The sequence below is a fragment of the Sipha flava genome, unplaced genomic scaffold, assembly GCF_003268045.1.
Source record: "Sipha flava isolate LNK unplaced genomic scaffold, YSA_version1 0_pilon_pilon, whole genome shotgun sequence".
Classification (NCBI taxonomy): domain Eukaryota; kingdom Metazoa; phylum Arthropoda; class Insecta; order Hemiptera; family Aphididae; genus Sipha; species Sipha flava.
The window spans coordinates 4,746,565-4,818,653 of NW_020271713.1; the positions used below are offsets into that span (position 1 = coordinate 4,746,565).

The window sequence follows — 72,089 nt, forward strand, 5'->3', positions numbered from 1 at the left end:
AATGCAAACGAATAAAAGTTATGTTAAAAGCATATAATTTAAAATTCTGAAATCTACTTATATCCCATTCTGAAATACTAGATAAAAAATTAGTCAATGTGTGTCGTAGTAAAATTTTATTAATATTGCAATATGTAAGTGTAAAGATATCAAAAATTGTATTTGTCCAAGAATAAAAAAAAATACCTGTGAGAAAATATAACTTTTTAATCGACCAACGTACATCGAGAAAAACAGTAATAGGATCAATGGAAATCAACACGAAAAATCAAATGAGAAATACTTTGAAAAGAAAGTTGACGAGACAAAAATTGCAAAGAGTAATTCTTAAACAGAAAGTACAAATAAAGCTCAATACTTAAATTTCGTCTACATCAAGTGAATATAAAAGTAAAGGTGATAATTTATTTCAAAAACAATCACAAAATCCCGCAAGACAGTTAATGAAAATTAATCTACCATTGAATTCGACTATGCTTTATTATTGTATTAAAAACATGCGATAAATATAGTTTCAGACAGAGCGGGGCAGCCATTGTCATGGCGGTATTATATAATAAAAATTGTACTACTTTGGAAGTTATTGACAAAAAAAAGCTTCGTTAAAAATACATGTTGCACTACTTTGGACTTCATAACAATGACAAAGGATACAATCAAAGTGGTGAAACATAGGGAAAGGAAAATTTAATAATTAGTAGCCAACTTTATTTGATGTGATTTATTCTAACTTATGTTATCGTATTTACCAGCTAAAGTAAGAAAATTCATGGTACGTAACCTACGCAAATCCATTTAATGATCGACCGCCGAATGCGCTGTTTGCAGAAAACAATAAGCGATAAAATTGGTTATAATTATTTATAATTTAAAGCGATCAGATAAGATGGCCGTTATGCATTTGCGCATCGTCTGTTTGTCTGTGCCAAAATATCGTACGTCATAAGCGCATTAACATAACGAACAATAGAAGGGTGTAAAATAAAATATAGACATACGTTTTTGTTAAATAAGCATTTACAAATTATTCTGTAGTTAAAAATTTAAGATTTAAATAATTTATTGTAAATTTGATTATTTGATTATAAATGAATTTAAAAAAATTGTGTTCTATCAATTCAGCAAATTATAGTTATAGATAAATAAAAAATATATACATAATATATAGTTCGAGTTAAATTAATTGATAATAAATATAAATAAATACATAAATACATTAAGCACTAAAATTATTATTAAAAAACAGTACTTGGCTTATTGTTATGTCCAATTATTTTTACAAAACGAAGCCTATTTATTTCGCCGGTGGTAGGTATACTTAAGCCAATATACGCATTTTTTAGTTCTACTATAATATTGATGCGCAAATGATGTGTAATATTTTATCCGGTAAATGCGCAAATGATGTATAACCCAACAATTGAACAATGCGCAAATGTCTTACGAGAAAGGTCAAAATTAACCATAGTAACGCCCAAACGAAAACCGACGGATAAGATACAGTTTTTAGAGCAATAGAACATTATCGTGCGGTAGTGAATTAACGGAAACCAAAAAATGAAGCATGCATTAACGGAAAAGATCCCTATTATTAGTTATTTTCCCGACTAATAGACCGTAATCGCGATTTGTGGAACCGTGATTGACATGGTGAAATCCAAGTTAGATTTAATCACGTTTAACTTATTCATCATGATCACTGTAATCACGATTTATGCATAATTGGTGAAATCAACCATAAGTGACGATTCATTTTGTACGATGGTTGTGATTGTCGCTGTGTAAACGAATCAATCATAATTTATTATAGTAACTAATGAATCACTGCAGTGTAATGCTGTAGCATAGAGCGGCGGTCATATTGTAGTCACTGTTTATTACAGACCTATACCGGATGTAGGGGGGGAGGGGCATGAGCATGTGATATGCGGTGTACCGTAGGAGTAAACGATTAATAAACGAATACATTTTTGTAACAATTGTACCCGAATAATCGGAAAATCAGCAAAAAGTTATGTCAATAAGAAAAATGAAAAAAAAAAAAAAATACAATAAAATAATTTTCTCGGTTTTTACCGCACATAGAATACGGTAAACCAATATAATGTATACTACATATCATGTAGTACGGTGGCGGACGGCCTTAGACAATAGTTTGCATGCGAGAACGGGTGGCCACCGGGGTCGGACGGACATCGCGGGTACTGCGCACGTCCGGCCGACGGGTCTCCGGTGACGATTTCCCTGTTCGTCCGTACACTCGATAAATTTTAACATCCGCTGTTGCGCGAACTGTTTTTTAATCAGGGTTACGACCACAGAAATAAGTAAAATAAATGAATATATTTTTATGCACATCTGTGGTTGGATCGTGCGGAAGCGTTCGGTTTTCATCGATGGTAGAGTAGATAACCGTGGTTCCGCTGCTCGATAATCGCGTTTCACGCGACACAGCCGCTGCGCGCTAGCATTCGCGCCTCGGACGCGAACGCGACGGGACGTCCGGAACAATACTTATCTACGTTTTGGGTACACGATCGGTAAGAAGTGACGTTGGTCAGTCCTAACCTCGAAAATGTTATCGCGACGCACTATATTATCCGTTCCATCATTAGCTCTTAACAGCGTACATATCTCACGGCCGTATCTCGTTGGTTCCACATCCCATCTGTTCGGACCTTATCGCTCTCTATGCACTTGTCGTGTGCGCTCCTCTCGTATCCGTGTCCTTCACTCATCGATCATCTTTTTCAGCGCTCTTGTTGAGAACTCGAGCTGTTTGTTATCGCTAGTCGAGTTCTAAACACCACTACTCATGTAATTCAACATCGGATTGCTCAAGCGCGCGGACCAGCGTTTCGTTAAAGTCTATGTTAACTTCTCCCGAATTTCCTTCTGGTTCCGGACTCGAGTTGTCACCAGTGATCAGATCGCGCTGCGCGTGAATGGTACATTCCGTAAAATATATACTTAATACTCCCTATACACACGTATCGCGTCACTCATAAGGATTCTCATCGTTCTTCGGTAAGTATATTAATTGTATCCAGTGATAATTTCAAAAATACCCCCGGAGAGGGGGTTTATAACCAACCTAGGTCGTAGATATACATCTATATATTATATAAATAACTTAGCTTAGATATTTTCCATACTCCTTATTAAGTCTGAAGTAAACACTTCATGCACCAGATTAGTTTGCTTACGGTTTTTTAGATTTGTTTAAATTATTCATAAATGTATCTTTTATACTATCATAAGAGTTACTTATTTTCATTTACTTAAACTAATTTATTGAATGTATTGGTATAGGTAATCTGAATCTATTAAGTAATTGTTAGGTGAATTTGATTAGATATTTAGATAAATCAACAGTACCCTAGTAGTGCTTAAACCTAAAAATGCAGGTAGGGCATTCTTATAAAATCATAAAATACCTCTACTCCGTGACTAGATTTAGAGCATAATAATATTTTCCTTGTAAGAAAAATTTTTAATAAAGTCTTGTATAGTCTGTTGTGCCAGAATAACTTATGTGTGTTATGTTTTTCTATTATCTCGGATCAATGTCTCACCATCTTATTTCTACCGGTTCGGTATGTGTGAGTGATTAAATTTAATTATCTATTCATCATTCTCTTATTCTGATTTATAAAATTTAATTTTTGTGTATTACAATAAAAGAACAATGAATTTCAATAATAAAAATCACTAATTAATTAAAATATAAACAAATTAATTGATTAGTTCCATTAATTATCAATGTAAGACATTAAAAATCTTGCTAAACATTTTTTTAATGATCTGACTGCACAAATAAATAATTTTTTGACCAATAACATCTTTTATATACTTTATATACCAATAACTCTTTTGAATAACAAAGTTTCCAATCTTAAGAATAAAATAAAATACATCAAAAAGAATACCACTTCATCTTAAATATCAGAGTTTGATTTAGTTGATGAACTACTTTTTTAATCTATTATCAAATTGTTTGTGGTCCAACACTTAATTCAAATTATTAAATATGAAAATTTTATAAAAGGCCATGTCTTCAAATGTCTTTTTTTCTGATATTATTTAAATATGCTTAAATTTAATAATATTTTTAACTCAAAAAATGATTCTTGATTATGTAATCCTAAACATTAATTCCATGAACTTATCTGTAAACAATTTTCCTGTTGTAAATGTTGATCAATACCATCCACTTCTAGAAATAAATTATAATGTTGTATTTAATAATGTATATAATCTTCATTATAATGAAATTGTATACAATTGGAACAGAGCAAAGTATCATACAATTAATTTGGAGATTAGTCAGATTAACTGGTTCAATTTATTTAAACATAATATTATTGATACTAGTATTTTTAAATTTTATTCAATAATTATCTTTACTGTTCAAAATTATTTCATTACTTTGTGGCATGCCTTCAGTTTAGCAGCTTTGATGTTAAGAAATATGATATGATGTTTCAAATAATAACTTACATTAAGTTAAACTCTAATTAGTGTAAAATATTCTAAGTCCAAAACATTTAATTTATTAAGAAAAAAGGGATTATTCTAACTACTTGTCAAATGTTCTAAACTCTATCAAATATAATACTAAATATTTTTGGTTATTTTATAGTAATAAAACCTAATCATTATTTGTCAAATCTAATAAATTATAATAATCAAGAAGCTGAAGGTGGCTACCTATTGTAAATTTATTTGGAAAATATTTTGCTAGTGTTTCTATTTTACCAATACCAATTACATCTTTTAAGTCAAATTATATTAAATTTCCTAATACTATTTGTGATTTCCTATACCTATTATTTAAAAATTATGAAAAATGCCTATGCATTACCACATTAAATACCTTTGTTACATACTGCAAAAGAAATTATTACATTTTTAAATTTATTTATTTCATAATTTATTATCATACAAAAATATATTTATATATATATTCAAGTTAGATAACAGGTGTTATTATTAAAAATTACTTTATTACTATATTAAAAAAATTTTGCAATCTGTATCTATTAATAGCTATTAGCTTTTTAATACTTAATAATTTAATAAAGTTAGTAACCAGATTTATAAATAATTATATACATACAAAAAAAAAAAAAGAGCCAAGTATTAATTAATTTGGAGACAAGTCAGATTAACTGGTTCAATTTATTTAAACATAATAATATTGATACTAATATTTCTAAATTTTATTCTATAATTATCTTTACTGTTCAAAATTATTTCATTACTTTGTTGCGTGCCTTCAGTTCAGCAGCTTTAATGTTAAGAAGTATGATACAATATTTCAAATAATAACTCAAATTAAGTTAAACTCTCATTAGTGTAAAATATTTTAAGTCCAAAACATTTAATTTATTAAGAAAAAAGGGATTATTCTAACTACCTATCAAATGTTCTAAACTCTATCAAATATAATCCTAAATATTTTTGGTTATTTTATAGTAATATAAAAACCAATTTTGTTTATTAAACCTATTTTGAAATAAGTATTCGATATGTTTAAAAATGGTATGGTTGAAGTATACATTTTATTTTTAACTTATTTAAAAACTTGCCAATTTAAATAAGTTATTTATCACATTTTATATAATTATATTTTTAATATATTTGGTGAAATGTTTGTGTATTCTTTTGAAGGTTTATATATTAGTATTAATAGGATGACCATGTTTATGAAAAAAAAAAAAAAAACGGGACAAATATGTTTTCTAAAAAAAAGACCACATTTTTTTAACTTCAATATTATATGCAATAAAAATAATTTTTAATTAGTTTAATATTTTAATAAAACATTAATTTGCATTTTTTTTTTACTGTGAGCATATGCGTGCGCAGACTTTATTCGCAGGTTATGTAATAAGAAATATAGGGCCCCTCACAAATAAATTTTCTAATCTGCCCTTAATTTATTTGCATTTTCTTTTAACGCATATAAGATTCAAGTCACAATCTAAGTTTTTGCATATATACTACTTAGCTTCTTTACTTCCCTTAGAATCTAAAATCACACATAGTTTTACAGTAGAATATTAAAAAATACACTGTAGAAATAAGTAGTTTGAAATTTGATTTATATTTATTAAAAAAAAATTTATTATTTATTTAAGATCAAGTATGTACTATATTGAATGCTTTTGAATAATTTTAACATATTTATAATGTTGTTATTTTATGGAGAGTACTTAAAATCTAAAGTTCAAGTCTTCTTTTTATCGGCACACATGCTTTGAATTCATCTATTACATCTTCAATATTGATTTCTGATGCCATCTTTTGTTCGATAAATATTAACATCAGTGAATCAAGATGTTCTTGTAACATAGTGTTTCTAAGTTTAGACTTCACAATAGACAATTTGGAAAAGTCCCTCTCACACGAGCAGCTTGTCACAGGTATTGTTGCAAATTGTGTTAAAGCTTTATTGAAATTTGAAAATATTGTTTTCCGGTCGTTTTCTGATAACCAATTCAGCTATACTAAAATTGTTTTATTTGATGACCCTCTAATAGAAGTTCTATCAGACATATTTGTAATGAGCTTAATTTCAGACTCAAATGTAGTATTCAAATTAAATTTTTCCTTCAACATTGAAATATCATTACTATCAAGCTTTAATTGATTTAAATTTCCTGTGGCGGTAATTAAATTTAAAGTTTCTTAACTTAATAATAAATATGGGCCCCTCGCATGAAGCCGCAGACTATGCAGCGGCATACCCTGCATACCCCATGCGCACGCCTATGACTGTGAGATTGAAAAAAATTACTTAAAATATTCTTTATTTTTGTTGAGTTGATGTCAATTGTTTATAATTATCTTCATCACATCCTTTGACATTATATTTTTTTGATGAACTGATTGCATTTAATAGTTTTAGTTGTGTTAACAATCATAAAAATCATTACAGGAATATTTTTTAAAATTATTTTTAAGAATTATTATTGCTTTGACAATTGGTACGATAAAACGATTTTTTTTCGTCCATTCATAAAATATTTGTGATTGAAAATATTCTTTCTATTACTGCATTAGTTAATTTGCAAATGTACAGTGAACATATATTTCCTTTTAGGCATTTAAAAAAAACAATAAAAGTGATAACACTAACGACTCGCTATAATTTAAATAAAAAGAACTGATACACAGTGGCTATATAAGATCGTTGCAATATACACACGTTACTGCACGACCATGTTCGATTTTTCGATTAATATACCTAATATACCTATTATACCGAATATCGTTAATTATAAATATTACTTTATATTGGTAAACTATTCGTATTTAATATCGATTTCGTTAGAAGTCTCTCATGAGTTCGTAGTACATATATATACACTATATGACATATCTTATTTATTTTTTTCTTTTACTCTCGGTTTACAATTTTTATGGAAGTTACGGGATTAAAACGGGACCCTATTTTAAAAACGGGACAAAAAGCGTCTCGTTCAAAGTTTGTCGAGATAACGGGACATAATGATAAAAAAGGGACAATCCCGTCTTAAACGGAACGTATGATCACCCTAAGTATTAAATATTTTTTATACTTAAAATGTATTTTATTTTTAAACATTTCTACCATTAAATATAATTTATTCTCTTGCTATGGATTTTTTATTTTTGGAAACTTATTTATTTTTAATTTGGTAAATTTTGGAAAATTTCATTTGACTATTTACATTTTAATTTTTATTTATTTTTTACTGTGGACTTCTGTGAAAAAATAGATTTTACTATTTAGGTCTTCTATTCATAAAGAGTCCTTATAAGGACCACTATTAGTTCTTTTCAGAACTACGTATTAAAACAGATAATAATGAACACCTTTAACAATATTTGATATACAATGAATTGGTTTTTTAATGATTTGTTTTTTTTTTTTTACTATGTCTGTGTACATGATTTCGGCCAGAATGTTCAACAGTTATTTGAGTAGAAAATTTATAAAAAATTACTAAAAACCAACAAAATGTACGGTGTAACGATATTTATAATTTACGATTTTCAGTCAAATAGAATATTTGTTTTTATTGTAACTGAAAAAATAATAATCGTAAAAACTTGACATTTTCAGTGGATGCTTATTAAATCATCGTTTGCCATAGATGGTATAATTTTCAAAAGATTTCGACTTTTCTTTTTTTTTTGACCATTTATAGATATTTTAAAAGTATATAAATAAAAATAAAATAAATTATTTTATTTATTTTTATTTTATTTTATTAATATATACGGGTGAGGCCCTTTTTTTAAATTATTATATAGAATAGATATAATATTATACAGCAGTAAAATGAGTATAAAATAAATTTTACAGTAAGTAAGTACAGAACAGTAATTAAATTTCGTGAACAGACATGAGAAAGGAGAGATCCGTATTAGCGCGAGACATTAACCGTCTAATAGGCATATGTAGTTGGTGGTCGAATGAGGAATAGAGAAGGAGATAGCAAGCCTAGATATGTACAGAGGAACCTTAAATTGAAGTAGAGATGAGGATAACTGAATCAACTTTATTACTCAACAGACCTTTAATGAAGTTAATATCCGCTATTCTTTTACGTTCGGTCTACTATGTTAAATTAAGTAAGCCTGTATCTAACTGGGATGTAAACATGTGGTTCACATAGGATCTGCAATATATAATAAATATAATAATATAATTATGTATAATATATATATATTTGATATACAATGTTTACTATTTTCAATTATTATGCAAATTAACAAATAAAGAATTGAACAGTTTTGTAAACTTGACGAGGCACGTTACATAGGTGAACATTTGGTTGAGTTTTTGGGGTGGCTAAAATAATTTAATGTAAAATAACCCGCAGGGGCTTTGCCCCCCACACCTCCTTCCCATACACAAGTAAAACTTATTACCATTCAAAATATAGATACGTTTAAACTGTATTAAAAAAACACTAAATAACGTATATATTTAAAAATAATTAATATTTTATTTTAATGACAAATAACTATTTGTATTAGCAAAGATACTCAAAATATCATCGCTTTTTATATTTTTCGATGTATCTTTTTCAATATATAGTATTGAAAGATTACTGAACCTATCTTGAACCAACCATGTCCTTAACCAAGTTTTTATTCTTTTCATTGCACTGAAACTTCTTTCGCAAGTAGCCAAACTATGTAATTGGTATTGTTAATGCTATTGTAAATATTTTTTTATTATTTTTTATTTTATGATTTTCAAAAAAAATGAACAGATAATTATAAATAAATTATAAAAACAACGAATAAAATTTCTAACAAAGTTTCAATTTGGGGGGGGGGGCTATTAAAATATTTGGGGGGTCTAAGCCCCCTAAGCGCCCTCCTAATATCTGCCTATGGCACGTTATCATTCCTCAGCCACACAACGTAGTTACTAGATGTAAAATATTAAGTGAAAAGATACGACACGTTAGCGTAGTGATCGTGCTCCGACATTCGGCACGTAGGACCACGGATTTCAGAACGTTATACTTTTCATCCGAGATTGACTCGCCTAAGGCCTGATGCGCAGTGGCGTAGCATGGGTATGGCGAACTGTGCCTACGCCAAGGACGCGAATTGCAAAGGGGCGCAAAATTGTGCAAAAGTCGTATTTTTATCCTACAGTTAAATCGAAAATTTTCCATTATACTTTTTGAAATACGTAGATGTTGTCTATTTCTACACACTACTTATAAATTTAATGATGAAATTATGAAAATAGTGCATTTAAATAAAAAATTTCATATGAAAAAATTAACGATGAATTTGCCAGTCATGAAGCGAGAAAAGCAAATTTTCAAAGTTTAAAATTAACACTGTAATAATAACTTTTAAGTACAAATTGTATACTTAAAAATATTAGTAAAATTAAAGGCTAAAAAAAATATATATATATTTTAAGTTAAAAGCGTAATAATGAAACTACGAATATATTACATGTCATCAATAATAAAACAATTTTCTTCTTTATTTTTTTGGCCCTAGAGGGGTTTGAACCCCCCCACCCCCACCCCGTATGTACGCCACTGATATTGGCCATGCACACGAACGCAAAGTGACGCTGCGGCTCCGTGCGGCAACTTTGTGATTGATTGTGCCAAAGGCATCGCCGCGGTACTGTGCTTACACTTCTGAAGTCTCATAACGTATTATTGTATAAATAATATTGTGTAGTGCACACGAGCGTCATTTCACCACGAAACATTAGAAAACATCGTGGTCGAAAAATCTTAAAAAAAGTTGTGACGTGGAGCTATTTATCAGGAAAATTTTTTTTTTAAATATTTACTTTTTGTATACTAGATACGAAAATAATTTTTTTTTCATTGTATTTCTATTTCTAAAACACGAATACGGTACTTAGGTACGAGTGATGATTGGAGAGCGGTTCACCGCACGTTTAAAACCCGTACGTGTATATCAGGCCTAATAACAACCCCCTTCTCCCATCACTAACATGGAACCATGTCAAATGGCTCCACGAATGAGGATCACCGTTCTTCTACCATAGCCATTGCCGCAACCATGTGCACCTAGAGGGGGGGGGGGCAAGACGAGGCAATGCCCCTTAGAAAAAATTAATTGAACAGTTAATAATAAGGTTTGCAATTGAACAACTGCGAAGACTTCAGTTTTTATTTAATAACGACTAAAATGTGTATAACTCGTATACATATCTTATATCTTTGTTTGCTAAGAATACATTTTTTAATATAGTTTCTGGTGTTTGATTTAATTATGCCCCCTGATGAATTTCCTGCGGGCACCCATGGTCGCAATACACTAATTTGGATCCGTATGTAAATAAAATTAATTTGCTTTCTTCATCACATCTATCTGGACGCTGCAAGGAACCCGTTCCTTTAGTCAATTGTAACCAAACTATTTTTTTTAGAGTTGGATGAGTACTCGACTTTGTAAAATTGTTCGAGTCAAGTTTGAGTTCCCGGGCATTCCCCCGAAATGTAGTGAATGGGGACCTATGATTTAAGTCTAAGAGTAAGGGGTCTGTATTTTAATTGATGTTGCTCATATTAAGTGTAATTTATTCTAAAATATTTGGTAAAAAATAATAGAAAAAATGAAACTAAATTTTTAAAATGTTTGTAAAAAAACTTCTTATGATAATAAAACAGCTACAATTGACTTTTCAAAAGTACAAGTCATAAATAATTGAAGCTAAAAAAAATATACGAGATTCAAGGAAAACGTATTTATTGGGACAAATTATCACAATATTAAATAAAAAATAAAACTTATATTTATTTTATTATTTATACATTATAATTTAATAAATATACTTACATATTTTGTTAAGATAAAGTATTGTAGAACATCGGTTCTTAACTTTTGTGTAGTGGCGACCCAAGATATTTACCAAATTTTTCCTGCGACCTTTTCATAAATAATATTCAATGGCGGAATAAAAAATAACTATTTGGTACTCTTGATTGAATAACATTTTTTACTCATATTACTTGTATTCATAACAAGTCATAATATTAATTACATTATATTTAAAAATAAACAGTTCTTTTAATAATATTGTATGGTTTTTTAAATAATTTTTAATTTAATGACTTCCTTGGTCTTGATGTTGCTTTACCAATGAAACAATTTAGAGTTCTTCTATGGAGTTAGTAAGTGAAATACGCATCGTGGGTTTGATAGCAAGCTTGTTTCTTGATTTGGTTTTGACTGTAGTAAATATCTTTATGACAACATGTAAAAATATCAGTTAATGGCCTTTTCATACTCAAATTTAACTCATTTAATAACGAAAAAATATCTGATAGATGCGCAACTTTTGTCAACCAAATTATAACTTGAAAATGGATGGATAACAGTGAATTTTTTTCTCTTAAAAATACTTCTATTTCAGTTCTTAATTCAAAAAAATCACGTTAAAATTTTTCTCCATGATAACCAACGTACATAAGGTTTCATTTATTATTTATAAGACTTAAAAATAAAAAATTATACTAACGTTTTAAATTTTTATCCGACCAATTTAAAATTATTGGCGACCCAAAATTGGATCGCGACCCTATGGTTAAGAATCGCTGTTGTAGAAAGTATTGTAGGTAACCAGGCACCTCCTGAAATATAGGTCTGCGCAAGCTTATAACTTCAACAAATTCTCAACTTAAATTGAGTACTTGACTTAATTAAGTACTCGAGTTCATTTTATTACTTTATTAAAAGTTAAATTTTAAAACTATAAATAACTGGATTCTAAATAGTTTCGATAGAAAACATCAGGAAAATGTATGGTTTATGGTTTTAATTATATCAATAGATTGTTAATGCCTTGATATTTTATTTACGAAATTGTTTTGGTAATTATGACTTTTTTCTCGAGTACTCAACATTTTTCAACAACTTGAATTTTAAACTTAACTCGTCTCAACTCGACATCGAAATACAATACTCGTTTAATTTATTATATTATATTAATTTATAAATTCTTTAATGTCGGTTATAGCCGCTTAATGCTAAAATAATGTTTACAAAACAAAATCGATCAATTGTTAATCTCTATAAACTCTATTGATCGTATGGTAAACTCTCCCGCATCAATATTATGTTTACCTGAAGGAAATATGTAAACTCTCTAGGTCTACATTATGGTCACCTATAGAAAACGTGTAAACTCTTCCGAGTTGTTTTAAATATTATTGCTACACTATGAATTGGCTACAGTAAAATTGACATAGCCCTTTCTTTTAAAAATTGTCCAATTATACCCGCGAGAGTTTATATGTTTCCGTCTGGTAGTACTAGAGTACGAGTAGACATGGGAGAGTTTACATGTTCCTGTCAGATAATACTGGAGTAGACCCAGGAGAATTTACGATCGCCGATTACGGCACTGATCACAGCCAATGACCAAATGGCAAATAGCGGTCAATCATAGCAACTTCAGAAAGTTGTTTGTTGATGATTTCCTGTGAGTGGTGTTACTCGTGACATTCTGGAAGGAAAGTTGACTACGTCATTGCTCACTCTGACAACCACTGACTCAAGTTATCCTAATTGTGTGGCCCGGGAGAGGTATGACAATTTGCGTCTTCTCTCATTCCTTAGCCGTAAAACGTAGTTAATTACCAATGATATAGGTGTAAAATCGTGAGTAAATAGATAAAAAGAGTTAAGATCTTCTCACACTAAATACGTCGGCAACCGTTGTGATGACGTACTCTTAATAAATTCTACATATTTAAATACAAGTTCGCACACTGGATACGACGCGTTAAAAATCGGATACGTTCGTACGATGCGTCGACGTATGATATAAAATTGTTATCAGATGCATTGACTTACTAGAATCGAAACATTTATTGCTATTTGAAATTAATTTTATCTCCGCAATATAATAAAAACATATTATATTCAATAACATAATCATTAAGTACCTATTAAACTATACACCAAAATAATTTTATTTTTGAAATATATAAAAAACAGTATTCTCTATCCCAATAAACATAACCTATACTACACCCGCATTTAGATCGCATACACAGGCGCTGGTTAACAAACTGGTTAACAAACCAGGTCATGACCCTCTCCCCAGAAAAACATCAAGATTAGGTCCTTCGTGTTTATTTAAAAATTAAAATATGCATAAATTGCGTTTTTAATTATTTTTTTCAATTAAATTTTTTCTTGTAATAAAAATGTTATTCAACATATTATATTTATATACATTTAAACTACATCACCACTTGTTCATAAAATCATAATTTACATCCAACCTCTAAGAATATTAAAAGTCATTATATACTCACTGATAGACTATAATATTGTTGACGTATAAATATAAATATAATAGTAAATCTGCGGAAATGTTTGAGTTTTCGACCTTCGACGGAAAGATAACTTTAGGTTCTAATAACTTGTTAAAAAATATTATACATGCAATCATTCTCTACTCTCAGGCGCCTTAAGACATGGCTTCTTTCAAACATGGGAGAGGAACGCTTCATCGGTCTCGCTTTGCTCAATATTCACAAGAATATACCCATAAATGTTGATAGTATTATTTAAAAATTTGGAAAAATAAAACAAAGAAGATTAAACTTTGTTATTTAATTTTAATAATTTACTTTAATTATTTTGCAATTGTGTATTATCTTTTTGTCCTTTCGAAAAAATTACCTTCCCCCTCCCCAATTTGAGTTCTAGATCCGTACTTGAACGCAGTTAGTGTGAGGCCCATGTACGTTGAGTCGAACGCATACTTTTGACTTACGTCATCGTAACGAACGCCGGCATATTTAGTGTGGGAAGGCCTTTAGTCCAATAATTATGCTTCGAAATTCGGTACATAGAACCACGGGTTCAACAAAGCCCGTACCGTTGCATCATTTTTCACTCGAGATTTTCACTTCTATAACTCCTCCATATTATGCGGAGTCGTATCAAAATAAAAATAAATACTACCATTAAAAATACAATGCCAAAGTTGATTGTTGTTTCCAGCCACTAACAAAAATTATTAACTAAGTTTTATATTATGTTTATTATTATATTTGTTATCTATTATTATGAATTATATCTAATAGTATTTAATTTTCACTGTAAAATTATTTACAAATTGTTATTGAAAAAAAATGATATAATACAAAATGATAATATAAAGTTGAATTTAATTTAGAATTTATATTTTCAGAGTGGTCCATTGTAGTAAAATCGATCTGGCTATTTGCAATTTTTATACTAAAGTGAATGCTCCTAGTCAGTCATGTATCAAATCTACTATCTCGATTTTTTATAAACGGTCCTGGTTTTATTATATAACTTTATTATGGAATGGGCATCTAGGTAAAGGGAAAAAGTAATTGAAAACTTAATTATTTAATTAGTTGCATTTCTTAACTTTTTATCATCCAATTTTTAGACCAGGCTTTGGTGAAAGTATCTTGATATTATTGTACATGGAATAATATTTTTATACTATGTATATAATAATTATTATAAAAGTTAGGTTATTAGAAATGGAGTCTGTACGGATTCACGAACAATTATTAATCTTTTTTTTTAATTTTCTGCGAAGTTCAATTAAATTAAATAAAAAAAATTTAAAAATCCGAGATGTATAAATCAATTTTTTCTAAAAATATTTCTATTGATGATTTAATTTTTTACAAGATAATACATTTTATTTTTTTTTTCTTGTTATGCAAACTGAAATTTATGGGGGGGATAGATTTTTAATTAAAATGTTGTAAATTAATTGTTATTAGTTGTTGTCATCATTTACATTATTGATAACTGTAATGCCTGAAAAAAAAATTTTAATTTTATAATATATATATAAATATATCAAAATTTAGCAACGTATTATAAATAATGGTGAACTTACTTATAAAATTAAAAATAATGATAATATTTATCATTTTATGACGGTTTAATCAGTGATTACGCTGTGATTATTAGTAATTATTAATTACTATTATCAATAATGTACACAGCAAAATAGAAATATATTAATACTTACCTTTAATTTTTTAGAAAATAATTCTACTTTTAATTATTTTATGTTGTTAACTTTTTATACTTACTAAAAACCTTTGTATAACTAACTAGTATAATAAAAAAATTTTACAGATAAATCATGGGAAAAGTAAAAAATAAGAAGTGTAAGAATATTAATATTGTTGAGGTAACAATAATAGATAATGATGATGATTCACCTCCTCCAAATAATCAATTAAATAACATGAATACTGTTGGTTGCAACACAGTTAATCCAAGTTCTGAAATTCAAGAAATAATAGATATTACTGATGAATATGATTGTGTATTGAATCAAGCATCATCTTCTGAAACAAAAAGTTTAAACATTGAAAATGATTACACTATAGATATTACTAAAAACTTTGAACAAAGAAATAATACGATATTAAGTCAAACCATTTGTGGTCATAAAAATCCAATTGAACTTATCATTTTGGATAGTGATGATGAAGAAAACACACAAGAAAAACAGTCTGTTAAAAATTCTAATAATCACAATTCTATAAAAGAATCTTGTGGGGTTTCTGATTATTCAAAAAAGGCTATACAAAAACACCGCAATAAAAATGTATGCTACCATAAACAATTATTAAATGTTGTGAATGCACCATTTAACTTTAATGAACTTAGTGTGAATCATCAAAATAACTTGCAACATTCAAAGAACAACGAACATATTAAAATTATGAATGTTCCTTCAAAACCTCCTCAACCATCTACTAATTTTCCATGTACAACATTGATGAAGACTACTAGACAGTTACGACCAATCTATATTGATGGTTTAAATATTGGACATGCGTGAGTCTTACCTAAATTACCTGAATTTCTAAATTATATTTATAAAACTAAATTAAAAATAATTTAAACCAGCAATTCCCAAACTGTGTTTCGCAACCCTTAAAGCTCCACAATTGTTCCTCCAGGGCTCTGTTTGTTATACCATAGAAAATGTAATAATATAACAATTATTGATCATTATTTAAAAAAAACTAGCAAATATATTTTTACAAGACTTAGTCAACTCAAATATAATTCACTAATTTATATACAAACAATATTAAAATCCTGATAGGAGAATTTAATTTTGTAATTTTAAATAATACGTATTCCCATTTCAATGAATTTCTGGTCAGATATTTTATATTAAATGTATTTTGTCTTGTTTTGAGTTCAGGAGCGGAACTAGTGGGTGGAAAACGGGAATTCATCCCCTGGGATAAAATTTAAAGGGTGTAATTTTTATAATTATTAACAACTAATTTGATGTTTTTAACTTTGTTAAATACTGTTATTAGGTTAAAACTCAATAAATATGATTGTATATTAATTATTAAAAAAAAATTCTCGAGAAGAGTATTATTGATTATTGGTCTATGATAGGGCGTAATTAAAAATTTTCCTGGGTGTAAAATTTCGTAGTTCCACCTCTGTTTGAGTTTCCTCCTATATAAATACATATCTTATGTAATATGCTTCGTAGAACACAGACAAATAAAACTTAAGATTAAATATTTCTTGGGGCTCCATGAGAAAATACTACTTAAAAAAAAAGCCTCATTGCTGAAAAAGTTTAGGAATTGCTGATTTAAGCTACAAAGAATTGATTTTTACTTCAAATAATTAAAATTTAATTGATGATATAAAACTATATTTAATTGGTGATCAATTTTTCTCTTCAAACGATTATCAGTTTATAAAACACAATATAACATTCTATGCTCAACGTTTGTCAATGTAAAATGTCTATTAAAAAAGTATTTTAAAAATTATTTTTTTTTTTTAATTCTTGTTGTATGAATAAAGTTTCATTAAAAATCAAATATTATTTCTAATTTTTTTTATTTAGTATAAATATATGATGAATCATATATATAAGTAAATAAAGTTCTGTATATATTTTGTATATAAATATTAAAATTAAATATGATTATATAATAACAAAATTATCAATTATTATTAATTTGACATTCTACAATCAAATCATAACTTTTAAAATTTGAATATATTTTATAAAATAAATTTTTTTAATTCAAATTATTAAAATAAATATTTCAATATATTTTCATATAAGGCCCACTAAAAATAGTTATTTTTGCTCTCTAAGCTATTATGATAATTATTTAAATAATAAAACTGTATCTTATGTTTTAGTTATGGCCATGGAACTTTTTCAGCAAAAGGCATTGAATTATGTATAGAATATTTTGCTGCTAGAGGGCATACTGATATTTTAGTATTTATTCCGCAACATCGACAGGGACCACCTGGTTCTTTATCAAAATTTGTCTTAAGCAAGTTATTTAAAAAAGGGCATATTTGTTATACACCGAGCAGAAAAATCAACGATCGAAGGATGACTTGTTATGATGATCGGTGATTATTTATATTTTTAAACTATTTTTCCTATTGCCATGTGGCTATTTCATCAATTTTGTTTATAAGTCTTAGAAATTCATATTCAAGTTGATTATACTGGCTTAAAAAAAATTAATAAAGCTAATTAAAGTGTACAGTATAATATATTACACTCCTTAAATGTATATTTATAGGTAAAAAATGTACATTGTTTAATCAAAATTCTTCTAAATATTTCGTATAATATAAACAAATTACTGTAAAACATCCTATTTCTTCAAAATTTATTTTCTAATGCTTATAAATTTTTTTTTTTTTTTTTTTTGTTATTCCCCAGTTAACTTAGTTTTGGTTAACTACATATGTCAACTAATGAAGAATCTTTTATTCATTTTTCAATCTTTATATTTAAAAATCAAAAGTTTAATTAATTCATAACTATAATAATTATACAATTTCTGTGATTTTAGTTAATTCTATCAAAATTTAAAATTCAGTTGCTTATAAAAAATTGTTGACAAAAGATTTTTTTTAAATTTTTACACAGTAAGAACAATGTATGAATATCTTAATTTTACATATTCTAAATTGTACATAAAAAATAATACTATATAAATTTAATTTTATAAACTAAAAAAAAATAATTATTTAAAATATCTTTAAATGCGCAAATTAAATTCAAAATTGTATTACTTCTTGAGAACAATGATAAATGCATTCAATGAACATTACTAAATTTTAATCTCTATCATTATTATTTTTTAAATTACTTTGTGACATTTCATTTGGTTAAACATGGTATGTCGTGAATTTTTTTAGTTATTTTTTTGTAATTGATTGTCATTACTTTCTAATTATATAGTATACAGAATTACTGGAATAATCTCCCGAATAAACTAACTGTACTTCATTTAAAAATTCCAAAAAATAATAAACCAGACAGTAACTCGTTCTTATCGAGCAACACGAACCTTCTTCCAATTAACCATCCGAATCCATATAAAATAAGTTATTGAAACATGCCGATATCATGATCGGAAATACCTTTCGGAATTGGCGCGTAATCATATTCAGTAAAAGATGAAAATAGAAGTCTGTGCTTTCATATTCTGCGTAAACTAGTATTAGCTTAGTTTATTAGCTTTTAGAATGGATTATAAGCATTTGTTATAAGAAACTATTTGTCCCTATTTTTGATTGGAGCAATTCTTCTGGTTAATATTATTTAGAACAGGGTTGCTAAACTTTTTTCTATTGTGGCACATTATTATTTATTATAACCAGGGTTCGTACGTTCATGCCCTAAAAAATGCCTAAATAAGCATGCATTTATGCACTTAAAATTGGCAAAAAGTGCTTTGAAAAATGCCTTAAAAAGTTAAAAGTATGCATTTATATGCACTAAATATCTAAAATTATGCACTTAAAAAAAATCATAAATAATTTTTGAAATAACATGAATTATCTATTCATTTTTTTATAGCTATATTTTATTTTTTATGTTATAATAAAAAAAAAATAATAGATTTCTGATACAATTTTAAAACTATCATTAAGACTTCATGAACTGCGTATTATGTACGTCTTTGTTAATAATTCATTTTAAATCTGAAACTTTTGAAATAAATTTATTCATTAAATGTACAAGTATTAAAAAGATAAGAAAAGAAAAGATAATACAATTTCTATTTTTAATTTTATATAAATTTTCCATTTAGATTTTTGATAAACTCTAATAGAATCTTGTATAATATGCCCAATAAAATAAAAATATGCATAAATATGCCAAATATACAAAAACATGTCAAATATGCAAAAACATGCAAAATAAGATTTTACATATTTAACCGTGGGACCTTGAGATGGATTTCTATGTTATCTAGCATTAAATACAACTTTACAAGATTGATATGCAAATCCATGAACTTACAAGCCATGATTATAACTTATAACTTATAAGTCATTGAATACTTTCGATAATACCTTGTCTATTTATCAAAATAAATATTTTAAGACCGGAAAATATATAAATGAATAATTAATAATAGTTTATAGATACTGAATGGAATGAAAATTGTATTGGTTTTATCATGCGTTTTTTTTTTTTTTTTTTTTTGTCTGCATACACAATTTCGATGATACTGATCATTACCAAATAAAAGATAGGAAATGGGTTCTAGTTGTGTTAATTTTTTTATTTCTTAACAGTTTTTTGAATAATTACTAAAAACTGAGGAAAAGTTATAAACAAATTATAAAACGGTTAATTTTACAGCATACAAGCATGTGTAATAACATTTATTTATAATAAAACAAATTAACAAAACAACAATATTATATTATGTTTAATATGTCATATATGAATCGACGACCAGTATGGAACGCCGCACAGATGGAAACCGGTATACCTTAAACGTTATTATATATATAGTATAATTACTGTATAATATATTTAATATAATATATTTTATTATATATTACCTGATATAGCATGCAGCATTCACCTTTTCTGATTACATATTATCGCCTTTAACTACGGCCTACAAGCTATAGGTGACTATGATTATTGATAAAATTAGTTTTGCCCAGGGCAAAAAGTAGCACCGACCCTGGACTTGACATTTTCATTGAATGATTTTATAAACTTATAATATCACTGTTTGCTATAGATATTTTAATTTTTAATTGATTTTTTTTATGTTTTTTTATAGAAAAATTTCATATTTTCTAAACTTATTACAAAAAATATCGATAAACTAATGTTGATTTGACCAGGTACTTAATATTAAGTTCCTCATCCACATCTATTACTGATTAATGAACAAAAATTATGCAATAGTGCACATATTTAAAGCTTTAAAAACCAATACAGCTATACTATTCACTCATCCCTGTATCTTACATAACCATGGAGTTTTGCTCTATTTTTAATTATTTGTTATATTTCAGAATTATTCTAAACCAGGCTGTTAAATTCGGAGCAGTCGTTGTTTCAAATGATAACTTTAGAGATTTATATTCAGAAAATATAGCATTTAGAGAAATTATTGAAACCAGGTAAACTATTCGATTTATTTTATTAATTTTCTATTCTAATAAATAAAATAATTTTACAAATTTAAAAAGTTCAGTCACGAGAGTCGGATAATCTTTATAGACAGTTATTCTTAAATTTGAAATCAATGTACTGTTGGTTTCAAAAAATTATTCCAAGTGAAAGAAATCAGGTAGATTAGCTTTTTTATCTAAAAAATATTTTGTATAACTTTAAAAGTTATATTAGGTTCATAATTCTATAATTAGGTGGTTGAATTACAAACCCACCTTTGTAAAAAAAAATATTAATAAGTATAATTTAGTTAAAAACTTAAATTTAACAATCTAATGTTTATAAAAAGAACTTGCTCCTAAATATTTGCATTATATTCTCATTGAAGTAAGAAAATCTTATAAGGATCTTGTATTTAATTTTCAAGTATTAAATTGATTAAATCTGATAGTTTCAATGGCAAATTGATAAAAAATACTTTTTGAGGAAAAAACACTGCAAACTATGTAACCTTTAACTTTATTTATTTAATTTGATAGTAACAGTAAAACTATTACGCTATTACTTATATAATTATAATATAAAGTACCTATCTTGTTTTTGTTTCAAGTATATACGGTTCTTATTATTTCTTATTATTTAAAAAGAAATAAAATATTTATATTTTGTTGTAAACTGGTTTCCAATTAATTTAGTCGTCTATTTAAAAATGTTGGTTAGTCTTTCTCAATTATTTAGAAAATCATAAATATATTCAGAAAAAATTCTCTCAATGATTGAGTAAGCTTTTTATATAGTTGAAATCGTGTAGATATCCAGAAAAAAAGAAGAAAAAACCATATCAAAATAAAACCTTTACTTTTATTTATGAATACAAAGTCAATGTTTTCATAATCTTGTGTATTTCCATTTTCAATTTTACTTTTAAATTCTATTTTAAGAGAAAGCATAATATTTTTTTAACTATAATTTATTTAATATTATTTATTGAATCATTTTCCATAGAGATAACATCTTGAGCATGTTTTAAAAAAATATGTATAAATAATAATATAGAAAAAATATTAATTATATTATAATTTTGGTACAATAAGTTTATACTATTAATTATTTAATAACTATGCAATTTTGAAAGATATTACCAAATAATATACATATATATTTATTTATGTGAGTCTAAGTGTGTTTTTTTAATTCATTTTTTTTCTTATATTTTTAGGCATGTAATGGTCACATTTGCCAGAGATGAAATTATTGTTCCTGATGATCAATATAATGGAGGACCGTGTACTCTTAATCTTTCAGACATTTTATGTTTTCCTGCTTAAATTTAGATCTATTATAAAAAGATAATTTCACATAAAAAGATTTATAATTAAATACTTTGTATATTATGAATTAAAAAATATAAATAAGACCAATCTTTAAATAATAATATTTTATAAATAATATTTGTTTAACATAATATAAAAATAATTTATTTTTGAAAAAAGTAAAAGAAATTGAGTTATTTGTTTGTAATTTATTATACAATAAATATAAACACTAGAATATAATGATAATTGTAATATATTAATGATTTTTTATAATAATTATAAGTTTTTTTTTATTTTTACATTTTTAGATACACATTTTATATAACATATTATAGTTGATATAAGAATTATATTTTTCATTTTAACAGTGGAATTAATATTGATTTCTCTGTATTGAATATTTGTTGAACAATTATGATGTTTAATTATAAAAGATTCTGGTCAATCAGAAATTGAGCTATTTTTATTACCAGATAAGATGATGGTTAAAATTATATAAATACCCATAATCTTTAAACTTAAATTGTAATAATTTATTTAAAATTCTTAGGCAACAAAATGGCCAACTTCATCTATATATCTAATTTTTATATAAATTTAATTTTTGCTAATATTATTTACTACACTGAGTTACTAGAGAAAAATGTTATGTTAAGTTTTCAAGCATTCAGTATTTTTAATTAAATATTTAATTAATTTTTAATTTAAAAATATTTTGTAATTTTTATTGATTTTTATCTGCTTATAAAAAAAAAAATGTCAATGGACTTAGGATATTTTTACATTGAAGACCAACAAGTATAATATCTTATATAATACTATTAAGCATTAAAACCAAAACTAATATTTAAAATCCAATAAATTACATATAATATTTAATAGTTATGAATATAACTAATAATTATAAGTAAATATTCATGAATACCTAAAATATTTACTTATGATATAATAAGTTAGTTATAATAAGTTATACAATATTTAAAAAGGACTAGGACTTAGTTATAATACAATGGCTTCAAATCCTCCATGCCGTATATTATATTGGCCTTTTTATTTGCTTAAAAAGTCTAACAACACAAAATATCTAATTTGCCATTTACCATTTAATTTACCATTTACCATCTAACCATTTACTAGATCTATTTAGTTAAATTAATATAGTAAATGGTAATTGCAGTAATTAAACATTTGCCCTTGTCTATATAAGCATAAGTATAAAAGCATCCCGAAGGGCCAGTCGTTGTCGTTTAGCCATAAGCCGTTATGTGTAAACAATTTTGAAAATACTGGGTACTAGATAATTATTTATTGCCACAATATTTGGCAATTTCCAATTGGTATAAACTATAAATAGACATAAAAAGAACATTACATTATTGAATGAACTTAATCATTGTTTCAGCAATTCCAGCAATGAAATCATTTTTACTTGTAATATTTTCTTATCTTCCAGTCCTGATTATTTTAATTTAAAAATTCCCTATTTATTGTCTTTCTTTAATCAATAAAGTCATTATAAAATTAATAATTTAATACTTCAAATTGAATTCTCATCTGCAAAAAACTTATATTAATTAACTTAAATTATTCTAATAAAGGACAAGACGATGGAATTCATGATCTTTTTCATTTCTAAAATTTTAAATGAACTTCCTATAGTTTTTACTGAAACTCTTAAAATTATAAATATTCTTTTAACTTTGCATCTAACAACTGTTTCCAATAAACGTTTTTTTCTACCCTTAAATGAATTAAAACCTATCTACGCTTGACAATGGGAAATGATCGGCTGAGTAATTTATTGGTTATAGGTATTGAAAGAGATATTGCTGCAAAAATCAATTTAGATGATGCAATAGATGTATTTTTAAAAATGAGAAATAGAAGATATACACTTAAAATTTAGATTAATTTAGGATTAAGTTAGATTAACCTTGTTTAGGTGATGTTTATAAAGGGGACTGTCCCCCCTAACATCCTTTGATTATATGAATGTGAAAATTATTGTAAATGTTGGAAGAATGCGAAAGCAGTTCCTGCGGCACCGTCGGTTAAAAAAGGTAATGTTTATAAAATACAAAATTATATTTTGCAAAAATTTAAGTTGTATAATGATGTAATAAATAAAATATGCACCTTAATTATAAGTTAAAACGTGTGAGCGAAACTCTTTATTTCCCCCGGTAGTAAGGGCCGGTCAAAAATGTTTCTCACCCCTATCAAAAACTGAAATCGCGCCACTGCTGTTATATAGGACATTTCACATGGTGAGTCCTATTATGGATCCCTGTGGATCGCCTGCGATTATGCTATATAATTAGACTCGTTTACCAATTTAAATTTTTCAAATCGGATCACTAGAAATACCTTAATTTTTGTCAGTTTCTAAGGTTTTTTTGAAGAAAAATTAATAGGGTTTGCAGGGGTTTTAAGTAACTGATTTCTATGTGCAGGTTAACTTTTTGGGATTTTGGTTATTAATAAGACGACGGAAAATAGAAGACATAGAATCAATTTTCAATAGTGGTTTTTCCAAATAAGGTCTGTGTAATAAAATCTTTGGTTAAGGGATCACTACACAATTATGAATAAATTATCATTAAATTTTTTATTAATTAAAGAAATGATTGTTTAGGAACAAATTTCGTAAAATACTTTTTTGTGGTAGTATATTCAGTTTTCTGCATTGTACATACTGCATAATAATTACGTTTCGCCAACTGAAAACATGGCAGCAACGGATAATCGATGCTTCCAATTAATAAGGGGAATTCGCTAGCTAGTATTAAGTAGAAGTCAGTGAATCAACTACATATTCAGAAGTATAATTTATATTAATAATAGCCGGAAAATACTAATAGTTATTGTTTCCACGTGTACACCATACATCCATACATGCACACAGGAACGGCGCGAGGAGGTGGGCAATAGGGACAGTTGCCCAGGGCCCCGCGCCTTGAATTATAATTAAGGCCCCGCAGTTCTGATTTAACTGAACTTAAAATATTTTATTAATATAAATTATAAGACCCAATATTTATTTTGCCCAGGGCCTCGCAAACTCTAGCACCATCACTGCATGTACATAATCATTTTTCATTAATTAATAGTCTATTCTAAAACCATTTTTAAATTATATCATTTTTAAGGAAACAGTGTTATGCCATAGACAAAAAGTAAATTTTATAATATAATTTTTAGAAGTTTAATGTTGGCAACACATTTTATGCCACCATATTTTGCCCCGTATTCTTATTATTTTTCGGGTGACTGCTCAATAGAGTAATATTATTCTATGGACTACCTCTCACATAATACAATCGAAATAATATAATGTTATATCTAACATAATTTTTTGCATGATTTCAAAAATTAGGTATGATGTCACATTTTAATAAGTAGTATTTTAGTCTATGTTGCGCAATTATTGCGCTGATCATTTTCCACTTATCGCTGGTTCGTCTATTACCATGACTTTGGTACTTTTTTGGTGATAACCAATATCTCGTTTTTATCAACTTTTTTAGTAAAAATATTTACATATTAAATTCATATTAATCCTAATTTTTCATGTTATTAATCTATTCTGTGTTAATATTGTTCTTTAATAAATATTATTATTTTAAATAAATAAATTTTCTACAATTTACAATATGAAATGATTAATAACTTGTAAGTTTATGTAATCATATTTAACAATAATTTAACGAGTTATCAGAGTATGTGCACAATCATAGTGTATATATATTTATTTATAAACAACCAATAAAAAACGGTCATAAGTCTAGTACCATATTGCATTATTGAAGTGATTGGTAGCGGAAAAGTATTATATGAGTATCACAAAAATGCATCACATCTAGTTTATTATATCATAATTTTATGGAACGAGTATTATTCAACCAGTTGTATTTTTTATTAATAATTACTAGTGGTATATATTTTACAAATTAACAAATCTACGAAGTAAGGACAAAATATTTAAGATCAAATTACTTAGAATAATACTGTTGTACAACAGTGCGTTTTTAAGGAATTTTCACTAGGGACAAATCATTTTTTTCTCAAATATACAAAGTATAATATATTATGATGGTAATATTTCACGTTTACTCCCCATATTTATTAAAAATAAATCTGGTTAAATGCTGGTTAATGCTGGTAGAAAAAGTAAATATTGATAGTATAACCATATATTGTATTACCCATACATAAACTTATCTACCATACATTCCAAATTATTTTTTAAAAAAATTTTCTTTTGACAATTAATTGAGTTTCGTACAGTCTTTCATAATAGTATAAACTAGGTAACAAATTATTTTCACTGGACTAAATTTGTGTCACCTAGTTTAAAAAAATGCACTGTTATATAAGTAACTTAAACCTAAGATTCCAAAAGTTTAATGCTAGAATGTATACTAAGCATAATTACACAAGTCTAGTTTTAATTTAATTTCTTTCCACTGAATACTGTAATGCAGTGATTAATGCATAATTGCATAAAATATAAATGAATCAAACAATAAAAAATCTATTTGTACTTAGTACTTATTTTATAGCAATATAATTTTCTTTAATTTTTCTACTAGCATAATTAGATATATTATCAATGTAAGCATTAAATGTATATATTCCTAAGTTGTACAAGTTAGTAGAACTCAAAACATCATACTTAACTCATTAACAGATAGTGAGAAATATTAATCATTATATAAAGTATGTCTAAATAAATCAATGTCTTAGTACTGTTAAAGCAGTATTTGTTTTAGTACTTTTATAGCAGTAGTGTCCCATCAAATCAAATATTTGATGTATGTACAACAAAAATGTTATAATACTGCTGTAGCTGTAATAATTATATTTTATTAATATATATATATATATATATATATACCATATCTGAAATTTGGAAATTAATATCTATTTATAACATAAACGTTATAAAAAAATGTATATCAACCTAACTTTGTCAGTGCCCAATTCGCTTTATGCTATATGGGGACAGTACAACTTAGTCTTCCATATGGTACTATTGAAAAAACCACTGCTATAACAGTAATCTCTCTATTTAGTCAGTTTTCAGAGTAAAATGTATTCAAAAGTGTCCCCTGGCATCTCTTAATAACAATACTGTTTTAACAGTTAATGTGTTAATATAATTATTATCAATACCATAGATAATAAATACATAAATAATTTAATTGTATTGAAATTTTACATGGAAATATTAATTGTCAGTCTTTTCCTACCAACTAGATCTTGTATTGTGTTTTAACCAACAAAACTTTATGGTAATGATGAATATAATATCAACAGAATAATCATAATAAATAAAATATACGGTTAAAGAAATTTGAATTAATATTTAAACTACTATTCTCAGAATATTATTATATATCGTTATAAGAAACCAATGAAAATAATGTACACTATAATTTATACATCTAAAATAATAGAGAAGTTTGTTATTTAATTGTCATCTACTACATGAATATAAGGAAGAAGAGTATTTTGTTGAAATAATACATATTATTTACAAATATCATCACTAATAAATAAAATTATATTTCACCTCCAAATCTTCAATACATTTCTTTAACACAAATTTATCAAAAATTAAAAAAAAAATGTTATTTTATATAAGAAACTAATAGAATTAGTTAATAATATTTATGATAATAGCAAAGTCATTTTACAAGTTTACATTTTTATTTTAAATTTAAGCTAGAAATAATTATTTTAGTCACAATTTATAAACTATACATTTCTTTTTGGTTGTACAGAAAATCAATAAAAATTGAATTAAAAATTAATATTTTTTTCTTTTATAAAATCAATCCAATGAAATTAATTATTTCATTTTGTTAATTTACTTAGTTTAAAATAATTCATATTTTACTTAATATAAGAGCAATTAAGCATAAATAAATAGCAGGTATTTGAATAAAATCAGAGGTGCAGATATCTGTTTAATATGGTATTGCATAAAAATTTAATCTGCAATGAATGCTAAGTGAATTGAGTTATATAACTAAAATTTTGAAACTGTCTTGTCTTATATCCAAAATATAAATTGTTAAAATCTATGCATCCTAGTACTAGAGTACCCCTGTCCATCACAGGACCGCCCACCTAAATTAGGTATTGCACTCGCAATATCAACTCATAGGAATCAGCGCCACTGAAGTTCAGTGACCTTCCACTCGAAGTTTATTATTTTTGTTCAGTCACTGAACTAAAAATAATAAACTTCAGGATTCAATAAATGTAAAAAAAATTTACAGTTAAAATTAAGTTTTAACCTAAGAGTGTTATTTGTATAGTTATTTTTAGTTCATTGACTTCTATTAATTTAAGGTTTTGGGAAAAATGAATGCTAAGAAAATAAATATGAAACATGACAAAGGTACATTCTCTCATTCAGATAACAAACGTTTTAGAGCTGCAGTTTCTGGACCATTCAAAACCAGTGGTGTTTTTTTTCAATGCCCAATAATAAACTGCAAGTTTTTTTTTTTTTAAATATTATAATTAACAAAACTATAATAAAGTAAAGCCTACCTTCTAAGGTTTAGACATTTTGCCACAAGAAGAATGGCCAGCCAAAATAGAAAAATTTATTGAAGAAGAAATGAAAGATGATCCACGTCTACAGTCAATTCTACTAATTAAAAACTGCAATCCTAATCAATCCAAGGTATGTTAATAACTAATTCACATTTAAATTAATGTTTCACTTTTAATTTTCTACTTAAAAGGTGAAGATTTGTATTGAGTTGTTAATTTTCTACATAGAAAATATTATTAAGTACCAAGATGTAGAAATGTATCGAGAGATTAGATTATCAAGTCAAATAGTTAAGGAAAATGTATTACCAATAAAGGGAGCAATTGAATTCTTAGAATCTATTGGTTTCACAAAAAAAAAATTGTTAATGGAAGATCATGAAGAAGAATTCTTAGTTTTAGAAGACAGTATGGATGATCTAGCCTTATTGGAGAATAGTATTAATGATTTGAAATCTGTAAAACGTATAGAATTAGTTCTAGATAGAAACGTTCAAGTTCTATTGCCATCTAATGCTGAAATAAAAATGGACCACCAAAAAGGGTAATTGTTAAATATTGAGATTAATAATTATTATTAGTTATTACTAAATTTAGTCAGTGATTAATTTTTAACTAAAATAAATTGACCTCAAATTGTTCATGTTTGAAATTCTCTTTTAAGTCCATTAAAAATTAAAGTGAACATGTAAATTTAAGAATGCAATTAAAGTTATCTTGCAATAAATAAATATAATGTAATCTGAAACATTTAATAGTAAAATATACTTTAATAATGAATGACTGTCAATCATCACATTTAATTTAATATTATATAAGACTACTTTTTTCAACAGTTGGTTTTAAATTTCTTTTGAATTGATAATATGATACTTTCTTTCTGGTATAATATTACATGTAAATGAATATATATAACTGGCACATAAATATTTTGAAATAACATGGACATTTATAATAAATGTTTGAAAACATTTTTTTTTATTAAACATAACAAAGATAAGCAGATTTATTCTTAATAAGTGAAATCTTTAATTATTAATTTAATAAACAATTAGTGTTATTTAATGAAGATAAACACATTAAAAATTTTAGTTTAAATGTTACCCGTTTCAAAATTATAATTATTAAGTCATAGAATTATTTAAGATGATTTTGAATGATACTCTTAAAATTTAAACCACACAAATGTCATTTAACTTATTGTTTTGTTTTCATTTTAAATAAAAAAAAAAAAAAATTATGCAATGGTGTTTTTAAATTAAGTTTTAGGACCAATTGTAATGATTACTGAAAAAATTAATAACATATTTATATTTATTGAATATAGTTTTTTATAATAAAGTATCTAATCAATATATATTATCTCTAAAATGTAAAAATTCAATGAACATTTTTAAAAATGTTTACTTAATGTACATCTAATATCATATTTCAAACATTTTACTCTATGCTTTTAGAACTTATACCAGGTTCTTTTATATAATTAATTATGCAAAAAATTGCAAATCAAATTTTTTCTTTTAGCATAATAGCAATAACTAGTCAACTTAGTCAACACTGACCCAAATTTAAATACAACTTAGGTAAATTTCATTTTTAGGGCTGAAGAACTGGAAAATCAAATAGTCCTCAAAATTCAAAATATGGAAATTGAAAAACAGAATAGTTCTAATACAAACTATAAATATTGTTTGATTCGAATTAAGTTTCCAGATTATTTGATTTTACAAGTAAACTTACACTTAAGTAAAATAATAATTTAAATTTTTATATAAACAAATAATTTATATAAAGAAATAAAAAATAAATGAATAAATAAAAGCTTAGCCTGGAGTATTATTATATTTATAAAATACAACCAGTAATAATTTCCGGTTGATTTATATCGTAGTCATAAATCACTGAATGACATAGATGTCTATATTATACTAGATACCAAACTCATGGAGTTGATCATTGGGAACAGTGAATCTCAGTGATGCATGCTTATCATTTGTCCGTCATTTTTTTTCTGTGGGCAAAACAATAAATTATCACATATTAATAATAATATAATACTGAACATTTTGTACATATTATATTAAATACTAATTAATAGTTTAATCACAGAACAACTAACAATTAACAAATAAGGACTTATAATAGTCTGATTAGTCTACTCTATTGTATAAGTATCCTAGTAAATTCTCTAATTTATATGTACAATAATGATCATATCAAATTAAACATTTTACATGCTATAGAAAATCATATTATTTGCAAATAAATAAATTAATTTAAATAATCGAACACATTAGTTAATTTGTATTTTATTAATATCAACAATATATTTAGGTTATTAAATAGTAACACCATTTTTTTTTTTAAGGAAATGGTATTTGCTTACAATAAGTTTTCTTTCTAACCTAGCAACATGATGTAATTTAACTTTTAAATATTGTTTACAAATTAATAAAATTAATTCTAAATTATGGCTCTCTAAGAAACCAAAACTTTCATTAACAAAAATATTAAAATTATAAACATAGTTTTTAGTGTAAACAGTTATTTTAGTAGTAAAAAGAATCATTAAAGAAACAAAATTATCTGTTAACTCAATAAGTTGCTTCTTTACAAATCTCACTATTTTTAATATAGAATCCAAACATTTATTTAACCACCCTCTATTTTTTAGATTGGTGAAAGGAAAATAAATATTTATATGAGAATAATTATGTTCATTATATTTTTGTAACAAGTTGAGTAATCCAGTTTTTTGATAATTTTTCTTACAATAAAACCACAAATATAATATAAAACATTTTCTTTAATCACACCAAATCTATCATATTAATTTGAATAAGTAAAGTCAATTGAATTATTACTATTGGATTGCTTTGATCATCCAAAAGTAGCACAAGACGTAGACAAAATTATTATTACCTATTAATTATATAATAAAAATAATTAATAAAATATAATAATTATTAATTGTAAAATAATATAAAATTAGACTTGAAAAAACTATTTATAGTGACAACTGACAAACGATAATGCTGAGTAAACAGTAAAACTTTAGTCTCTAGAATAATGTTTTTCCCACCGAAAAAATAGTGGTTGCAGAGCGGCAAACTTCACCTGATAAAAGAAGTTTGGTTAGTAGAAGTTGGTAAGTTTGGTATTAAGTATAATATATATCTGTGTTTTACGATTGTACACTATCACTAGGATGCAAAGACCAAACGAGTTTTCGTTCACCACCTAGTGTACTCTAAGATTGAATTGAGTATATAATTTTGTTGTTTATAATATTATTGGTTTCATAATTTTGCATGTAAATATCAGATAAAAGATTTCATTTACTATAAAGATGTACTCTACAAATATAATAATACTCCAGGCTAAACTTTTATAAATTTATTATATTAATTTCTATATTAACTATTTATTTATTTATTTATATATTAATATACAAACATTTAATTATTTTATTAATCTTATTTTATTAGGGAATATTTGATGTCAATGAACGTTTGTCTAATTTATTGGATTTTATCAAAGAAAGTTTATTTAATGAAAATCTGCCATTCAAGTTGAAACTTGTGGATGGACGTACAATTGGATACGCGGATAAGAATATGACCTTAAGTGAATTAAACTTAGTACCAACTGCGTTTTTACTATTTATTATTGATCCACTATATACTAAAAAAAATCAGAAATATCCTTATTTGAAAACTGAACTTTTATTATTGGTGTAGAGTATAATACATACTATTAATATTCAATAAATAATTATTCTTTATAAATTTAATTTATTTTATTTTAATTTTTTAAAAAAATTAAATTTTTTTTTTAAACAGATTCATTTAAATAATTTTTTAACTATTTATAGTTTTATAATATTTATAAATCGAGCATTTTAAAAATCAAAAATATTCGTTAATAAGTTACTTAACTTTAATTTACATATCTCAATAATTTTAATACAACTAAATCTTATAATTTTCACGTCTAACATAAATATAACAATTTTATCCTTTGAAAAATAGAAAAGAAATAATAACATAAAGATTATGTTACAAAATTATGATATGATAACTGTAGGAATATAACTGCTTTAGCAATAACATGTATCTTCTAAGTATATTCCAAAGATTTTAAAATATATAATATTATACATATGTGGGATTATATGTGATTATATGTGGATTATATAATTAACTTTATTGTTATATTGTATTAATATCAGTTTTATTTTTGTATTGTATAGTTATCAGTCCTATTATTATATTCTTACGGTCAAGATGTTACAGTATTGATAGTCTCAGTAAATGCAATGAGTAATATAGTTGTGCTTACAGTAATACGTATAGTGATTTCATGATACTTGATCTATTTTTGTTAATACTTGTTCATCAGCCACAGCGAATTAAAAGTTATACAAAACTGTATTAACTTCTACATTTAAGGTTTTATGCTATAAGTAACAATTCTTAAACAAATATATATGAAAATTAACTGTAGTTTAGTTAAAATTATAAAATTTAAATCTCAGGAGGAAAATTTCAAATCTGAATAACCATAGAACAATTATTTTCAGAATTACAATAAAAATTCTGAAAATCCCCAGCATTTTACCATTTTTTTTTTTTTTTTTAATTGGTATAACTTGATAAATTTTAAACTTAGGAAGTTGGTGAAGTTACCAAAATTCATTAAAAATTAGTAGTTAGAATAGGTTGTTACTATTTAAGAAAAAAAATTGTACATGCGCATATCTAATTAAGTTAAAATAATTCAAAGATCATAAAAATGTATATTTTTATATAATAAAAACCAACTATAATACAGAATTCAAATGGCATGTCTATAGAGACAAAGATATATATATATATGTCGTAGGCATATAGTCAAATCAAATAAAGTTAAATGCCTATTTCATGTCAGGCAAATAATAAAAAAATCAAGTCAAATCATACTTACTATAGGGTATACAATACACTCATACTATCATCTACGTTTATCACATCTAATTAGCTATTACTTGTACCATATATATTAATGATTTCATTTTATATATAAAATAGCAATAAATAACTGATAGAAAATATATTTAAATTTTTAAAATAATACAAAATGATTTTTTATTATTTGTCTGACATGAAATAGGAATTTAACTTTATTTGATTTGACTATATGCCTAAAACATATACATATATATATTATATACAAAGATATTGAATGTTCTCAATTAATGTTTACACACTGTATATATAAAATAAATAATTAAATAAATAAATGCTTTACCTGGAGTATTAATATATTTTAATGTACGAGCTGTTTCAAATATAATAATACTCCAGGCTAGGCATTTATTTTTATATATAAACTATTTATTTATATATTGATTTAAAATAATTAACCATTGACTTATTATTATTTAACTTTTAATTATTTTATTAATTGTTAATATGGCAAAAATATGGCAATAATTCAGTAGAAAAATTAGAATCAAAATAGAATACATAAAATAAAATTATATTCAAAAGGGTTTCCCATTAATTACAGAGACAATAAAAATATTTCTAACAATACCTATTAATACAGCAAGTTGTGATCTTTTTACTGTCTAAAGACATTAAAAATGTAAAAAAACATAGTAGTTTAGATACATTGCAAGTTGTAAAAAAGAATAATATTAATTTAGACAAATTAATTGATGAATTTTGTTCAGAATCTGTGGAAAGAGGACGTCATCCCATTTTGAAATAAATTTAGAAAATTTTTTTTTTTTTTTATAATTAATATAATAATAATAATGGTTTTTCTGCTAAAATAATTCAAAAAATATTTATTATTTAAAAAAATAAATGGAAAACCATATATTTTATAGGGAAGGATTTTACTTAGGAAATTAAAAAATTAATGTGTTAGAATATACCTCTGCGCCACTAAAAATTGTACCCAATTTATACCACTGCTCTTAATTTTCAATACCCCCCAATACTGTCAATGGTACTGAATTTAAATACTAATAAATTATTAATAATAATTTCAAATTACGACAAAATAAATTATTAAATCTAGGCTAGTATATAGCAATTATTAAGTTATTGATGCATATAGGTAGTAAATAGTACATATGGAACAGGGCTTGAGTGAACTACATAAATGTTCTGAAATAAAAATAATCATCCATAAGGAGTTATCACTCCAGTGTTATAGAAAATACTTTTGAAGATCAATTAAATTTTCGAGTACATTTCAAACATATTACCAAAAATATCACTAAAATACTGTTTACTTAAAGTATTAGATTAATTAATAGATTAATATTTGAAAATGTCTTTAAGGTAGGTACACAAAAATAATAATTTTTAATACAATTAATTTTACTTACCAAAATGAATACCTAGTTTAGAAATCATTGATTTCTGAAATTGTCTTCAACCGATCAATGATAGGTGTAATTTATAAATTAAATACTGTACAGTAGATAGATTTTATATTACAAATACAAATCATTGTTACACCACACACGAAAATATATTATGTTTTGAGATAAGAAATTGGACGATGAATAAGAATCGTTTCACACTACACGGTTTTGACCGTACGGCAAAAAACAAATCAATACCCGATTTGCATTACGGTGTTCGTCGGTACCTATCAGTCGTTGTTAGCTTAGTACACTTTTGTACGGGTTTAGTTGTATATCAACTAAAAGCGCTGTCATAATAAACCGCAAACAAATGATTGCACTGCGGGGTTGTACAGTCGACGCCGCAAAAGACAACAGGAAAATCGTAGGTATTCTGTTGTTATAATTACTATATAGGTACGATATATTATTATGAGTTTAATATTTTAATGTTAAAATACGGTGCCCTACGTCTCAAAGACCGAACACTACCGTACGAATGATATCGTGCGATGTTTGAAACTTTCATTTCGTCACGTACATTACAGAGCTTATCGCGCCGTCCGGCTGCCGTTATCTGTAGTTGGAAGTAGACACGGTTGTTGCGCGGCGCGGCGCCGACATTTTACCGTGACCGTATGATACGAAAGCTCTAATCGCTCGTCTCGCGCCACTAAAAATAATATCGTCGTACGATCAAAACCGTGTAGTGTGAAACGAGCCCTAAGTATAAGGTCTAATTCGTTTCGACGACAGACTATTCGCCGCGACCGTTTCGCTGACGTTCATTTCGCCGCGATCGTTTCGCCATCGTTCGTTTCGCCGCGATCGTTTCTCCGCTATCCTATTTTTTTTTTCGTATAACGTCAATAAAAAAATATTGGTACGCCATAAAATTTTAAAATTTTGATACAGTGTTCTTCACACATTGTTTTTACTCGTGTGAAAAAATCTCAAAAATCCGCAATCACCATTTTTAAAAATAAGCGTTTGAATTTGAAATGTTGATAAAAATCACGAAATCTGCCTATTTTTGGTTGTTAAATGTTGATAAACTTTCCAATATGTATACTTATCTAAGACTTAAAAATGAAATATAATGTACTAGAGAAGTTGCTCTTTCCAGCGAACTAAAAAAGTTTACCAGAGCAGCGCAGGAAAATGTTATAAGAGTTAGAAAATTATATTTTGATGAAATCTAGTGTTTCCGCGATAAAATCCAAAATCTTTAAAAAATTATACCACCTCTAAATAAAATCCATATAAATATTTAGTGAACATTTCCAGTTCCTTACGATTATTACTTTTTGAATTACATTTAAAAAAAAAAAATCGAAGTCGGCAGTGAGTAAATATTGCCGTTTTTTTTTTTGCAATTTTTCATTACTTTTCCGCGATTATTAGGAAAACTGTTAAGAAATTCAAAAAATTACTTCTTTAGTCTCTAATGAACCAACTAAACAACATTTGCTATCGAAAACCAACCCTTAAGTAGTTGATAGAATAATTTTTACATACACAAAAACTAAAACACATCATGCTAAAATTAATATGTTTCTCGTTTCACTCGGAATCTAAATTATCTATAATTATTTTACGTAAATTCGTTTTAATTATCATCTGGTTGAAGACTTTTGGTTTTAGTTTCAATTTAAAAATAACCCATATACTGAGTGTTCAATAGAACTTGTTATCGCAACATTAAGATAATATATAATATAACAGAATATTACGATTGACACAGCCATCGAGGGTACAAAATAATTTTACTTTGTATAAAATAATAAAATAATATACATAGTATATAACTTTTTCATTTGGTGTATAATTATAGGTGACCCCCTAATAAAATTTCACAACCCCCAGGTGCGCACCACTACACTGGACACTCTGAAAGTTAGTTTTGCGAGACCAGTGTGAATTTGTTTTTCCCAAAATCTATAGTTTTATTTATTCATTATATCGATCATTATTTATAAATTTAGACTCATCTGGTCACAAATGTTGCCAGAGCCTCCTTTTGTTATGCCTTATTTGTTTAAAAACAGATATTTAACAATATCGGAAATTTAATTTTGATTTTCAAGTATTAAATTGAACATAATTAAAATGTTGTCATGACCAGATTATTCGTAAATACTAAACTTTAACATACTTTAACTTTGCCAATAATTAGAAAAAACTTTTTATACAACATTGTTTTGCGAGCTTACAAGTAAATTTAAATAAATTTACTATCTTTATTGTTTCATCACAACAAATCATTATTTTTTCCTAACCAAAATTCTGAATGTTTGGAATTTAAGTTAATTTAAGTTTTGGTAGGAGGGCTTTAGCCAGTGCCACAACAATTAGGTGTGCAAGATGTGCAATGCTTTGGTTCTAAAGGCCCTCCCAAAGCAAAAGCTAAAAATTAAATATAGTCTGTTTCAAAATATATTCAGCCAATATAGGTAGGTATTCATTGCCTATTTATAGTTTTGTTGTCTGTAATGTTGCTATTATCGATATATCGACTATAGTCACTTATTAAGGGGCTCAATTTAATTGACGTACAAGTACGAATTACGGAAATAATATTATAAAGTGTAACAACATAATTAGTGGAACATAAGTTATTATCGCAGGGATCCATCTGAGATATTACGAGATACCTATTTAAAATAATTATTGTATAGAACAGAGGTTCCCAAACTGTGGGTCACGACCCAAAAGTGGGTCGCGATTATATATTTAGTGGGTCGCGTTATATTTTTCATGTATTTCTATTATTTATGGTTGATGTTTAATTATTTGGTTAGTTTTATTATAACTGTTATTGGCGTCTGTGACAATTAAAAAATTTACTGCGACTAATAGACATAATAATATTTTTTTATATGTCTATGCTCGACTGTTTCAATACAACGCAATCGGATTAATGATTATTGAAAATATAGCAATATATTTGAAACAAATTAGTACCTGTATTACGTTCAAATAAATTGATTATTTTCAGTAACAAACGGTACATTGAATACGATACATGAACGCAGTTTAAATCTTACTATTTTTCAAATAACCAATAAATTCGTTTTTTTTTCTGCTTTTGTACAGTTACTGTGGACAAATGGTTAAATAAAAAGTCAATGACTCAAAGTTCTGCAAAAACTGAAGAAACAGAGATAATATCTGAGTCAGCGGTTAAAAAAAGAAAATGAATTGATGATGAGCTTACAACAAGTTCTTTGCAATCGAAATAAAAAAGTGGATATCAATCCAGTTATAAAAAATAGGAAACAATTACATCCTTTACATTAAAATTATATACTTACTAATTAAATTACATATTATAAACTTTTTTTTTATAAATATAATACTTTTCTTCGATTTAAAATAATGAAAACAGCAAAAAAAAAAAAAAAGGTCAATGATATTATTTTGGGTCGTCAAAATTTAAATAATATCCAAAATGTGTCGTACTAAAAGAAGTTTGGGAATCTCTGGTATAAAATCTATATTATAGATAATAGACTTGAATCGCTGTGCGTTTTGTCTTGAAAACTGAATTAAATTGATCATTATTTATTTGATTTTTCGTTATACTTATTTCAGTGGCAGCTTGTGTGTATGAGCAGTGGCGTATACAAGGGACGTGGGGGGATCAAATTCCCCCCATTAGCTTTTTATTATTTAATTATTTTTTGTTTTTTCTTATATAGTATGCACTATAAAAAAATATTTTGTAATGTGAATCTATCGAGCTATTGAATTTTGACAATTTAGTCAACACTGAAACCATTATAATTTTATTTTCATTTATTTATAGCAAAGTAATGTTTATTTGGTATTTTGGTCGAAATGCCAATGACGACTGTGATTATACTTTATTATAGCTTATCTTATAATTTATAGAGATGTATATAACAATATGTATGTAACCTGGGCTTTAAAATATTATCGGATACTATCATTGTTATGAGAAAAGAGAATGAGATCATTATCGTTACGGATTTAGTTCACCGCGTATACATAGTACATTCTATTTATTTATCTGAAACCTTAAAAAAAAAAAAAGAAATTCACAGGATAATTGATAATTTATTGAACCTGTCATGGATTCGTGGAGAAACATAGTTCATGATTGTATCCACATTTACAAAAATAGCAGTGCCGTCAGACGTCAGATTGTTCCTATTGTTAAATATTTTAATATCTAAAATTTTTTAAAAAATTATAAAATAGTAAAAAAAATTTGAGATGATGGGAGATTTTTTCAATTTTTCCATCCCATTTAGTTATGTCGTTTTCTTTTTTTGATCCCCCCCTTTCAGAAATCATGTCTACGCCACTGTGTATGTGCACAAGTGCACGTGCACTACCTACCTAAATTCAAGAAAAATTGAAAACATACATCATAATAACACAACTAAGTACCTGTAATGTAATATGGATTATTTTCAAAATATAAAAATATAAACTCAGAATATTATGAAAATAATGATATTATAATATTATATTTAATAGTTGGATTGGGTTATTTCAACTGCTAAACGGCCGTCCGGCTGTCCGCGACGGAACGATATCGGCGTGTACTATTAGGCCCATTTCACACAGGACGGTTTTGTCCATGCGGATTTTATTCGTACGATTTTTCTCCGCACGGACGTTGTTTTCACACAATACGGTTTTTCCCCGTGAATCGTCTACATTTGGTTATATTTTATCTTTTTTAACTCAGTTGAATTTCAACATGAGTCGAAAACGCATCATTGCCATGTAGACGGTAGACGACTAAAAACCGTGAAGTATGAATACGCGTGTCTAGTCACGTAGGCCACTGATAAGACGGCGACGTGATTTTCAGTCGTTGACACGGCTGTATCACGGCGACCGTACGGATAAAATTCGCCCACCGTCCCGTGTGAAAGCCACAATTAATTTTATTTGTTTACTACCAAATAAAATCCGTACGATTAAAATCCGCACGGACGAATCCGTCCTGTGTGAAATGGGCCTTAAGCCGGGTTTACATTGGTAGAGTATTTGGTATAGTACGACGGTAGAGTGAGTATTCTACCGTTTCTAGCATAATGTAAACACTCAGGAATAGTATAGGTAGAGTACTAAAGATAGTAATCGGTATAGTAGAGTAGTTAACCACTGTGGTAAAGTACACTCTACTCGCTTTTACCCCCACCACCGTTTTTACTGTACTCTACCACCACTCTACTGGTGTAAACAGTCTAATTTTGGTATAGTAAAAGAAAATATTGTTGATATCGCCTGAACCGGCACGTGTATTCATATTTATTTTTAAACTTTGTATACATTTTTAATTTTGTTTAATGTTTTTAAACCTTATAATATAATATAACTATTCTACATTTCTGATCGTATTGTATTATATCATTTTATTTCATTATAAAAGTGGTTTTAATAATTTTTAAAAATGAAGTGGTCTGAAAGTGACACGATAGCGCTGGTGGGTCGTTTACTAACGCAGTTGTAACCACTCGAAGGCATTTCTTTAATAATTTTCGACAATGATGACGACGTACGATATCCATATTTGTTATTTGATATTTTGAAGTTGATCAAACCTAACCGTGACGGCGTGAGTTTACACATCAACTGCACTCTCTTCTACTAAATACTAGCTTCGTGTAAACAGTTAATCTACTAAAATTAGTAGAGTAGAGCGAGTAGGCAAAATAGTAGGCTAGTGTACTCTACCAAATACTCTACCAATGTAAACCCGGCTTTATAGTAGTGCAGTTGTGCACATTTGTACCGTGTAAAAATTAAAGCAAGTCGATACACGCAGCCCGCGTTGTAATGGAAATGGTGTGCACATTTGTTTGTGTGCACATAACCAATTAAATTGTTTTCAGCGAATTATTTTCGACGTCGCCGCGTCGTTGCGTGTCGGCATCGGCATTATTATGTTATTATAGTTTATTTTTACTCTCATTAATTTGTAATACTCCGATTGTCAGCTGATCATATTAGCTAGTCGATCATTATCGGAAATTCAAAACATTAATCGTGACAATCGTGTTTCTGACGACCGACATTAACGTTATTCGTGTATTTGTTTTCAATTTTTAAAATGAACTCAGTACAGCAAATACTGCAATGTAATTTTTCATCAATCTCGTTGGAGAAAAAGATGGAGATAAAATAATTTATGTGATTTAAAAGTTTCAAGAAGTTAAAATGGATATTATAAACGGTATTAACCTTCAAAGTAAGTACAGATTTTAATTTTATTATCGATTTTTTGTTTAATAAGGTGTTATAATGTATAATAGATCATATTTATATTTTATATTCACAATTTAGATACTGACGATGCCAAAAACAAATCCAAAAATAGGGATCCGGGTATACGACGTAAATCCTCGTATACCCTCCAATACACCACTGTAATTAACCAATATAAACCTAAATAATTATGTAACATAGTATAATTGACAATACAAAATAATTACAATAAAGGTTTGTATAGTAAATAATAATATATTGAGTAGTGGGAAAAATTAACTACGAATACATTATAATTGTTTGGTCGAAAAAATAACAGTAGTGCCAGTTGTCATTAACTTTTACTTTAACTACTGTGTGTTTTTAGTTGTTTTTTTTATTTCATTGTTGAAACAGTGAAAAATCATTATACAGTGATATATTATAAGTATCTTATAATGATGTATATAATACCACGGTCAATAGATCACCTCGTCACCAAATAAACCATAGGTACTTCCTTACTTACCTACTTAACCTATGTTGTATGCTGGTGTTACGAGGAGTCTTACTTCTATGTATTAATCAATTTAATAAATACCTCATTAATTATGTTATAATCAATGGTTTAACAGTGATAATTTAGAATTCCATTAAGGATATCCATTTTTATTACCTAGAAAATTATAGGTTTTTCAAATTTTTATTTTTTTTCTTATGTTGAAAATTAAAAAAAATAATTTCATAATGACGTGTTTAATAAAAACAAAAATCATTTAATAATTTTATAATTCTTGTCACATTATATCAAGCCGTAAACGTAGATCGTATATACAAAAAATGTTGGTTTTCCGAAAACCGTTTTCGGGACTTAGTTCATATTATGTGCTCTGAAAAAATCTTCTGCCCCAGAGAAGTATGCAAGCACATAGCTGCTTATGAAAAAATAGAAATTAAAGCTGCAAATTCTATTGAGGGGCTGTGGGGGTGTTAAAATATACTTGATTTAAATTGAGGAACATATCAAAATTAATGTTTCACAACTCAAAGAGTGTCAATCAGGGATGAACGCATGTAAAAAATCGGGTGGTGAGGTTTGAAAAAATATCATAACCTTAGTATTGTTGTTTATTAATTTTTAATTTAAGTACATAATTGGTAATAATAATATTTCGTGGGGAGGTTCTCTTCGCAGCAAACAGCTCGACAGCGAATAGTCCCGCGGCCGAAATGGTACGGCTGCGAAACGGTCGCGGCGAAATGGTCCGGCGTCGAATTGGTCCGGCCGAAATGTCCTAGATCCCAAACATCAACATTTATTTATAGACAAATTTTAACTAAAATTACAGTAAGCCAACTAAATAACAATTAAAGTAATTAAAATATTTCTATCCATTAATATATCATAACCAGGGTTCGTAAGTTCATGTCCTAAAAATGCCCAAATAAGCATGCATTTATGCAATTAAAATTGGCAAAATATGCTTTGAAATATTCTTTAAAAAGTTAAAAAAATATGCATTTATATGCTCTAAATATCTAAAATTATGTACTTAAAAAATGCTTATCTACTTAAAAAAATCATAAATAATTTTTGAAATAACATTCATTTTTTTATAGTTATATTTTATTTTTTTATGTCACAATTAAAAAAAAAATAGATTTTAAATACTATTTAATAATATTCTCAAGCCTCCATGAACTGGGTATAATGCACGTCATTGTCAGTAATTAATTTTAAATCTGAAACTTTTGAAACGAATTTATTCATCAAATGTACGAGTATCAAGAAGATAAGAAAAGATAATACAATTTCTATTTTTAATTTTATATATATATTTCCATTTAGATTTTTGATAGATTTTAATAGAATATTGTACCTATAGTATATTCAATAAAATATAAATATGCATAAATATGCCAAATATGCAAAAACATGCAAAATAGGATTTCACATATTTAACCGTGGTACCTACCTTGAAATAGATTTCTATGTCATCTAGCATTAAATACAACTTTGCAAGATTGATATGAAAATGCATGAACTTACGAGATCTGGTCATAACCATCATATAAGTCGGAGGTATTCAAATTATTTCATTCTACGACTCCTTAATATCTTCATAATATTTTGACGGCTCACAATTTAATAATAACAAAAAACCATGGTTGTCAGTATATGTATGTAAATTATTATAATTTATTAATATGTATTTAATACACAACTATATAAAACAATTCCGGATGTATTATTGGTTGATAACCTATGGTTCGTTGGATTTTGTTTAATTTATTAGTTATACCTACACAACGAATTATCTATCATAAGAAATGCCGTCCCAGTATCGTTGAAAATGTTTCTACCATTAGGCAATGGCCTAATTGACTGCTTGTGCCCTAATGACGGGCTTGAAGGCATGTTCCGGTTAATAGAAGCTGAGAACAATTTACATTTAACATTGTATTTAAACCTAGATTAATATTGTACACTATATTATTATATTATGGTTATTTATCAGCATGGTTGTATACTATCATAATTTGCCGTTGTATTAATTAATAAATATTTAAATCCTAAACAAATATACCTAACTATTTTTATTTTCATATGAGCATTATATCAAAAAAAAAAAAAAAAAAAAAAAAATGGTAATTTATATAATATTACAGTTTAGAGATTTCAAAATTTAACAAAATTAATTATACATATTATATTGTAATTGACAAATGTCTTAAAAATCGTTTACATAATCTACCTTAAATTTTGATAACTTGTTATTATACTTGTATCAGGCAAGGGCATTTTTGAGTTGAGGCCAGGGTAGGGGGACGAAACTAATTTTTCTTCAATACAAACTTAAAAATTAAAAACAACTTACTTAAAACAGTTCATTACCTACAGCTCATTTTCCTGTAGCTAATTCGAGTGAATAAATAAAAATATAAGTACCAAATTGAATTAAATATTTATTTAATAAAGATATTTAAAACCTACTGCATATAAAATAATTATTAATAGTAACAACACAAATAATTCCTATATTAAAATTGTACCTTCAGTCTGAATCCTGTGTAAAAAAAAACAAAAAATAATCATAGTAGTACGAGTATTAGTACCTATTAATTATTTTTTAAAAACTTTAAAAAATAATTAAGTAGAAAACATAAAGTTGGTGAGTAGTCAAATAACAAATTTCAAATTTCTTTTTTTTCATTTTGGCAAATTTATTGATTATTTCATCAATGGGTACAATAATATCTTTATATACATGCAGAAAAGCCAAACCTGTTAGTTTATGCTGGCCTATTCTTGACCTTAACCATGTTTTCAATCTACAAAAATATATTTTGATCAATATTTGCAAGTTAAAGAATATGGAAACAAATATTGTCAGTTATTATGATTATTATTTGGCTTAGGGACTTCTAGCTCTATAATATACACAAATATAAATGCATTTGTGCACAAAAAAATGACTAAATACTAACTTAATACCAATGCACAACAAAAAATACCAGATATTATGTTGTAAAAAAAAAAAAATAGGCGAGTAAAATTATGAAGGACTTATATAGCTCTAATAAATACAAAACTATATAATATGCATAAATGCACCAAAAAATGACTAACTAGTAAATATATGGTAAAAAAAGTGTCAGGTAGGTACTTTAAATTACTTTATATTAACTAATAAATACCTCGGTTATGGTTGTAAATGTTTCTATCCTTAGCAATATCCGTAGAAGATAATATCATTATTCGTTCCACAATCAAAAATGTTATGATATAAGAACATAAACAAAAATTGATACTTGTGATCAAATTTATATATTTTTGAATTTATTATCACATTTTAATAATAGACTAGTAATTTATATTCTTAATTATTCATACATTACATTTTTAAATAAATCAATGTATTATATTAAAAAAAAATACGAGCCATGGGGAAGCGAATGCCCCCTCCGCCCCCCCTCAAATACGCCCCTGGTATCAGGGACTGGTACCTTTAAATTTTTCAATTATTTTATTAAAAGGTTCGGGTTGGGATTCCGGTTATTGAAAAATACAAAATAAGGTTTCGGGTTCCGGTATTATAGGGCTCTAAATAAAATTTTTTAAATTTATTCTGTAATATTTTTTGATACATATTTAAAAATAACATTTATGTTACCGGTATTATGGCATTATACTAGGCAGGTGCATAATATTAAAAATACAATTTTCAAAAAAATTATATCTCAGAAATTTAATTATGCTTTGAAATTTTAAGAATAAAAACATAATTAATAATGTTTGTTACATCCGATATTTTTCATTTTATAATGAGGGTTCCGGTTCGGTTCAGGTTCTTTGAACTTGTAAAAATTTGGTTCCGGTTCCCAATACTTTAAGGGTTCTTGGGTCCAGAACCGGTTCTTTTGGGTTTGGTTCCAGCCCCTGGTATAGATTTAAAATAGCGAACACTTTTTAGGAACTATAGCTATTTCTGAGAATATTTACGGGACTAGGCCATCAACACTGGGTGTCGACGACAGCTGAATGTAACTGTTATAACTGCGCGGTTGAGGGGAAAAATCATTGATCGCAAACCGATTTCCACGTACGATTTTCCAACCGCGCTGAGTCCAGTCGGCGACGTTTCGTATGGATCGGACGGGACGAGCGGGAAGCTATAAGATACGTTCTCGCACGTTATGCCTCCGCTGTCGGCCCCGGTGCTCTGATAACACGGAGGAGGCGGTACGCCGATAACGCGCTGACCAGTTATCCAGTCCGCGCTCCGCTCCTTCCCACCAATCCAGAACGATCGGTCGACGTTTTTCCGGGCTTTCCGCGCGCCCTTACACGAACATCCATCCGACAGAATCGTACAGTGAACGAGTGCAAAGAACGGTGTATGCGCCGGACAGCTTTTCAACCCACCAGTGAACCGTTCGCGATGCCCGGAGTGTCGCGCCCGTAGACAAACGTCGTCTCCGGTCGATTCGTAGTCTTCGACGTTGTGCTCGGAACCATGTCGCGGGAGTACTACGATCTGCGGTTCGTCGTCACCACGCCGACGTTGGCCGTCACCGAGTACAACTGTTTGAAAGAGCAGTGCAATCAGGTTAGTGTGCCGCAGAGTTGTTTCATCCTGCATTGCATTCAAGGCTTTTGACTGTGCTGTTCCAGCTCGTTCTTTCACACGTATTTTGTTTTTGCCCTCACGTGCCATCGAAAAACCAACAACAGTCCTGCATAGGTACTGCGTGTACGGTAAACCGTACACACTCTTATTGATGTATTATTTTTTATCCGACATCTAGATCTTAAGACTGTTTTATTTTTATAGTTTGCTTACGATTGTATATTTATTTCTGTCCCATGCCTCAATTGCTTGGTATAAAACCAATTCAATTATGACGTAGTAAGCATACTATTTTTAATCATATAATACATTAGTAATGTGTTCGGCTCATTATATGTACTATAAAGCTGTAAATGTTTGATTGTATTTTTTATTTTACACTGTCACTGATGATGCTCAAACTCATTGTTGTATACCTAAGTCTGAAACAGAAATAAAAATCATATTTTAAATTCAATTCAATATGTAATAAAATATGTATGAATAAACTTTATAGCAATATCAAATTATTGTGAATAAAATAACCCCATAATTATTACTGAAATAATTAGTAAAAATAATGTCCAGTATTTAAATGTTTTTTTGTACACTTAAAGATGTTCTATATCATAAGTTTTCATAATATATATGTATTATAAAGCATATACACATATGTTGTACAAATTAATACAAATATTAATACTCTTTATATTTAAATAACTGTTATATTTTTATTTTAAGATTGGATTCCTAATTGGCGAAAAAAAAATTAAAATATCAAATGTGATAACGGATGAATCATTGAATAACACTATCACTGAAGAGACAATATGTAATTGACAGTGTTCAATATGAATACTGAATACCGGTATGCGTTTTGTATATAATTTTTGTTTTTGTTTTTTAGGTGTTCATGCTTCTTATCCTTTGCCAGATTTTTATGAAGTATTATGTTCAAACCCATTGCAAATAGATTACAAAAAATTAAAGTTTTTCTTACAAAAATGCCCAGAAAATTATGAGGTAAGAAAAATATTTTGATATAGTGAAATTATAATTGATATTAATTTAAGTGTGAACTCTTTTATGACTTCAGAAATCTATTATTGGATGGTATAGATTCCGTAGAAATGCAGTGTTGATACCCAGCATTGCCGATATTCGTTTCCATGCCCAGCTTAGCAGTGTTTTTGACAAGATGAGCATATCTTCGAACAAATTTCTGTTTTGCATATTCAACCATAATTATGCAGGTTCTATGGATCATAAATTCAATCATATATTTTACAGATGTGATTCAGGGTTAATACTTATATATCTTATCAAGTTAATTATACTAAGTTAGTAAATATTTTAACTTGAATATTTGATTTCTTTAGGAGATGTTTAAACCCAGTCAAAGTTGATATTGTAAACTTGAGTACAAAACCATTTATTGAAGATGGTAATCTTGGATACAAAACAAACATTAATTTAATAGATAATTGTAAAGCATATACAGATACCATAAATAGAGTATTTGGAACGGGGTAAGTTGTGAAATAGTATTAATGTACGTTAATATATTCACTATGTACTGTTGTTTTGAAGACGTTCCATTATGTTGACCAATTTTGAAACTATTATTTTTAAACATTTTTTTTTACACATTTTCTAAATTGTTTTTCAAAAAATACAGACAGCATTTGTTAAGTTATCCTTTCTATAAAAATTTTTGAAAGTTAATATAGTAAAACTATATTATAAAATAATATCGTAAATTATATTATCCTAGTAAAGTCAGATAATTATGATAATTTTTAATTTGAACAATTGTATAGTAAATAAAATATATAAAAATTTAACAATATTATTTAATGAATTTGAAATGTTTGAATCTTTATAATAAATTATATATATAGTGAAATAAATAATTTTATGGATTGTAATATTTATTTTTATACAATTATGAAAAAAATTTAACATTAAATTAGTTATTATTTCTGATTACTTACAAATAATTCTTTATAATTTATACTTGACTCGTAAAATACTATACTCAATCATTATAGATATATGTAATTGAAAGTTTCAAATCTATTCTCACTAAATAAAAAATTTAGTTGACAGTTATTTTTTTTTCTTTTAATTTGCTATTATTTAAAAGACATTACTGTAATATTTGATAGTTAATAATTAAGTTTTTTAATTTATCAACAAATTTTTTTAACAATTGTCTCAATACCCTTACTGTCAATATTCAAATATTTTCCAATGTATACCTATGTTAAAGTGTATAAATATTTATACATTAACATCAAAAATTTTGTTTTTACCATCAAATACCTCCAATATGTATTTAATTGTGAAATAAAATTTAGTCTATAAAATTAGTTTTAGAAACTAACATTGCTAATCTTCTCCGCTTATGCATAAACTCTGTAATAACATTTTAATGTCTTAGAATTTAAATTTGAAATGACAGTATTATATAATAACTGATTTTCTCGTTGAAGACATTTAAATGTACTTAATATTTTTGGCAATCAAAATAATAACTAAGACGGTTATAAATTTTACTATTCAAGTTTAGAGTGTGTATTTTTTTTATTTATCTTTTAATTTAAATTTAATTTACTCAAATCTAATAACCAAGATTTTATAGGAAAATATAAATATTATATTACCACTATCTAGTATGAGTGTCTAATGATTAAATGTTAGTCACAGTTAAATAATTATTACAGTTTATAAGTATATAATTTAGAATAATTATATAGGTACCATCAGTAAATATTATTTTTATACTTGTGATTATTCATGTGATTTATTAATTAAATTAATATTTATTATTTTATTATACAAAATAACAAGTATCATATAATACAGTAATAATAACTTTGTTTTAAACCTTGTTAACATCTAAACATTAATATAAAATGGTAAAATAATAATTAAATAAAAATTTAGTAATTTAGCTATGTTGTTTTTTTTTTTTCTTTTTTTTTTGTCTTTAATAAGTCTTATATATTTTGGTTTTTAAATATAGGAATGAACAGTGTTCAAAAGTCTCTGTATACAATATGAGAACTGCTTTGATTGATGAGATGAATAAAATGGTTCAACGAATAGTTGAGAATGAAGAAGAGGCAATCAAATTGAACACAATTATTGAAGAAAAAAAACAAGAGATAGAGAAAAAAAGGAATTCTAAATAGAGTATTCTCAAACAGTAATGATCTTAATTAAAACTTATTATGCACTCAATTATTCATAACTTGAAGCTTATTTGTGTACTTGAATTTCTAATTTTTTAAACATTTGTAATAATTTTATTCTTTATTTTTATGTACTTAATTATTATTGTTAAATATAATATAAATGACCTTAAAATATATTTTTCAATTATTTATATATACAGTAGAAGCCACGTATTAGAAACAGAGATAATTGATACAATCACATTATTGAAAGAAAATGTAGAGGGATGGACCAACCGTATAGTAGAACATTGAAAATAAATCGGATTATTGAAACATTACATCGCTTATTTGAAACAATTTGACGAAGATCAATTGACATATACACCGTTTATCCATGCAATAACCAATGTAATTTAATCTTATCTTTGTTGTCATTACGTTTATATTTTGACTATATTTTATCTTAAGTGCAGTACGTCTTATGCGATGTATAAAAATAATGCTCTTTCCTGTACGTATTGTTAGTTCAGCTTCGGCGTGCATAAGTAAAGATGATTAGTGTTTCATTATTGATGTTTCGTTATTCTAAAAATCTAAATCTAAAAATGTCTAAACGCCAAGATTTAAGTTCTAAATAGAAGTACGAGTTATTAAAATCATATGACGTGCTTCCAAAAATTAGTTTACGTGATGACACAACTCATTTAAATGTTTTTCGTCTCACAATACATACATTTTTCGGGCATTTTTCATTTTTTTTTTTTTTCATAATACACATCACATCAATCGCTTATTAGAAATAATTGGTTAATTGATACACTTCACTTTGGTCTCAAAGGGTTTCTACTGTACTTAAATATTTTTTAAACATATTTAGGATAATAATTTATGAAGTATGAATACAATGATACAACTGAGAGACAAGTAATTTAAAAATTAACCATTAATTCTATTAAATTAAAGTTTAAAATAATACATAAATAACAAATTAAATAAAAATACCCTTAAGAGAATGAACATTACGAAAATAATTCAATGCCTATGTATAACTATTTATGTTATTTACAATAAAAAATATATAAATATAGTTATATATAAATATTTTTTTATTATTTATGACTTTTATATTTTATGTTATAGATACTATGTTATTTATTTTAGTAAATATGTTATAATTGTATTGAGATTTAAATTTTGAAAGATTAATCTAATTTAAATTAATAATAAATTATCAAAGTATCATTATAAATTATAAATCTAATGAGTTATTAATTATCATTAATGTCTAAAAAAATGGACAAATGTTGATTTCATAATTAATTTATTATATCATGCCGTTTTATAATCTGTACTTAATGCATTACCTATATGAAATTTGTTGTACATGATTTCATATGTCATGGAAGGTATGATTTTGAGTTTACAATGTATTCCCAGACTGGAAAATTTTTTAGATGTTATATTATATTTTATTTTTTATTATTTGGGATCTGTCTCCTTTGTCCTAAACCTCCACTCGTCTTGAATTTTTACATCTATGCACACACCAGTAGCCCTCATATTATTCACAATCGTATCCAACAATCTCTTTCTTGGTTTTTTTCTTTCTTTTTTCCCTTCCACTTTCATTTGCATAACTCTTACTGCATTTGTTTGCTTTGGTCTCATTACATGCCCAAACCATCTAAGTCTATTTTCACTCATCTTGTCCACTATAGACACTACACTAATTCTACCTCTCACATATTCATTCCTTATTCAATCTTCTCTTGTCATTCCACTCATTCATCTAAGGTTTAGATTCTAAGCATTTTCAGTTCCGCAACACTCGTCCACTTTTCTATTCTCCTATTAATCGTCCAACACTCCATGGGCGACCACAGGAAATTTATCAAGGGGGAGGGCATAATTAAATCGAACACCAAAAAGTATATTAAAAAAAATGTATTCTTAGCAAACAATAAAATATGTCAGAATTGTAAACATTTTAATTGTTATCAAATAAAAACTGAAGTCTTAGCAGTTGTTCGATTGCAAACCTTGTTATTAACCGTTCGATTAATTTTTCTAGGGGGGCAAATGCCCCGTCTTGTCCCCCCTCCCTTTCGGGTGACCATGTTGGTTTCATTATACTTCTGTAAAATTTACCTTTCAGCTTCTCAGTATTATAGCTTATCAACATTTGTTAAAATATTGAATAGTATTTTATATTTTTATAGTAAATAACATTTTATACTTTTTGAGTTTATGGTTATTATTTAACAGTTTAGAGATATCTTAGTTGCAATTAACATTTATTTTGTTATTTGTTGATTTACCATCAACGATACTTATTAGTAGATCATTATTAAGTGCTTAAATTACAAGCATGTATTATATACTGAAAGCACAATATATTCAATCCTAAAAAAATTAAAATAAGAAATTTAATTGGTAATATGCATAATATATTATTTAGTATACAGAGTATTGTAAATAATTAAAAAAAAAAGTAAAAATAGAAATAAATGCATATTGAATATATATATAATAACTATATATAGCAGTACAATGCACAGTAATTCAAGCTATACAAATTCAAGTACAACTATTGAAGTAGTTTTACATTTTAAAAATCCTTGCCCAACTCTTGTGAATTTAATTTTTATCAACTCATTATACTCCTCATCGGATAAAAACTAATAATAATGGCCAAATTTTTAAAAATATTTTGTAGTTTGTTATTAAAATTTGACTTCATATAAATCGTATCCATAGTTGAACACCATACGAGACACGAAAATGACGATATTGTAATAAAATTATTAGTACGTTCAATATTGTACCTCATCATTATTAATATAGTAGTAAAAAAATATTAATCTTTATTGCGTTAAATCGTGCACGCACATTTATGATAACTTATAAGTAAAGTCGTTGGTAGTAGGCGATGCCCAATTTTGTTTATTTTCATCATATTGTCTACTTCACGTTTGGCATTATACATAATACATGTACCAGTGGCGTAGCTAGGATTTTCTGAAGGGGGTGTTAATTATAATTATTAAATATTATATATAATACGTACAAACTAAAACTTTTATTTTAATTAATTAATATGTATACATAATGTCTGTAATAGAGATGTAATGTATATACGAATTTGGATAGCTTTACCATAAATTATTCGAATATTTGACTATTCGAATATCAGTATTCGATGCTACAATACCTATTATTATTAAACATTTTGTGTTGCACGAAAACGTAAACGAATAATTTTCGTCACGTATTATCGCAATCGCGATAATGTTAACCTGTATATATATAATTAGTATTGTGCATCATTTTATATTTCATATTGTATTATCGATTTACCTATATTCCTATAATAATGTAATATATGATACGACTCAAGGGGGGTGTCATGTCTACCAAACACCCCCCTTGTATACGCCACTGACATGTACCTAAGAAAAGCTCGTATTATGTATATTGCCGAGTGATTTTTGGCAGTTTATATAATGCCTAGGCATTTTGCAAAATACCGGATTATCCATATTGCCGGTAACATATATAATATATATACATATTATGTTACCGTCAATGATGTAAATTAAGGAATTAATGTTAATGACTAGTCGTCAATAACCATATTTCCGATCAAATTAGGTAGTAAACGATATTGACTAGGAAATATCGTTAATGTCTGTTATTATCAGTCAATGATGCATTAGAAATATTTTCTAGGTAATGACGATAACTCCGGGCTTTTTAAGGCATAAATGATAAAAATATAAAATCATTTATTTGTTGGTTGGATTAAAAATGTTCTTGCGTCAGTACGTACTTATCAGCTATAATATGTCGATGGTCGTACATTAGGTACCTATTAAGTAAAAGATAGCGATAACGTGTATCTAGTATCCATTCAAAGGCAGGCACAAAAAATGATGAAGTATTCTAATGCTAAGTTGACAGAACTTCAATTAGGAACTACTGTAAGAGTATCTATCCCGACGTGGATAGAGCACGTGGCTCACTCCTTAATCTTTTGGCGGTCGTTGTTGCACACGAAGCTGATATGTAAAAATTATGTCAGTACAATAAAAATGAATTGTTAAAATAAATTACTATGTAGGTACGGAGTATGGTATGCTAAAATATAGGTTCACTAGATCACAACTGGTTCCGTGTCCTGAAAATATATTGAACTATGAAAAGACAATCGCGACTGCCAGAGTAAAATAAATTACCGTTCTTGAGGCTGCTGGATACGGAATCGCGGGATCACAAGGCTATACTAGATGTATTTGTAAAGCAGGATGCAAAACTAATTGATATGCTCGTAAAAAAAGTAATGTTTTATGCAATTCAAAGTGTCACAGTACAACAAATTTCGAAAATAAATAATTATGTATAGTTTATCTTGTATTTATAAATTACTGACTTATTTTAAATATTTCGTTAAACATAATTATCAACATTGCCTATCAGTATTAGACATTAAGGCAAGTTCCTAGTCATAGTTCTAAATGTGTTTACAAAATATTTGAATTTTACAACCTTGCCTATATTGTCTGTTAATGCCTAGACATTGACAATATCGACTACTAATGTTAGGAATTTATAATATTGGCTAGGCATTTACGTTATTAACTAATTTACATCATTAACGATAATATATATATATATATATATATATATATATATATTTATAATTAAAAATATTTTAATTTTTTTAGTAATAAGTGTTCAAGTGAAATACCAAATAAGTAATAAAAAAATACTTATTCTCTAGATTTATTTTTAATATTAATTTGAAATCTATCCTTATACAATGAGCCATATAACTATCCTTACGAATAAATTAGTTTATTATTTCATAAATAATTTATGGTTTATTGATTCAAACATTTTACTAATGAATTTCAAAAACCTCTATTTTTCTAATATGATTTATTAATAACATATTTTTATATTTTAAGTTAAGTTATTATCAGACTATTGAAAACTATGCATTATTTTTTGAATGGAGTTTTATAAAAATCGAAATCAATTATTAAGTAAAATTGTTACAATCAATTTAATAAGTTAAATATCTCACGGGCGGATCAGGGTCTCAATATATTTCAGTATGTTTATTAAATTGCCTATAAAACTCCTTAAAATTGTTTTTGTAGTTTTGTTAACATAATTTTTAATTTATAAATAACGCCTTGAGTATAGATAAATACATATACGTGAAGTATAAATGGTCGGCTAAATCGATTTACAACGAAACAATCATTTGTTGTGATGAAACAATAATGGTAGTATATTTATTTAAATTTATATTTGTAAGCTCGACACTAATTTTTATGCGATTATAATATATAAATATATTATTAGTTATTAAATATTAATAATAACATTATTTATAAATATATGACAATATCATTGACTGAACATTTTTATTCAAGTTGTGGTTTAAATCTATTTTGCAAATGTTATATTGTGTTTTATACTTAGATGCAAAAAAAACATATTTTGTTGAGGCCCGGGTCCCCCTGAGCCCAACTTAAATCCGGTCCTGGTTAAAACATATAGAAGATATAGATGTATTTACGTATGTATAGAAGTTTTGAATCATGTAGGTACGAGTCAGGGCCGGCGCTACCTTTTGCGACTATAGAAAGTTTATCTTATCATAAGATAAATTTTCTTTAGTCGGGCCATCGAGAGAACACTACTTCTTCGTGCATCTAATTGAACGAGCTCCATGGTTTTTTGGTAACCACTCACCGCCACTTAATACGCGGCGATCGTTCATTAATTAAACGAGCAGTAACAAGTATTTGTATACAGCAAATCAAAATGAAAATTATAACACCTGACGACTGTCACACATGGTATACAATAAATAATATAAACGTAGTATAAATATTTTATAAATTCGTTTGTTCATTAATCAGAACATACATTTATACAACATACAATTATACTACATATAATAATATTGTACACGTATAATACAAATAATATTAAAATACGAAGAAATCAGTCGAAATCAGAATCCGAACTTGTATCGCCTATCGTTAGGATATGACGTGTTCTTTCTCCAGGTTCTTCGTCCATAAAATCATCGGTTACGCTGTCGACTTTCCAACATTTTTTTTCCTCTTCAACGACGTGCCCCAACGAAATTATTATTTTTAGCGGTATTATTTTAGTACCTATATTTTCAATTCCTGGTAATGCGGGTTTTCGTGACGACGACGATAACGATTAACGACCGAAAATAGTTGATACTCGATTAATTTCCATTATTATATTTTGGTATTATAAAGTGGCTAGTGGCTAGAGCGTCACTCTAGATTTTGACTGTGTAATATTTAGTGTGTTTGATACGATGATTTTCATTTTCCGACCGTCCGTCGATTTTCGCGTACTCCGTTTAAATTTTATTTTAGAAATATAAACTATAGCATAATATCCATAATTTTAAAACAAAAATACTCACTATGTTAAAGTTTGCCCTGGCAGAAGCTGAAAGAAAGCGTTAAGATAATAATAACCTACAATCAAGATTAATGGATATAATTAAAAACCACAATAATAATAACAATAATTATAGTATATTAGTTTTTTTAATTATTTATCCTTATATATATATATATATAATTTATGAACTTAATATTAATATAATTAAGGTGATATTAAAAATAGAGTGTTTTGAATTAGAAAGTGTATGAATTGTGTATACTAGAAAATATATGTTATTACATTATGTAATACATATATATATATATATTTTACTATAATGATTTGAATATATGGTTATTAATTTATTTTTATATCATTTATTATCTTATAATTCATATATTATAGATTTATTATAATAATGTAATTAATACAATATATTTATTAATGATTATTATTTTGTGTTAATTAGTGTTGGTTAATTGTCAATATTTTCCCTTGAGTGGTATGATTGAATAGTATCTATACAGTCATTTGAAAGTGTATTATTATCGATATTATTATTTTTTTTTATGCTATTTATTAATTGTTGTAAAAGCGGTATATCATTAATAATTATATAATTAGACGGTATTTTGTTTGATGGTTTATCTGTTCTTGTTCCGGGGATCCAATGCGTGTTTTTATTAATACACATAAAACGATTATGGGCCTATTATTATAATTTTTCTTTTGATAGATGATTGCTGTTTTATTAGTGTCATCGTAAATATAAGTGTCGTGATTATGATAATCAGCAATTGCGGCTAATTCGTCATCAGACATCCAATAATAGGGCAACTGTTTAATGTTTAATATTTGTAAGATATCGGCAATAGAAGTAATTTTGTTTAATTTGTTATCATTTAGAGCATTACATACGGCGTAAATGCCACAGTTTCCATCTCCTACTACACTTTCTTCAGGTTTATAATTTTTAAAAATTGTTTTTATTTTATTATTATCTTTTATATTAGTGTTCATATCATAATTGTCATTAATTATTTTTAATGTTCTTGTATTACTCATATAATTTTTATTACTTTTATCATTTTGAGATTGTTAACTGGTGATTTTATTTTATCATTGAAATTGTCGTTAACGTTATTTACTTTTTTTAATTAAAATAATTTAATTAAAACTTTTTTTTAACTAAAATGGTAATGGTCATGTATTTGATTTATAACTTTTTGATGTTCTTGAGTTTTCCAATTATTAATTATGAGGGTTTTGTCTTTGTGACAAATGAGAAGATCGATATTTGTGTTTAGAAATTCTTTAAAAATGTGTTGTTTAATTATTGTCCAATTACATTTGTCTATGCCTGAGGCAATCGTCGGGATAGCAATTTTTAAATCATGTAATTTTTGCATTAATTTTTTTAAATTTTGAATAGTAAGCTTTATGTCATCATATTTAGGTTTATGAAAATATTTTTTATTTTGTTATTAGGGGATAAATTATTTTATTTCCTATTTTTATTGGCATTACGTCGCCCATTTGTGGTTTTAATTTTTTAAGTTGAGGCATTCTGTTTCCAAATATCATTTTTATTTGAAAGGCTATTCCTTTGGACAATTTTAAATCTGCAAATATACAATGAGCAATCGAGTAGTCAGAGTCTACTAGAAATATGTCAGCTATTTCCTTTTTAATATTAATAATATTTGTATAAGTTTGTGTTGTGATTGAATCATTCAATGATGAATAATTATTATAAAAATTTATAATAGCCTTATTGCTTTGTCGGTAGAGCACGAGACCCTTAATCTTAGGATCGTTAGCGCCACTTTATAATGATTTAAAATTATTAGCATTATATTAATTTATGTGTGAAATACTTATATGCTTTTAATTTATTACTTGTTATATCATAAAAAAACAATATTATCTTTCCGATGATTGAATCGGTCTGCCTCTTGAAAACCGTGGTTGACTTTAATAATATATTCAATTTTATAAAAATATATGAATGCTTAGGCGCATATCATTAAATTATTATATTTCGATTTTATAGTTGTGACTTGTATTTCCGTTAAATTCATCGTGGTAGTCTGATGAGTCGGTTTTTGATTCGAAATACCACCGGGTACGTAGCCATTAGTTGATCCGATGTATAACACAATAAGCTGCTTACCTTTACCCGAAGGTTCCTATTGTCCCAGGCGAGGCCTGTGAGGAATGCGTCACGCAGTGAATTTACCGTGTGGTTGTGTTATTTTTTTTTTTTTTTTTTGATGCGTTTCTCTTTGCCTTTATCCACATTTCGTCCAAGTAGTATATAAGTCTGTTTTGAACTCTATATTATCTTTTTTTTTAGAGGGACCCTTAAAGGTATTCCGATTTTAATAACGTGCGGCGTGCCATACGGGTCGTCATTTGGTGCATTCATGACATATTGAATATAAAATATTATTAATATTGTTATATGCCGACAGATTTCTCAAGAAATCGCTTTCGTCAGACAATCCACGCGTTTCACGTTTTATTTTATAATATTTCTATATAAAATATTTTTCAATAACAATTTTAAGCGCGAGACCCTGGTCGAATGCCCAGTTTCGCCTCCCCGAATACCGGCTCTGGTACCAGTAATTTACATGGTAGAGTACGATTGAGAATATTGTACCTTTTTGACAACACGATTCAAAACGATTTTTCGAGCGACGTTGTCTGTTCGTACAAAAATATACAAATGTAATTGTAATTGTATTAATTTCATAGATCTGAATTAGACCAATACTTGAACCATTAGAGCGTTTAACACAATAAATAAATAAATATAAATGCATATTTTACAACCTCAAAATATGTATTTTTATATAACAAATTTTTTATATTTATTGATTGTAAAATAAATTAAATTAAAAAAATGCTGTACAATTTCAAAAAAATCATAAATCTACGTTTTATTTATTAGTTACGTTATGTCTAACTTTATTTAAATTCCGTAGACCACATTCAGTTTAATTTTATTTAAATATATAATTCATATACATACACACACATACAAGTATATATAAACACAATTTTTATATATAAAACATATGTATATCTTATACATGTAATATTCATTACTCGCGTGCGTTGCGTTCTGTAATACGATTTTTTTTTTATATAATTGTGAAAACGTTGAATTTCGTTGATTAAGTTTTATGTTGATTTTGGATAATAATTAGAATAGGTTTTTAGTTTTAAATTAAGACTCCAGGTTGGTTTTGAAAAATATAAATATTTTTGTACATATAAATTGTAAATAAGTATAGGATTAATCGTAACATTATTAAATATTAGTACTACTGATATAATTTACTTTTTGTCAACTGTATTCAGTTTATTTCGATTTAAATCTTTGAACAATACATATATTTTTATATATTATAAAAAACCTAATATTTTTAAAATTAACTGGGATAAAATACAATCAATGAATAAAATAAACATTTTGTATTTTGATTTTTGATTCTATTCAAGATTAGGTAGATATTTAATAATATCTTTTTACTCGGTTACGTAAATTATTATTAAATTTTTATTTTCAATTAAGTTAAAATAAACATAAACTTAATCAAAACTTAAAGTAATTAGTTAAATGTATACAGAATAAAAATATTGTTTTCATAAAATGTCCACAAGTTAAACATTTGAGGCGAATTCACTACGGCCGATACACAATGTTCTCACTTCCAACAACGAATGAGTAATGTGTCATAAACTCATAAATAAAATAACATATAAATCATTTATGATGAATCGTACTTGAAGTATGAGTTAAACGAGTTCACAACGTGGCCAGTTTCTTCGGGCCCCGGACAGAAGATAAAGGCTGTCGTCGAAGTTTAAGTTGCAGTCGCTATCGTCACACTCTCACGCCAACGTTCCGTCATCCAAGCACGCCATCGACCGTCGCTTCCACCATCCATCGATACAACGGTGGAAAAAAGGTGCTCCACCGCTACCCATATACCTCATGATTATAATAAATAGAAATAGAAATTAGTTTCGACTTTTACCGTTATTATTTCATTTCAAGAAGTAAACAAATTTTAAAAAGAACTATTCAAATTTTTAGCTTACGTATTAATAATTTTGTATTCTTATGTGATTTTTAGATTAAGAAATTTAGTTGTATTATTATTAATTTCATAAATCTTTATTACACTTATAGTATTTGAGCTTGCAATGATTCTCGTTCATCGTCGCGAAATAGCTCCAAAGGGCCGTGAGCAATATCGATTCGTCTCACGTTTCATGGTTTCGAGTGTCCAAGCATGTCGACCGATGCGCCCTATATGTCGATTGACCACACGCTTGCCGCGGTCGCGAAAGGTTCGGATTACGTTCACGCACGTCCGCAATTTTCCGTCATCATCCGTAGTGGATCCCCTCCCCCCTCCGCTTCCACACATTTGTGAGTTGGCCTATACGCTGCCGATTGCCGATCTCGTATTGTTGATACTGCTTATCGTTATTACATCAGTACCCAAGGCCGTATTTAAAAATTTAGCACCCCCGAAAATATAATTCATGCCGCCCCTTCCCCCAAATGTAACAATAGAATTACAATATAGCAATAATTATTTCATGCACGATCGAGATTTTTTAATATTTTCCATGCATTCATTAATTTAATGTTCATATTATTAAATAGTAAAATCCAACATGTTAATTGATAAATGTAGCTGGCAGTAGAAACCCATATCGGTGTACTTTCATAAAAGTTCGAAAAACCGATGTTTAATATTGATATAAAAAAAAAGTACATAATTCAATGCTACCCTGGCATTGAACGCAACACTGGCCGATGTGAACAAATAATACGAAATGCATTTACCCGGCTTTGCGACGCGCGACGCGCGTACGCGCATTCACCTAGCACCACGAAGCGACCGCAGCCTCGGTCACAAGATCGATGGTATGGCACGCCGCGCGACCGTCGCGAACGACAACTGGTCGTCGCCGGTGTTCGTATATCCATAAAAAATCAAGTAGAAGTGCAAGATTATATTTTTTATATAATATCTTTTCATACCTAGTATTGTGCATGTATTATAAATGGATAATGAATACAAAGTTTATAAAAAATTATTATTTATCAAAACCAGCGGTTCTCAAACTTTTACAATCGCAGAAACCTTACGCCGTGTCCAACGTGACCGTGACAAACGTGGTAGATAGATGCGGGCGAAGCGTGATAATCAATTTCTTTTAATATAAATTTTTTATAGCGAAATTAATTGGCTCGCGTTCGACGCGCGGTTTGAAAATCAAATCGTTTTGTTTTTGGTCGTCCGTTTAAGCGAGAACACGTATTCGAAGCGGATGTTTATTATAATAATTTTATATGATTTTACATTATAAAATTACGATATACAAAACTGGTTGGTAACTATCATATTGTAAAATTATACATATTATATTATTATTATAATAAACTATAATTAATATATTAATTAAAATCGTATGATAATAATATTAATATTAAAATATAATCAAATGTATTGGTAGTGATTCTAGTATAAAATCGGAATGAAGTTTCATTTTTTTCGCAACTGTAGTTATACGTGATAGAATTCACCAATCCTTATAAATAATTGAATTTACTACCGATCTTCATTTTTTTAAATATTTTTTATATAATAAATATTTAAGTGCAGTACTATCGAATGTAAATAATTGTTTTTGTAAATTCAATGAGTTGACTTAATTTAAAAAATAAAAAAATTAAAAATTAAAATTCGAAAAGAGCTGACCGTCTACCTAACAACCATCGCACACTGCACGTAAAAAAACCATGGCCTATCGAAATATGGCCAGCCGCAAATTCGTGTTCGCCGCAAATAGGTAGGACACGATTGCGAGCGGCGATTGCGGCCAACGCGAATTCGCATCAGCCGCAAATTCGCGTTCACCGCGTTCACGTAGGACATAGCGTTAAGAAAAAGTTTGTGTTTCGTGGAACTCAAATGTTTCTACTCCCACTTAATCTAAATTTTTCAATTATTCATTGCAAAACCAATACTCCAAAAAATTAGTCTAGGTATAGTCTTTGTCAGTCGGACTTAGTTTCGAAGGCTATCCTATTAAATATAATAAACTATAAATATTACAGTCGAAAATATTTCGAGCAAAAAATATTTTGTCAATACGATACCGTAATATATTAAAATATAAATTATGAATAGCTATCGGTGCCGGCGGATCGATGAACAAGTATAGGTAAATTGTGCGCGGTTGCGGTAAGCCGTCGGACGGTCGCAATAAGAGTATCCAAAACTACATAAGCATAAAGAAAAAATAATGAAATTAAGGGTGTACTATTAAATAGTAAAAGTCTATTTTCTTCATTTGACCATTCGTCTACTACTGTCCTATCAATATTTATTATTTGGTTTTGTTTTTATTTTTAATATTAGCGTTTTACATGTACTAGGTACCACCTCGGATTAACTTCTGTACTACCTGTAGCAATTGTATGTCATTTTTTTTCTTTAATTTTTCAGTGGTTGGCAAACAATGAGAAAGATCAATTTTAAGATCTGTTACTAAACATTAAAAAATAGTAATAATAAATCAAATAAAAAATATTAAAATATAAATGTTGTAACTGTTAAAATACATTTTTAGTTTAAAAATTATCATTAAATTTAAAAAATGTAATAAAGATTTATTAAAATAATATATAGTCCAATTTTCCAAAATTTTAATATTAAAAATAAAATAAAATAATTTAAAAAAAATTAATATAGAACTAAAAAAATATATATATATAGATAAAAGAAATGTAATGTAAAAAAAATGTATTTAACTCAAAATATAATCAAATTCTAAGTATTAAAATTAAAATACTTAAAAACTTAACTTAACTTAAATTCTAATATAATCAAATCAAATTTATAAAATATAAACCATATAAAAAAAGAACCAAAAAAATTAATCTAAAAATAAATCTAAAAAAATTATTCTAAGAATTAAAATTTTTCTTTCAAACTTAATCATTATTAAATAATAAATAATACGAATAGAATAAAAATAAGTTTAAAAAAATGAAAGAAAATAAAATTAAATTTATGTCTTATTATCAAAAAATATTCAAAAATTAAATCCTTAGAATAAAAACTACAAAAAAAAAGAAGAAAATATATAGACTAATTATAGACTAGAATATTATATTTATATAAAATAAATAATATACACCATGTCTTAAGATGTACTGTCTTATTCGATAACTTTTTTTCTATTAAATATTATAGTTTGTCGTCGTCATGCAACAAGTGATCAAGTGAACAATTTTGTAATTAAAAACATGCACAATTTTTATTTTTTTCTCTTGGTCACTTTTGTATGACAGCAATTAAGTTGTGATATAGTATTGCAATATTGTGTAAGTAGAAAGTAACCAATTAAGATTGAATAAAACTATTAAAAGTATTTGTAACCATTTCACTTTTATATATTTAAAAATATGTTAGGTAAAAAAATAATTCCACTGACAAAGTTATTCCATAAATGTATTTAAAATAGTCGTTTCGTTGTACTCAACGAATAATTGAATAGTAGTATACATGCATGGATTGAAATAATAATATTTTCTTTTTTGGAAATATAAATCATGTCTTTATTTTTTTAGTAATGTGTTGATATGCATGGCCCATTGCAGGAGTTCATATTATTACTGTTGCTAACACATTAAATAAAACATGAATAAGGAAGTTAACACAACAAGAGTTTATTTTAAGTTATCAGCAACCTATGTGAAATTATAACATTCTTATTTTAGAAGGGTGAGGAACAGTGGTTAGTTTTCAAATGATTTATCTAAGTACAAGATTTTTGTTTAGTGGAAGATTACAACTTTTAACCCTGCTTATTCTTCTGGCTATCATAGTGCACATAGTTGTATTATTTTAATATTATTTACCTTGATTTTATAATACTATGCAGTATAGCCAGTATGTATGCATTAATCAAAGTTTATTTGATCAAACTTTTACGTAGTTACATGATAATCAAACGATCTAAGTAAATCAGTCATATCTTAATTAAATTTTATCTGAATACTTGCAGTTGAGTAGTTCATTGAATGAAGATGAATCACTGAATCGATTCATTTAATTGAATTGAATCAAAAGAATCAACTGATTCATATATCTCATCCTTACTTTGTATCGCTACCAATTAGAGATGTGTCATTCGCAAACGACATAGTTCAAGTGAACGATTCAAACTAGTTCACTTCGTTAATTGTCGTTAATTTTATTACAGCAACAAAATGGTAAATAATCTCGTTCGTTTCTGTTTCGTTCTCGTTTACAGAACGCTATTCATTGCGTTACGTTCATTGATAAGAATAAACGATATGAAAATAAAGTAAAAATTAAACTTCATTTTTATTATTTCCTTAACATTTTACTATATTGTACCTATATAATATTAAACAACTACTTTTTAGAAACATTTTTTTTTTTTTGAACCATAAATCACAGTTATTAATTTCTTTAAAATCGTGGTTTGAAGTGTTTGACCTAAATATGAGTGTACCGTGTAGCCAAACATCAAACGTATAAAGTTTTCTAGTAATTCAGTAAAAGAAAATTCTGTGGTAAAAGTATTCGAATAATTATGTTAAGTGCTGGGTCGAGGAGTACGAATTGCAGATTTTATCATATTATAATAATGTAAGGATCCGGCTGTAATAATGTGTATTAAATTGACGCCTTTAAAAAAGTGTTGGTTCCACATAAATACAATACAATACGATGTATATGTATACATGTATGTTGTATTCGTATACAAAATTGTGGAACATATTATGTACGTATTATGTTAGCCACCAGATATACGGATGGCGCGATGCGAGTTGTACGAGTATAATACACATTACATATACACGGACACGCATAAATAATAAGCCATTGCTGATGGTATAAATAAATGCGACAGTTGCAGTTGCCGGTCGTTTTCATAGTTCAGAAGACGGCTAACGATTTTTTTGATACGGGCAACGGAATTAACTCGATTCGTCGATAAACGATTAATCATCGAACGAACGATTCGTGGATAAAGTGAACGGTTGAACGGTTCACACCGTACACCGTTGGTGCGTGGGCAACGAAATGGATGCAAAACACCGTACACCAGTGGTGTATTTACGGGGGGGGGGGGTCCAGGGGTACTGGATCCCCTCCAGAACCTCTTCAAAAAATAAAAAATTAACAACAATTCTTACATATTTGCAGAATTGGGTATGTTAAACATTCACAGGGAAGTTGAAATTATTGTTGATGAAGTGATAGAGGAGTTGGCCAAAAAATCGAGACAACTGGAATTTATTTTATAACAATACTTTATAATATATAATGCTAAATACAATATATAGGTACATATATATATATATAATATTACATAAGACTATACGATTATTACATTATATATTTAGTTCAACTTCCTCCGAAAACTGCATAAGGACGTAACTATTACAATATAATATATAGCTTATATTAATTATGTATAAACTGTGGACCCCTTCTCAGAAAAAATTGAAAATACGCCACTGCCGTACACGGAAACGGAATGAAAACTGAGAGATTCGATTTGTTCTCCTTGTTCGGTGTTCGAAATGAAAAAAAAAACCGAAAGCATGTGCCGCCGCCCATAATTGGTATTCGAACTAAAACAATATAATTTTAGATATGTATTTTCCGGTTGCCAATCCTTGGTCAATTTTCTCTTTTGTTTTTTGGACCGATGTCACGGCAGTAAACGCTAACACTGGATATACGGCATGCGAAACGGGAGCCATAGCGGAACCGCGGAAATCGGAACGTCCGTAGGAGAACGGAAGAAAAATAAATGTACGTAATGTGGTCGACTTCGGTGTCCGAAAAAAACGGTTGGTGCCGTTCGGACGCCGTACAACGATAAAAAAACGTACCGCGTGCCGCCCGTCGGCGTACGAACGGAAAATGCTCGAACCACGCGAATAAATAATGTGCGGAAATCTTTATTGTGTAGTATCTATTGACAAACGACAATACGCATAGGCGAAACTACGGGTCAGGTCAGCCGGACCATGGCCTGACCTAATACCAACTAAAAATATGTGTACATTATGTATTTCAATTATTATTTAGGCGTTATAAATTATACGCGTAAACGTATACGTTTTTACGTTTCATATAATACTATATAATAATATAGTATACAGGTACAATTGGTACAAATAAGGATTATAATAGAACATAATAAGTCTGTTCTATGTATTCGAACAATCGGTTTAATTGGTTATTGTTTGATTTAGACATTTAACGTTTATTTTTATAACTATACTATAGGAAGTAATAGTTAATTTTACGTAATAATAGTTTTTATATTTTTCATTTGGTCTGACCTAATAAAAGTGTCTAGTTTCGCCTATGACAATACGTAATGGATAGATATGTTTTTGTCATAAATATGTACGAGTAATAATTGTTTTATCTAAATTCGTATCCTCTGGTCGTCAGCGCCGCCGCCCAAGCCCAGTTTTGGTTAACGTTAATGTGCCCATGTACAAGGATACTTCTGGCGTGAACTGTGGTTGCCTTTCCCAGTCCGATTTGGGCGTAATGCCATAGTTATTATTCACGTATTTCGCATCACTACTCTTTGGCCTCTCGCCTGCCGTTGGCGCCTTCACATGGGAGTAAACACGATAAATATCGCGGTAAATATCAAAAAAAAAATTATCTACTGTCTATTTTGTCATGGTAAATATCGGTCTGACGCGACTTCCACACATCCACCGCGATCTCATTTTCAATTATTAGTCATAGATTGATAAAATTGTGTGGCGATTTATTTACTTAGTATCATTCGTCATCGGTTGTCTATAGATAAAAAATAATTCTATTTATTTTATCAGATGCTTTTGGCGTAAAATACATACGCTCATCACACAATATTGCTGTAATCGCGAAGAGATCGTTCCGACGTTATCGATAAGATATACAATAATAATTGAATGAGTCATTCGAATGAAGTTTTCACTCGAACGATAAAATAATCTAATGGTTTTTTCAACACGAATAATAAAATAATCGAATGGTTTTTTTTTCTTACTGTACACAACTGACTAGTGACTAATTTAGTGTTTGGAACTTCACTAAAATAATGAACGCGTTCATGAATGCGTTCATTGAAAAAAAGAACAACTTCATTACACAATTAATGTTGCTAAAATTCTTGTTGCAATATTTTTAATTATTATTAAAGACATTATTTTCTAAAACTATGTACTGGAGTGACAAGTTATCATTGGTAACTAATTAATAATAAAACCCACTGTCTTAGCAATACTTTGTACCTCAAATTTTTTAATTGTACACGTATATTAATTACTAATACAATGAAGTACCTCCTTAAAAAATGAAAGAAAAAAATAAAAAATGATTATTAATAAAAACTAAATGTCACTACGACGCGTTTTATCAGTTTCATCAATATTATTAGTTATTTCATATTTGGCAGTATGAGATATTATTGACAATAATATTTAATATTTAACTATCACTATTCTTTTAATTGAATGAACAAACAAGTCGTTCAGTCGTTCGGGTGGGTCGGCCAAGCGGAAACGACTAAATAAACATTTACACGTCACAATTAAAGATCAACACAGTAATTTTAATCCGAATCGAATATCAGATGCCTAACCTATACGTTAAACATTTGACCTGGGCGCACGAGGTTCGTTTTTGATTTCGATAACACGACGTAGACAAAAACGTTGCCAACATATGGATTTATCCGTACATAAAAAATGAAATATACTCATGCAGTAATTGTTCGTTGTAGGAAATTACCAAAATTTGTAAGAGTTTACCAATTCCCGACTAATATAATTCACAAATATCATTTTATCTGTGAATAATTTCATAATAATATTGCCGACAGAAAAAAGTTGATTTATCGTCAATATCTGTGACTGTACCTTAAGCTTATTAAAGTGTGTGATAATAAAATGAATAAAATATATGTGGGGCTACACAAAATTTCGCACTGGGTCCTAACATTCATCGGAACGGCAATTGCGGCTGCTATACTACACGCCGCCGAGTCGAGCAAACAAAATAATAATCGAAAAGGCAAATCAACATGTTATTTACAAACTACTAATGTGGCCGATACTTTTGCGAATAACACCATTCGCTCACAAATTTTGTAGCGAATTAGGCACTGCGTATTTTATGCGATTGAATGGTTACGATAATATATATGTTACGGGTAAAGTTCGAAAATGGGTAGTTTACACATTACCCGGGTAATGTACACCTTATTCATATGAATAATATAATGTGTACATTATCCAGTGTGCTATAAATTTAATTCGAAAAAAAATTATTAAGTTATTATTTTACAATAAAAAATTTTAAAAAATTAAATAAATTTATTTATTGGAACACTTTGAGGCATTTTGAGTTGCAAAATATCTCTCCAAATTTACATTTAATCGCACATTTATTTGTTAAATGATTATTTTCTAACAAACATTTTTTAAAACTTTGACCATCGAAAAAAATTGTGCATTAGCTATTTCACAAAAAGATTTTTTTGTACCGACGCTTTATAAATATTTATTTATCTTATATATATATATTTTATATCTAATTTCAGATAGTATGTTATAATAGTTTGATTCCGTTAAATTTACCGAATTTTCATTCTTTTCATTAATTTATTTATTATAATTTTCATATAATTTCTCTTTTTATGAAGACAAGTTTTTTTTTAAAAAACTAAATGATCAAACATTAATAAACTGAACAAGTGAACACGAAAACCAATAGCACCGTATATATTTTAAAACTATTATACAATATCAATGCACACGATTTATCATCATGTAGGTACAATTTATGTTTTATCGTATTTTATTAAAGGGCTATCCAAGAAAAAAATAGATAATAGCTAAATCTTTAGTATTTGGTATAATTAAAAATTGGGTACCGTTAAAAATATTATCCATCACTATTCGAACGTTATCGTCGTTTTAAAATAACGCGTGACGTCACAGGTTCCATCGGTCGGCCGTCCGCCTATTTTAATATACGTATTTCCTCGACGCGTCGTTATTCATTTATTTATATATTAAGTTATAATACTCAAAATAAAAAGCGATTTTCATATTACAAAAGCTTAGATATTTTTCTACAACTTGATACCAACATCGTATTGAAATAATAAATATTAACGTATAAAACGTTTATTTTATCCATAATTTATATATATTTTTGTTTGTTAATTTACCAACATCAATAATAACAATATAAATGCAGTTTAAACAAAAGCATAGATATGTTCTTATAGCCAGATACCATCATCCTTTTGAAATAATAAATATCAAACTATTAAAGATAGAAAACATTTAATTTATCCATTATTTATAAATCTTTTTGTTTATTAGTATTTTACAAATATTTCAACAGCCGTTCATGTTAAATAATATCCACCACTTTCCAATGTTTTGACTGTCACCTTATCTTAGTTTTTATAATTTTATAATAAACTTTAATTGTCTGTACATCAATACAATTTTTATAAATATATTATTCCGTTCATTATCAGACATCAGTCGTGTATCTACTTCATAGCTAGTGTGACCCGTATTCGACAACAGAAAGTTTTCTATAGTTCATTTTTCTTTTTATAATAATTATGGTTAAACTTAAAATGTTGTGTTCGGTTTTCGGTTGTGCGTGTTATAGTCACAAAGAAACAAATAATGACGTTCATTTTTACAGATTTCCAAAGTGCGAAAAATCTCTACAAAAATATAAGGTATGGGTTAATTTTTGTAAACGTAAACATTTTATACCGGAAAAAAATAATAGAATTTGTTCGTCCCATTTTAAAAGTGATGATTTCAATGAGTCTAATGTATTACGTAAACAACTTATGCCAGACACAAAGGTAGTGATCAGATTAAAATCTAATGTATTTCCTACTATTTACAAAACAAAATCTGACGACCCTACTCTTACCTTACCATCCACAAGTAGATGTGAAAGACAGAATGGAAAAAGAGAAAATCAATTCACGCCAACTTCATTAAAATCGAGCACACCAGTAAAAAAATCTAAAGATGAACTAAACTTTTTGGAAATGCAAAATGAACATTCTTTTGACTTAAGTTACAATTCTATAGATTTTATCCAAGAATATAAAAATAATATTAACGATATTGGTATTTAGGATTTAGGCAGTGAAAGTGTTGCTCAATATTTACTTAAGACTAATAACGAATTGTCATTTGAATTATGTGAAGATGTCAGTGAAGAAAAACGTGATGAAGATGATATTGATACATGTGTTGGTAATAATGATTTAATTTCAAAACCAAACATTGACAATAATGCTTGTTTTATAATTTTTTGGGAAAATATTTTGTTTTTGTTCAAACACTGTCAAGAATGTTCATCAAGAAATATATCTATGAAACATTATGTTCAAGGTACATTTTTGTCTGTTACTACACTTTGTGAAGAGGGTCACACTGTTCAATGGACTTCTCAAAAAAAGACTGGAAAACGCCCAGTAGGAAATATTGTAATTGGAGCTGCTTTAACGCTTTCGGTAATTTTATTTGCTCAAATGTCAGTTTTTGTCAATCAATAAATCTAGCTTTTTTTTCTCTTACAACATATGATATTATTACTAAATTACATACAGGTCCAATAATTAATGATATGTGGCGTGAACACCGAAAAAACAATTTAAATGAAATTAAAAATTCTGAAAAAAATATTTGATTGGCCGGAGATGGGCAATTTGATTCCCCGGGTTTCTGCGCAAAATATTGCACTTACTCAGTAATGGACTTGCACAGCAGTAAAATTATTGATTTTAATTTAGTCCAAAAAGGTATGGGTTCTGGGGATTTGGAACGAAAAGCTTGCGAATCGTTAATCGATAAATTAATTGAAGAGGAAAATTGTAATATTGAATTATTTTTAACGGATCGACATAGAGGTATTCGATATTTTTTACGTACAAAATATTCTCAAATTGTACATGAATTTGATGTGTGGCATTTGTCTAAGAGTTTATCGAAAAGATTGAAAGGACTCAATAAAAAATATCCAGATGCATATTTATGGAAAACAAGCATAAATAACCATTTATGGTGGTCCTCTCAAACTTGTAACGGTGACGGATCATTACTTGTCGAAAAATTCACTTCAGTACTTAACTACATTAGTAATATACACGAATGGGAAGATAATGGTAAAATAATAAAATGTGAACACAAAAAATTAAACGATGAAGATTTAAAAAAAAAGCTTTGGATATATCCTAATAGTGAGTCTTACTTTGCATTAAAAAAAATTATTATGGCTAAAGATTTGTTAAAAGATTTACAACATGCAAAACATTTTGTACATACTGGTCGCTTGGAGTCCTACCATAACGTTCGCTTGAAATATATGCCCAAAAGTATACACCTCAAATTTAATGGAATGTATTTACGTTGGATAATTGCCATTCTCGATCACAATTATAATATAAACAAAACACTCATAGGAGATAAGTTGGTTTTTTCAAAACCAATCGGCCATTACACATTAAAAAATCGTTACAAAAATCCATCAAACAATTGGCGACAAATTATAATTAAAAATATTAAAATTAATGCAAGCCAAGATAATAATTTGAATACAGAAATGAGTACAATCGATGACAATTTACAAATTCCAACCAATATAGTTTCAATACCAAAACCAAATGTTGATGAAATGAGTTTGAAAAAGTATTCAAGATTTCAAAAATAAATAAGTGTTTTAAAAAATAAAT

General features: G+C 27.4%; 3 protein-coding genes across 4 annotated transcripts; all 3 read left to right on the plus strand.

Annotated features, from left to right (window-relative positions):
- The first annotated feature begins 2,310 nt into the window (after nucleotides 1–2,310).
- Nucleotides 2,311–22,384, plus strand: LOC112683195 (NEDD4-binding protein 1-like). 2 transcript variants are annotated; one of them, XM_025554139.1, is made up of 5 exons: nucleotides 2,347–3,027; nucleotides 15,655–16,365; nucleotides 17,719–17,940; nucleotides 20,872–20,979; nucleotides 22,191–22,384. In XM_025554139.1, the coding sequence occupies exons 2-5, from the start codon at nucleotides 15,662–15,664 to the stop codon at nucleotides 22,297–22,299; spliced, it is 1,143 nt and encodes a 380-aa protein (XP_025409924.1). In that variant the 5' UTR covers nucleotides 2,347–3,027; nucleotides 15,655–15,661; the 3' UTR covers nucleotides 22,300–22,384. The 2 variants fall into 2 exon arrangements, with proteins under 2 accessions (XP_025409998.1, XP_025409924.1); XM_025554213.1 differs by lacking the exon at nucleotides 20,872–20,979 and having other exon boundaries at nucleotides 2,311–3,027.
- Nucleotides 22,385–24,061: 1,677 nt separating this feature from the next.
- On the plus strand, nucleotides 24,062–32,597 carry LOC112694306 (UBX domain-containing protein 6-like). The gene is made up of 6 exons (XM_025569738.1): nucleotides 24,062–24,148; nucleotides 28,648–28,762; nucleotides 28,860–28,987; nucleotides 29,049–29,401; nucleotides 30,458–30,587; nucleotides 32,346–32,597. Exons 1-6 carry the CDS (start codon nucleotides 24,062–24,064, stop codon nucleotides 32,595–32,597), a joined length of 1,065 nt encoding a protein of 354 aa, XP_025425523.1.
- Nucleotides 32,598–46,234: 13,637 nt separating this feature from the next.
- Nucleotides 46,235–50,344, plus strand: LOC112680366 (BRISC complex subunit FAM175B-like). Its single transcript, XM_025550478.1, has 6 exons — nucleotides 46,235–46,596; nucleotides 47,338–47,428; nucleotides 47,504–47,619; nucleotides 47,693–47,898; nucleotides 47,976–48,125; nucleotides 49,625–50,344. The coding sequence occupies exons 1-6, from the start codon at nucleotides 46,504–46,506 to the stop codon at nucleotides 49,791–49,793; spliced, it is 825 nt and encodes a 274-aa protein (XP_025406263.1). The 5' UTR covers nucleotides 46,235–46,503; the 3' UTR covers nucleotides 49,794–50,344.
- The last annotated feature ends 21,745 nt before the right edge of the window (nucleotides 50,345–72,089 follow it).

Bases quoted from the DNA above. Each gene is read 5' to 3' on its own strand.
- LOC112683195 (XM_025554139.1), top strand. From the start codon at position 15,662: ATGGGAAAAGTAAAAAATAAGAAGTGTAAGAATATTAATATTGTTGAG. The intron at 16,366-17,718 runs GTGAGTCTTACC...CTTATGTTTTAG, and splicing joins GGTTTAAATATTGGACATGC to TTATGGCCATGGAACTTTTT. The intron at 17,941-20,871 runs GTGATTATTTAT...GTTATATTTCAG, and splicing joins ATGACTTGTTATGATGATCG to AATTATTCTAAACCAGGCTG.
- LOC112694306 (XM_025569738.1), top strand. From the start codon at position 24,062: ATGGGAAATGATCGGCTGAGTAATTTATTGGTTATAGGTATTGAAAGA. The intron at 29,402-30,457 runs GTAATTGTTAAA...TTTCATTTTTAG, and splicing joins AAAATGGACCACCAAAAAGG to GGCTGAAGAACTGGAAAATC. The intron at 30,588-32,345 runs GTAAACTTACAC...TTATTTTATTAG, and splicing joins CAGATTATTTGATTTTACAA to GGAATATTTGATGTCAATGA.
- LOC112680366 (XM_025550478.1), top strand. From the start codon at position 46,504: ATGTCGCGGGAGTACTACGATCTGCGGTTCGTCGTCACCACGCCGACG. The intron at 47,620-47,692 runs GTAAGAAAAATA...TTATGACTTCAG, and splicing joins AATGCCCAGAAAATTATGAG to AAATCTATTATTGGATGGTA. The intron at 48,126-49,624 runs GTAAGTTGTGAA...TTTTAAATATAG, and splicing joins AATAGAGTATTTGGAACGGG to GAATGAACAGTGTTCAAAAG.